This window comes from Furipterus horrens, unplaced genomic scaffold (genome assembly GCF_987537825.1).
Source record: "Furipterus horrens unplaced genomic scaffold, mFurHor1.1.pri manual_scaffold_3, whole genome shotgun sequence".
Classification (NCBI taxonomy): domain Eukaryota; kingdom Metazoa; phylum Chordata; class Mammalia; order Chiroptera; family Furipteridae; genus Furipterus; species Furipterus horrens.
In genome coordinates this window covers 128,639-189,586 of record NW_028327173.1, presented here as the reverse complement: position 1 = coordinate 189,586, position 60,948 = coordinate 128,639, and the positions used below count along the sequence as shown (strand labels likewise).

Genomic DNA, 60,948 nt, shown 5'->3' with positions numbered 1-60,948 from the left:
CAGCCTCGCGGCCAGCCTCCCCGCAGTCTCTTCCTCCAGGGCCACCAGGGCGGCTGTCGCCAAGCCCCCACTCAAACCCTCCACACTGCCTCCTCTCTGGCAGCCCGTGTCTGTCAGACAGGCAGACCCGAGGGCGCGCCCAGAACCGCATGGAAACAGAAAGTGACAGGACGCCCCCACCCCCCAGCCCCCACGAAAGGCAGTGCCAGGTGGGCGGCAGGTGCGCTGCGAAGGTGGAACTGAGGCTCCCAGCGCACGCACGCGTCTTCACGGCACCTTCAAGGCTCCGGGGCAGGCGCGCAGAGCGAGGAAAGGGGCGGCGCAAGGGACACGTGCAAGGGACACGCGCAAAGGAAACTGTTGACAACTGGACTACAGTCAAATTTAAATGTTATCAGTTCAAAGTTCTTTTTCCGCAAAGGCACCGCGAAGAGAGAGAAAAGGTGGGACCAAGAGGGAGAATGTACTCAAAGTCTGGACATTCAATAAGCCCCATATCCTGTGTGTGAAGACTCCCCAGATCAGTAAGGAAACGGCTTAGAAGAGTGGCCAAAGCCCTGAGAAGATGCGAATGGCCAGTAGCCTCGCTGTTGCCGGGGACGAGGCCATCGTGGGATGCAGGCACACAGACCGAGCTCCAGCGCTGGAGCGAGCCAGGACCACCGCAGCCTCTGACCCAACCACTCCCCAAAGCCGCGGACACATGTTTGCCAGAAGAATGTTGCAGAAGGCTCACAGCACCGCCGTCCATCGTAGCTGCCAGTGGAAAGCGACCAGGGGACGCGGCGGAGATGTGCGCGCATGCGGGGACTTGCCGCACAGCCCAGTGCGGAGGGAAGGACGTGACCGCGAGACAACAGAAAACACGCAGATGAGGCTCTGCCGCCACTCCTGGCCCCAGGCTCTGGCCCTTGTTCCAACGAGGTGGCTCTGGAGGGCTCCTGCGTGAGGTCTGGTCCCCAGAAACACCCAACCATGATTAGAAACTTGGCATTTTTAGCCCCACACCCCATTCTCATGAGAAGGGGCAGGCTGAAACCAGAGTGAATGACGGTCATCCAGTGGCAGCGTGACAAAGCTCCGCGGAACACAGCAGCCTGGGGCTCTGAGAGCTCCGGGGCAAGTGGACAGGGCAGCTTCTGGCCCAGGGGCCCCGGGGATGCCAAAGCTCTGCCCCTCCCAGGTGGCTGGCTCAGTGCATCTCTTCCATCCAGATGCCCATCTGTGTCCTTCGTCACATCCCTCTGTAACCAAGTAGCAAACGTGAAGTGTTTCCCTCAGTTCTGCAGGCTGCTCCAGCATTTGAATCCAATCCAAGGGACAATGACCAGGGAGCCAATGGTCTGTGTCAATTTGGATAGACATCATGGGACCTGGCATCCAAGGGGCTGAGCTTTTAACCTGGGGTCTGACGCTCTATCCAGGTGGACAGTGTCAGGAGTGACCTAAGTTGGTGTCGCAGGGCTGCTTGGTGAGCAAAACTCCCCATGTGTGGGCCAGAGAGGACTGTTTGGTGTCACGAGTAAGGAAGCCTCACAGGAGACACAGTGTGAGGAGAAAGGAAGATTCGAGAGTCACCGTCACCCCAGGCCAGGCTCACCTCCACCTCCCTGTGTGGCGTCTGGCTGTGGCATGCCATGTGCTCACTCGCCGTGGGTCCCCTTGGGTGCTTCCTGTACACCTGCCACCCAGAATAGTTCCCTGAGACTCAGATGCCCGTGCCCGGCTCTTCCTGGTGATGCCTCCACCGTCATCCTCACAGCCTGGACCCTGCTGTCCTCACCCCCGTGTCGTCCCTCAGACACGTCCCAGGCTCTCCACTTCCTCCTGTTGGGAGCTGTTACAGTTCCTCGTGGGTCTCACCCACTACTCCTTCCTTGGGTCCCCAGATGGGAGGCAGGATGAGTGTGTCACAGTGACCTGCCCAGGGAAGGGCGATGCAGCCCAAGGTCAGGTCAGTCTGGCCTGGGGCACCGCTAAGATCAGGGGCTTTGAGACCCAACTTGGCCACTCACTGGCTGTGTGGCTGGCACAGGTCACTCACCCTCTCTGTGCTTCCCGTGGCTCACCTGTGACAGAGGGTCCTTCTCCCCCCCCCCCCCCCCCAGGATGGATGGTTTTAGTAAAGGGCTCCGGGGCTCCTGGAGGGGCTGCTGCTCTTCAGCTGTTTCACCTCTGCCCATCTCTTGGTGACGGGCTCACCTGGGGGTTGGCAGCCTCTTCTTCAGTCCCATCCCCAGGAGCCTAGGTGGGGAGATGCTGGTGGGGAATGATTCGCTCTCCTCCCTGACCCCTCCAGAGGCCCAGGGGCCGTACCCATTTGGGGTGCCCTCCATGGAGAGCCTTTCTACGCCATGTATTCCCCAAACCCCCAGCAGGGTGGACAATGCCACCGGGGAGGGGCCAGCAAGCCCCTTGAGTCCAGATGAGGGAGGTGCAAGTTCTGCTCTGCCCACCTGCAAAGCACCTGGAGGAGCATTCTGGAATCTATCATTTCCTAGCTTGTCATTCTAATTCCCTCCATTCCCCTTGGGCGTTGGGGTGAATCCCAAGATCCAGAGGGCCTGGACCAGCCGGGGCTGCTGGTGGGGAGGCAGGAAGGAGGTCCTGAGGGCTCCCAACAGTGGGGCCCTTTAAGAAGAAGGAGCATCTGTCCGCCAGGAAGGAGGCGGCAGGTGCTGGTTGCCGGTCAGCACTCCCTGGCCAGCATCCCACCCGACCAGGAAGGTGTCCCTCACGTAGCTAGAGGCCCCTCAAATGCCATCTATTTGTGGCCTGGGCCCTGATAGCTGGCAGGGGCCATGTGACCCTGGGTGGTATTTTTGGCTGTGGGGGTGGGGCCTGCATGGCGAGCTTAGCACCCTGCTGCTCTGGGACAGGCAGCCCAGACGCTCTGCTCTGCTGCCCAGCTGGCTGCGGGGTCCCAGGTATGACGCCAGCAGCCCCTCCTCCCAGCCCTAAGGGGTCCCAAAGGCAGATAGACCGCCACAGGGGCCTTTCCTAGAGCTAGAGAGGAGGGTAAAGTTCCGTGGTCAGGAAGCCACAGTGCCCTGGAGTCCAGCCACCTCCGTCCCAGGACTGGGTGGGCAAAGACCAGGGCAGCCCCCACAGTGGCTGAGAGGTTAGAGGCTCTCCAGCTAGGGTGGCCTTGGGTACCTGAGACAGGGTGGGGCAGACAGAGGGGCCTCTGCCAGCTGGGCAGCACTGGGTCAGGGGCTCCACCCGACCCTGCTGATGACCTAGGGAGCTGCTGGGAGTCAGGAGACTCATTTCTGTTCTGTGACCTCCTGCCCAGGTTCCTCCTGATGACCAAGTGCACTCTGACCTTGGGGAGCTCAGAAGGAGCACAAGGCTCTCGGAAGGTCATTGCCAAACGCTGGTCACCTGCTGGACACTGCTGCCCCTCCCCCACTGCCCATTGCCACCTGGGGCATGCTGGGACAGGTCAGGGCTGACCATCGAGAGGTGGGCTTTGCTGTGTAAAGTCGGCCTGTCTGGGGGAAGTTGGAGGGGAAGGCCGACCCAGCTGAACAGGAAATGCTTGAAGATGTGAAGGAAAGCCGCTTCTGAGGTTGAAAATCCAGGCACGAAGTCCTGTTTCTCTGTACACCTCACTGATCTAGAGCTGTACTTGGCGGAAGGACTGTGACAACATGTCCTCAAGTTGCCGTTTGGGGTCAACGTGGAAATAGGGATGGTGGGGCTGCAGGTAGCCTGACACCCGCATCCTGCAGGGTGTTTGTCGGGACGGAGATGCTGGCCCAGCGCCGAGCCAGGGCAGAGGGTGGCGGCGCGTGAGTACCCCAAGCTTAGCCGCACACGTGCCCCTGCTGACCCAACATGGAGAACTTCCAGTACAGCGTCCAGCTGAGTGACCAGGACTGGGCTGAGTTCTCGGCCGCCGCCGAGGAGTGTGGCCTCCTGCAGGCCGGCCTGGCCTCAGGAGATGAGCTTCTGTCCAGTGACATTGACCAAGGGGACAGCAGTGGCAGCAGTCCCCCTGGGCCCTGGCCCCTTCTTGGGGGGAGTGGCTGGTGTGACTTCAAGGAGGAGGACCAGGTGGCCCCGCAGCAGCTGGTCAGCAGGTCTTGGCAAGAGCCACTCCTGGCCCCAGGGGCCAGTCAGCAGATGCCCAGCACGTCAGCGCGGTCAGAAGCCTGGTCGTCCCTCAGCCCTGGTGCTGCCCCTCCCGGCCAGAGCACATCCCTCCAAGCGCCAGTACCTTCCAGAGACGAGATGCAGAGGCTTCTGCAGGGGCCGGCCCCCCGGGACCCTGTCCCTCGGCCCCCTGGGGAGGCCCCTCCAAGCCCCGAGTCCCCAGGCCATGGCGCTACTCCCCAGAGGACCCCTGGCAGCCCTGGAGCCCTTCCCCGCAGCCCTGGCCGAAAGAAGAGGCGTGCTGCAGCTGCCAAGGGGGGCGGGCGCTCGGGGGCGGCGGGCTCTGCTTCCAACCGGCTGGGCTCCCCGCTGCTCACTGAGGCCAGGCCCGAGGAGGACCTTGGCCCAGTCAGGCCCAGGGGGAAGGGTCTCTCAGCTGGGGCAGCAGAGCGAACGGCAAGAGCTCAGCAGGACAAACTGGGGCCAGAGTCTGCAGGAGCTGCCGAGCCAGCGGCCAGGCCAGGGCCAGGACTGGATTCATCTACACCTGTCCCCAGTACGGAGCAAGGTACAGACCCACTCAGGATGACCCCCAGAGCTGACCTACACCCTGTGTCCACACCTGCCCAGGAGCCTTGTCCAGATTTCTCAGTGGCAAAGTCAGACGCGGCTCTGTCTGCACCTGCCTGCGAGCCTAGACTGGACACGGACCTGCCCGTGCCGGGCCCAGAGGTCAAGCCAGAGGTGGACTCACCTCCACCCGTCTCCACGGCGCAGGCCGATGTGGATGCATCTGCACCGGCCCCCGTTCCCAAGTCTGGGCCTGACCTGATGAAGGCAGATGTTGCCCCACTGGCCCAGCTGGATTCGAGCTCTGTTGGGACTTCAGGGGGACACCAAGAGAAGCCCATAGGGGAGCCCTCAGCAGGTGCACCTGGACGTGCCTTGGAGGAGCCGCCACCAGGTCCCATCCAAGCCACCAAGAAGAAGAAAGTGCGCTTCTCTATAACTGTGCCCAGTCCTGAGGAGCCAGGGCCAGGAGAGGCCTCACGCCCCCTCTCGCCAGCCACAGCCTGGCCCTCAGCCCCCAGGACGGCAGCGGGGGGCCGTGGGGGAGCTGGAGCTTGGGATGCAGTGGCAGTGGGGCCCCGGCCCCCCCAGTCTCGGATCCTGAAGCACCTGCCCCCGCCTGCCCCCTCTGCCTCTGAGGGGCTCGGGTGTCGGAGCTGCTTTGCAGTCACTGTCCCGGAGGCCTATGAGTTTTTTTTCTGTGACACTATCGAGGAGGAAGATGAACAGGCTGCGGAGGCAGCAGAGGCCAGCGAGGCCCCATCCCAGGTCCAGTGGCCGGAAGTGTGTGAGTTCTTCTTCTGGGACAGCCAAGCCCGGAGGTCTGGGCACCGGGGGGGCCGGTCCCTGGCCTCACCCCCACAAGCCAAGCCTGTGCCAGCCCCTCTGCCTGGAGACCCCAAGCCCATCTCCATCCCCGAGGCCTACGAACACTTCCTCGGAGAGGACAAGTCAAGGGGGGTGCTGGGGCCGGCTGCCCTTCTCCAGCTACAGGCCACAGAGGCCCCCACGACAGCCCCCCAGGGAGTGCAGGCTGGCACTCCGCTGGAGCCCTGCCTGGCAGCCGCAGAGCAGCTCAGCCTGGTGCTCAGGCCAGCAGGTACGTGCCGTGAGGGCCCCACTGCCGGCCCACATCCTGGGAACACACTGTCCAGGGATGTCAGCCAGGAGGGCCACTGGGGAGGGGCAGGCCAGACTTTTGTCATGAGCTAGGGGGCCTCGAGGATGATCTTGGAAGGAGGAACCAGTTCCTGGCCATCCCAGGACACAGTCCAGGTGGGGCAGCCCAGGCCGGGTCATTCAGGGGTTTGGCTGTGCACTGACTGTCACCCTGAGTTTAGGCCCAGATGACACTTGAGCTCTGGCCCCAGCCGCTAGCAGAGCAGGCAGTGGGGGGGGGGGGGGGGACGGGGGCGGGCACCCGACAGATTTTGTCTCACATTCCCACTGGAAGGCGTTTCAGAAACCAGAGGCAACTCGCCCACATTGACCTGACTCAACTATGCCACACGATGCCCTGTGTCTTGGGACAGAGGCGTCACGGGGAAGATGTGACTCAGAAATGTGTCCCAGGGCAGACATGTTCCTGGACAGACCTGTCCCTGGACAGACATATGCCCAGACAGATTTGTGCAGGACAGGTGTGTGTCCCCAGACAGATGTCTCTGAGTGGGGCTGCTGGAGCTCAGAATATACTTTTCCTTCCTAGAAAATCCCCAGGGTCTCCTCACGTCATTAACCTTCAGCCAGAATGACATGTGCCTGGTGTTTGTAGCCTTTGCCACCTGGGCTGTGAGAACATCAGACCTGCACTCTCCAGATGCCTGGAAAACAGGTTTGGGGGCCCTGGGGGGAGAGGGGGCTGGTGCCCAGAAGTCAAGTGGACAAGCAGGGGTGTTATCTCGCACACTGGGCCAGCGGGGATGAGGGGAGGGTACCCCACCCTTCGAGGATCCGCCGCTCACCCCACGGGCTTCCTCCTGCCCTTTGAGGGCTGGGTGCTCTGGGTGGAAGGTGGTGACCAGGTCAGAGGGCCGGCGCTCAGGCCGCCTCCTGCTTCCCTTGCAGTCCTGCTGGCCAACATCGGCACCATCTCCGCCATCCGCTACTTCCGCCGGCAGGTGGGGCGTGGGCGCCGCAGCCCCAGCGCCAACTCCTAGGACCCACGTTTGGCCCAGGAAGGTGCAGGACAAGGAAATGGCCACAGGTGCTCAGGACAAGGCGCTGCCCTCTGGCCTTGCCCTTTGACCCTTGTGTTCCACAGCAGCATCTAGGAAGGAGCCATTATCCTCAGTCTTGGCTTCCTTGGCCTCTACCCAAGGACCAGGCCAGTGGCTGGAGCCCAGGCTGTGCTCACCGCCCGGGAGGGGAGATTTGGAAGGTTGGGTGGCCGGGGCCAAGCAGAGCTGGTTAGGAAGGTGGACAGATTGGGAAATAAAAACCAGGTGCCCAGCAAAACTGGAACCTCAGACAGGCAGGGTTAGAGACATACAGTCATACCTCGGTGCTCGTCAGCTTCGGAGCTCATCAAACCCCACATTCGCTGTGTTTTGATGAGACAATAACGCGTCAGCACGCGGCGCTTGCTCAGGACTCGTCGCACTGTTAGAACTTGTATGAGTCACGATGCCGCCCCGCAAGAGAGAACGCTTTATCATTTGGGACGCGTCAGTTTCGGCACCCATCACGTGTTCCGGAACGAAATGACGAGTACCGAGGTACCACTGTACTTATTATACAAAGGAGTTATCTGTGTCTTATCTGAAACCAGATTTAACTGGGCATCTGTGTTTTGTCTGGGTGTTTAGTTAGGGGGCGAGTGGCAGGACAGAGCACTGGAATGAGAGGGTGTCAGAGCAGCAGCAGCAGGGCCCCACCTGGAGATCGGGGCCGGGTGGCCTGGAGACGCTGGGGCGGGGAAAGAATCCCGGGGGCTCTCTGCCCTGTCCTCAAGCGGGCTGGGCTGGCAGGGTCTCTGATGCCTCTTTGAGCCCTGAGCCCGAGGGCCGGTGGCCAAGGCCTCCTCGGCTCCTGCCTGAGACAGTGAGCGGGTACCTCCAGGGGCTGCAGGAGCCCAGTTGCTCCTGTGGGGTGGGGGTCTGCAGGGCAGAGCCTGGAGCCTCGCCTCAGGGGAGCTCTGGGCACGGTGCGCAGCAGGGCGTGGTGGCATTGGGTGGAGGGACAGGACACGGGGGGTTGTCCCAGAGATGTGAGGAGCCAGAGAAGGGACAGGAAGGTGGGCAGGGGGCCAGCAAGGTGCTGAAAAGGCATCCAGCCAGAGGCAGTGGGCGCTGGTCCCCGACATGGCAGGGGCCTCCTGGCTGCCGAGGGAAGAACGCGTGGACACAGACAAATAAAATGTTTTTTTCTTCCTTCTTGTTCAGTCTCTCGTTCAGTTCTCCTGAGCATCCCCATCGCACTCACACATGCCCAGGCAACCCTCCTACCTCGGACTTCACCATCCTCTGACCTTGTGACCTCTGACCTCCCATACTCTGACCCTCGCTAATCCAACTTTCTTAGCCTCTGACCTTCACCCTGCTCTGTTCTCCCACTCCCAGGTGAAGCCCCCACCCAGCCCCCTGCCTCACTCTCTCCCGGGGGTAGGCCAGGGTTCGGCCCCTCTGGGCATCGCGCCCTGATCTGCGGTCCAGCTGCACTGGTCTGGGGCGCCCCCAGGGTGAGTTCATCCTCCCGGCCCCTCCAGAGCCTAGAAAATTCAGGGTTCTGGACACCCTCTCCACCCCCGGGCTCAGACCCTAACTGGATGTTGGGTGGGGGGTGGTCGGCTGGTGGCCCCACAACGCACGACCAGGCCTTGCTGGAGAACCCTCAGGGTTGACACTGGCAGGTAGTCCTGAGAAGCAGCTGCCAGGGCCCATCAGATCCACTGGGGGAGCCCCCCATCCGCCTCGGATGTTCCACGGGGCCACCGCTGGTGGGAGGGAGACAGAACCTTGTCCCAGATGTTGTCATAGCTCCTGGGGGGTCCGCCGTCTGGTGGGAGAGGCAGAGGAGCATGTGCCTTCAGGAAGCAACACCCAGAGCTCCCCTCAGAAGGAGGCCCATCTCTCACTCACCTGGGGGGCGCAGCACAGGGTTGGGCGAAGCTTCTCCGGAAGGGGAGACCTGGAGACCCCAAATGGCAGTGTGAGAGCCAAGCCCAGGGGCGGGGGCTTAGGAGCAGCCCCGGAACAGCCACGCTCCCTCTCCTTGGTGTCACTGCCCTGTCTCCATCTCTGCCCCAGGAGGCTCCACGGGACCCCCTGCCTGCGGTGGGGGCTGTTACTCACGAGCTGAGGGGAGTCTGGGGGCTGGGGCTCACGGTCCTTGGCAGAGCCCCGGTGCCTCTGGGAGGCTCGGCCCTGAGGGGCTGCCCCTCCGGAGGCTGCGGAGCTGGGGCTGGAGACTGGCACGGATACGGGGACAGCAGGGCCCGGGCTCAAGGGCTCGGGTCCACGGGAGCTCTTCATCGCAGCGAGAAACTGCCGGGACAATGTCAGTGACTTGGGACCCCTGCCCACAAGCCCTCTCAGCCTCTCATGGCTGAGCAGACCTCAGGGTTCCTCTAACCCTCCGCTGTGGCCACCCCGGGCCCTGGGGTGGGGGGTGGGGGCAGCACAGCCCAAACAGCAGGCTGTGGGCACACCCAGCCCCTTCTGTCACCAGCAAGGAACTGACCTCATCTAGGCCCTGGACGTCTCTGAGTTTGTGGTGGGAGGTGGCAGGTGGTGTGTAGGGGTCAGCGTACAGGGGCGAGTGAGGCGTCTCCAGTGAGTGCTCAGGGGCCCCCAGGCCCCCCTCCAGGCTCAGCCTGGTCAGCTGCAGGCAAGAGGCGGAGAGACGGGCTTCCTGGAGGTGGACACCCTGAGTCCCGCCTCCCTCCTCCTCTTCTTCCTCCTCCTCCTCCTTCCTCAGGGGAGGCTTCTGGAGGCTCCAAGGCCTCCTGACAAGAGAGGACAGAGGGCAGCGGGAGGGCTGGGCCCAGAGCTGGGTGAATGTATGGCCCACCTTGGTCAGGTCCAGGTGCAGTGGGGAGGCTGAGCCGGGACCCTCTCCCCTGGCTTTCCTTCTGGGTGACCGACAGCTGCCACCCCGTCTCAGCTCTGCCTTCTGCCTACTGGTGCTGGTGCAGCCAGGGTTGGCCTGGTCCTGAGGGGAACAGGACCTTCTAGAAGATTCCCAGGACCCTCTCCCACATGACCCCGAGGAGCTAGCATCCTGTGAGGAATGAGGTACTGTGGGGGCCCAGATGCCTTTGGCCCCTGCCCACCCCCCCAGATACTCACAGGTGCAGGCTGGGCAGGGCGGCCAGGTATGGACAGCGCTGAGCACTCCGGGAGGGAGTGGCTGGTACAGGTAGAGGTGGGCGCCGGACACCCTGAGTCCCAGCTGGTCTGTCCATCTGAAGAGAGTGAGCCTCGGCCACCACCCAGGAGCTGGCATCGGGTGGGGGTGATGAGCCTCTTGGCAGGACCCCTCCCCCTGCCAACCCTCACCCAGCCCACCCTTGGCCCTCCTGGTTTCATCTCCACCTGGGGCCTGCTGACTGCTCACCTGGGTGGGCCCCCGCAGCCCTGGGAGGCTCTCGGGGCCGGACAGCAGGGAGGCTCCCTCCCTGTGAGTGACGGTCTGCAGGCAGAGCAGCCAGTGGCTGTAGTCCTCATAGCTGGCACACAGCACTCGGATGGTGTTGATGAGGCGGCCTGGCACACAGACACTGTGAGGGTTCCCTGGGGCCCCACTGAAGGACCGGCACCCACTGGGCTCATGCCTTCCCTCCCAGGCCCACCGCAGCCCACCTTCAATCAGGAAAGAGCGGATCTGCTTCCCCTTCTCCTCCAGGTTGATGTGAATGGCACTGAGTGGAAGCTCCCCCTGGGGGGGGCAGCAAGGGAGGGTGGGGCCTTTGTCTGGGGGCAACCCCGGGCCTCTTCCTGGGCCCATCACTCCTATGGCCCTTCAGAGCTGGGGACACCAGGCAGGGTGAGGCAGGGCCATGGCCGATGGCCCTGAGGGAGCCAGACCCTCTCTATCTGCCCTGGGGGCACCTGTACACCCCTCCCCAACCCCGGACTCTGGGTGGGGCCTTCATCATCCCATGGCATGGGGACAGGTCCTGTCCCTCACCGCTAAGACTGGGAGGAGATGTTGTGGGCATGGAAGCCCCCCTGTGCTTCTCAGCAACTGAAAGCCAAGCTCTCCCTCAGGTGATCGTGGCTGAGGACCCTCTAGGATGACACGGGTGCCCAGGGAAGGCTCCTCTTTCCCACATCAGAGCTGAGACCAGACTGACCAGGCAGCAGGCTGGGTGGGTGGGGCCCACATGCTCTGTCCCAACTGGCCCCGAAATACAGGTTCCTCCTGAGCTGCTGCCCCCTCCCACCCCTACACACAGGGCACCTCCCTGGGGCGGGTCCCAGTGGGGAGGACCCACCTTAAAGCAAAGCCCGTCAGCTTCCTCAGAGAAGATGGCCAGGGACGTTGGGTACAGGACCAGGAGACGATCCCATTGCTCCTGTCAGGTGGTCAAAGGGCAGCGTGGGGTCTCCACAGCATACGGCAAGGGCCTGGCCCCACCTGCTGCCTCCACCCCTCCCCCACCTCCTCACCCCATGCCTCCCCACCTGTGATGGCAGATGCTGCAGCTTGACCCTCGAGGCGCAGATGGCGCTGCCTACTGCTGGGCGCCCCCACACCGTCCGCAGCTGAGTCAGCCTGTGCTGTAGACTCCAGGGCAGCTCGTCCTCAGGGGCACCCTGGGAAAGCGGGGTCAGGGCACGTAGGCAGGGGGGTGTAGAAAGGGGTGTGGGGTTCCCGGTACTGACCTGCGGGGGTGCTGAGTGGCAGCGCGGTGGCCCTCCCAGGAGAGCCATGTGCTTTTCCAGGTGGTAGAGCCACAGATCCAGCTCAGCCTGGCTGGGGCAGAGCACCAGAAGCGGGGCGGGCAGGGGGCCTGTGGGCAGAGTAGTGGAGTGGGCTAGGCCAGCAGCCCACAGGAGAGGGCACCCCCCCAGGACCCCACACAGACCCCAGGGCTGCAGCTGGGCAGAGCCTGGGGTGCTGTCCAGGACCCACTGCCCTCCACACCAGCCTGGCATGTGGTTGTGTGTCCACTGGAGGACAAGTCAAGAACCTTACTTAATATGCTCAAGATTCTGCCCCTGTCCTGGCGCCTGGCCAGAGGCCAAGGTCACTGAGCAGCCCTTGCCCCCTAGCCCTCCTGGGGCTGAACTGCTCGCGCCCCCACACACCTGTGATCTGGAAGGCATGCTCTTTGGACCCCTCCAGTGGGCAGATGCTCAGCTCCACCAGCGGTAACAGCCCCTGCCAGAGCACAGTGGGAGGGGAGGGCTGGGGGACCCCCAGGGGGTAGCCACTGCCTCCCAAGGGGCTTTCTCCCTATCCTCCTGGCCTCCTCCCCCAGCCCACTTCCCTCACCTGGAAAGTGAGTCCCTCAGAACCGTGGGCCTGGAAGTAGAGGTGGGAAGGAAAGAGCTCCAGGTAGCAGTCGCTGACATCCTAGGGGGAGCGGGGTCACTGTGTGAGCGCTGGGGGACAGGCGGCCGGCGGGGCCCCACGTGTCCCCCTGGCCTGGCTCCCACCTGGCTGTGCTGGAATCTCAGCTGGACCTTGGCGTAGTGCACAACCTTGCCCAGATTCCTCACGGGTACCCTGCGCCGCCCCTTCTTGAAAACACTCAGGAATGGCTGGTCCAGGTGTTCTTGCTGGTGCTCCGCGCCCGGCAGGTCCTGCGGGGAGCAGAGCTCAGGGGGCAGCGCCAGAGCCCCAGCACACACACGTGGCCTCACGGCTGGTCCTGGAGCCACACGTGTGGTCCAATGGTGGAGACAGTGACATCTGGACTCAAAGGAGGTTCCTAAGCTGTGCACCCTCATTATGGCGACTCGGCCCCCCAAGACTTGTTGGTCACAAGGGTTTGGGAGTCTGCGTGAGACAAAGCTCAAAACCCTCCTGAAATCTCCGGTGTCGGCTGATAAATGTTTGATACCCGGTTCTAAAATGATAGCATTTGCCAGCCCCTCTATGGCCCATCTTGAGCTGGGAAGAGAGTACATGCCCTTGATCCCCTGAGGCTACTAGTGGAGGCCAGGCAGAGGTCCAGGGGTCCTCTGTGACCTGCCCTCCCCCTGGTCCTCGTCCTCTGCCCTCATGTCAGGCACATGCCTGGTGCAGGGCCTGGGAGTCAGCTGTTCCCTCTGCCTGGGCCAGTCTTCACACCTCCTTCAGGGGGCTCACGCCATCTCCTCTGTGACCCGTCTGGTGCCCTATGACATCCTGACTCCTCTGCATACCTTAGTGCTAATCACGGCTTCCTGAGTCTACCTTTTGCTCATTTGTCTGGTCACGGTTCTGTCGCAGGGGTGGAAACACCGTGAGAACAGGGTTTGTGTCTGCTTTGCCCATTGTGGTATCACCGGGGCCAGGACAGACCTAGGAGGTGCTGGGGGCTCCGTGCCTGCCTGCTGGTGCCCACAAACAGCCAATTCTGGGACCCACAGAGGCCTCTACAAATGGGGGCTTGATTGTCAGACTCAGTGTCAGACCGGGCTGAGTGCTGACCTGGTGCTGCAGGACTAAGTTAGGAGGGGCCACGCGCCCTCTGGGACCTGGCAGGGGCTGCCACACTGGCCGCTGTGCCCCAGCCAAGCTCAGCCGCCCCGTGGACAAGCCCAGGAATGTGTGCAGACAGACTCGCAGCTTCCCAGCCTCCCTGCTTCTGGGTGGGGCCTCCGGCACCCACACCCAGTTTGGGGAATGGCTGGGATGGGATCATGAAAACTAGGCCATGGAGCAGGAAGGGATGTGGAGATGTCCGGGCCCAGGGAGGAGTCAGTGCAGAGCTACCTGGGCAGGACCCAGCGAGAGTTGGCTCCTACCCGGCCCCATCTCCCGAGGTACAACATGCCCGGTCCCCTCTCCAGCCACCAGTCCAGTCAAGAGAGGACCACACACCTCACAGGGCTCCACCAGGGTCCTATGATGTGTCCTGGGCCTGGACAGCGGGAGCTGAGGTCTGAGATGTGGCCACACAGGACCCCATGCCTCCGAGGGAGCATGGTTTCTGAAGCCTGTACCTGCCCACAGGGAGCCCTGGAAGCCCACCCCAAGGCGAGGACGAAGAGTACAGGGTGTGCCCCCCCCCCCCACTCTTAGCACCACAGGAGCTGGGCCGGGGAGGGGCTGATTTTCAGCTCAGCTGGGCTTGGTGGCCAGTCCTTGCTGTGCGGCCCTCAGGGGCGGGGGGTACACAGAGCGTTGCAATGAGAGGAGACACCGTAGAAGAAACTGAGGCCTGGAATCCAAGTCCCCTCACTCAGAGTAAAGTGGGGGTGGGGGGTAGGACTCACACCCACATTAGGAACAGAACAGCGACAACTCAGAGGTTTGTGTGCCTGCTCCAACCCCAACGTGGCTGCACAGCCCGCCCCGTCCTGGGCCCGGCAGGCAGACAGCGGGGCCTCCGCGGCGCTGCCCCACGCAGTGCCCCCTCCGAGGCTACCGACCGGGCAGGCCCCGCCCCGCGCGCCAGCGGGCGCTGCTCACCCACTGACTCAGAGCTGGTCCCGGTTTCGCTCTCCGCTCCGACTTTCGCCAGACGAGCTCCCAGGGCGCGGCTGTTCCTACTTCCTCACCTTGTTTTGGATTTGGTGCCCCGTCCCCCCCACCCTGGCTGACCCGCAAAGACCCCGGGCTGAGCAGGCACCGCGCGCCACCGCGAGGCGCACACTGAGCGCCGCCGCGGCCGCCGCTCCGCGGGCCGGCGCGCTGCTCACCGTCCCAGGGATGTAGCAGAAGATCTTGTCGGCGGCGGCGTCTGCTTCTGGACTGGCCCCGGCGCCGAAGAGGCCGGCCCGCTTCCTCGTGCCATCCTCTCTGGGGACAAAGGGAGGGGGCTCACAGCCTGTCCGTCCCGCGAGGCAGGTCGAGGGCGACCCTGGGACCCAGCCCGGAGGCCGCGCCCGCCCCTCACCTACTGCCCTTCAGCGAGGGCTTTCTGGAGAAGGAGGCCCGGAGCCTCCTGGGAGCCTGGGGGACACAGTGGCTGTTCCCCATGGGCGGCGGCGGCGGCGGTGGCTGCCCAGCCAGCAGGTCGACCGGTCTGGGTCCCCAGGTCGGCACCTCCTGGAGGCGGGGCTGTGTGACGTTCAGGCCGGTTCCCAAGGGCTGGGAGGGTGGGGCCTCTGGGAAGGTGGCCCAGGTGCCTTTCGTTCCTCTGCCCTGGTCTTCCGTACGGGCGGGCGGGCCAGCCTGGGAAGTAGGGGTGAGGCTTCCCCGGCTCAGCCAAGAGCCCCCAGCTTGGCCTCCAGTCTGAACAGCAGGGCCGTCACAGGCTTGGCCCCCCGAGTCTGTGCCTGAACCCAGGCTCCAGTGTCTGGGCAAAAACTCCCCAGGCCCGGGGACCCCTTGCAGGCAGCCCGCGTGAGCACACATCCTGTTTCCACCTCAAAGCCAATCTGAGTCACCAGTGACTGTAAGGGGACTGTGTGCTCTCTCTTGAGGCAGGAGCTTGCAGCACGGGGTGGTGGGGTGGGGGCAAGGAGGGGAAGCCAGGACCCTCCCCTAGCCTTCTCTTGGGCCTTGGCCCATCCCTCACGCCCTGCCAAGGGGCCACGGTCGGGGCCCTACAGGCTTAACCAGAATCCAGGGAGGGGATACTCATGGTGAGGCTGGGGTGATAGGGGCCATGGGGGCTTCTAGGCACCCCATGGTCAGGCCCTGGTTCAGGATGTCACAGTCCTGCTGCAGCTGGACGGGGTGGTGCTGCCTCCTAGGCTCCAGATGCCAACGCAGCACCTCAGCCCAGCTGTCTCCTTGCCCCCAGACCATCCCAGTCACCCCAGACAGGACCCCAAAAGGCAGAGATGCACGCTCAGACTCAGGCCCAGAGCCCAAGAAACAAGTTTATTGTTCAAGGCGGCTCATATTGCTGTGAGGGGCCTGCGGCGGTGCGGGAGTGCCCAGCTCGGTGCAGGATCCAGAAAAGACCACGCCCACAGAGAGGAAGCCCCCTTCAGGCCCTCCATGGGAGCGTGCCTTGCCTGGCCAGGCAAGGGTGGTGTGCAAAGCAAAGGCGGGGCATCTGCACCTGCTCAGAGCCCCCCCCCCCCCCCCACCAGCTGCTCTGCATCTACCATCTACCTCTTGGTCCTTCCAGGTCTGCAGAGTCCGAGTCGGCCCTGACCCACGTGCAATGAATGGCCACCCCACACTCCCTGGTGCCCGCAGCAGGGAGGGCACCTGGGTCGGCAGCTTGGTCCCAGAGCCACAGGACACCTTCCAGAGTAAACGTATGAACTGGTAGCTGCAGCACTGCTCATCGATCAATAAATACTGAATAAATAAACAAACGAGTAAAGGAACAGTATACACATAAACGAATACAGAGGAACGGACACAGAAACGTGGACAGACGGTGCAGGACGTCCCTGGTGCCACCAGCCCCGACAGATGGTCGAGGGGAGGGAGGCGCTGGGGCCCGCTATGGGGCTTAAGGCATGTGGGAGGCCACGGGGCCAGCCCCCGGGGTCAGAGGCTGGTGGACGACACAGACAGTGTGGGCGACGACGGCGGCGGGAAGTTGAGCAGCTCAAGCACCGCCACACCCACGCTGCTGCGCCGTGTGAACATGCAGGACGCAGCCACCCACTTGTTGGTCCTCGGGTTGTACTTCTCAATGGAGTTGAGGCTGGAGCTGCCATCGTTGCCCCCCACGGCATACAGCCAGCCGTCCATGGCCACCAGGTCGTGAGTGCTCCTGGGGGTGGGGCAGACGGGTATGAGCCACCCATCCACCTGTGGAGCCACCCCCCACCTCCCCGCCCTCTGGGGGTGGAGACACGGACCATGGGTGGAGCCTCTGGGGGAGGAGCCTCTGGGGGTGGAACCACGGGCTGTGGGAGGAACCTGGAGGGCCTGCTGGAGCCGGTGCGGGAAGTGTACTTGAGCTGGGCATAGCAGCATGGGTACACTACACAGGCGTGCGACACTCAACATTCAAGTCTCAGAGGGGGGCAGACCCGCTGTGGTGGTGACAGGGGACACACCCAGCCTGTGGGTGTGGCACAGCGCACCTTCGTATGTTCATGGGCGCCACACTCTCCCAGGCCCCGGCCTTGGGGCTGTATCTCTCCACAGAGTTGAGGCAACTGGTGCCATCGTTGCCACCCGCCACATAGAGAGCCCCCTCCAGCACCGCCACACCGGCTGAGCTGCGTCGGCTCAGCATGGAGGCCACCGGCGTCCAAGTGTTCACCTGTGGTCAAGAGGACCTGCTGGTGGTTGCCCCACCACCAGCCCCCCTCCACCTCCACGGTGCAGATCCCCCCCTCCAGGGTGGGTGTCTGTGGGGATGTCGGGAGGAGGGTTGGGGGAGATGGCTCTAGGGTTAGAGTATAGCTCTAAAGGGCTATACTCTAGGGATGTGGGTGGCTAAAGTGATGGCCTCAGGCAGCCCTTGGGAAGGGGAGCACCTGTGACCGGGGTCTTTCGCACCTGGGGCTCATACTTCTCCACGGTGGCCAGGTGTGACGAGCTGTCATAACCGCCTACTGCGTATAAGTTGCCATCTGCAGGGAGCCAACACGCCCGTGGTGTGCCTGCTGTGTGTGGGGTCTCCAGGGTGGGGGCAGGCAGAGGTGGGCACTACAGCGAGCAAGCCCTGTCACCCACCAAGCATGGCCACACGAACGTAGCGCCTGCGGGTGCTCATGGCAGCAATGGACGTCCACGTTCCCGTCAGGGGGTCATAGCGCTCGGCACTGCGGACAACATGACCACTGCTGACATTGAGCAGGAGCAGACCAGATCCTGCCCTCCCCGCAGAATGACTAAAACACCATGCTGGGGAGCCACTGAACCTGACCGAGGTCCCACCGGAGTAGGACGCAGGGCCCCTGCACTGCTGGAAAGGAGCCCTGAGAGGAACAGATGGGGCAGGTGGGCAGGCGGCATCCCTCTTTGCTCCCCTCAAGGTGTGACCTCTGCAGTCCCAATGCAGCCACCCTGCTGCTGAGCCAATCCCGAAAGACCACCAGCCCTGACCTCTGCCACTACCTGTTGAGGCAGGAGGCCCCATCGTAGCCACCGGCTGCATACAGGAGCCCGTGCAGGGCAGCCACCCCCAGGCAGCTGCGCCTCGTGCCCATGGACACCTCCGGCTGCCAGGTGTTGGTCACAGGGTCGTATGACTCTACGGTGGCCAGGTCTGACGTCCCATCGTAACTAGAAGAGGGGTCCACCGCCGGTCAGGGCTGGCCCAGGGGGCACACACCAAGCCCCTGACCTGACAGTAGACTCCGGCTTACCCGCCCACTGCATACAGTCGGTTCCCAACTGCTGCCACGCCCACCCGGGCTCGGCGTGTGGACATGGAGGCCACCACGTGCCAGCGGTCAGTGCGCGTGTCATAAGCTTCACAGTCCCCATGGATGGCGAACAGGCTCCCGCCACCTAGGGAGGGGGAAGTGCTGGGGCAGGACGAGGGGCCCAGGGGGGAAATGGGCTAATGGCTCTGGCACAGCTGAAGGTGGAAGGTATGGGGGCTCCAGGGTGGGGATGGGGATTTGGGATGGGTCACACCACACAGCGTCCTCCACAGGCAGACAGAGAGGCGGGCATGGGTGGGCGCAGGATGGGACCAGCACAGGGTGGGGGAGGCTGGTGCTAGGCTCGTGGACAGAAGACGCAGGACAGAGAAGTGAATGGAAAGGGATGGGATATGGGGGGACTGGACACGAGGGGACAGGACGGGTAGCCATACCCACAGCGAAGAGCACAGGGCCAGCACCCTCACAGCGTCGGGGCCGAGTGCGGCTAGTGCCTAGGACACCTCTCTGCTCGGGCAGCAGGTGGAACTTGAGGGCCTCGATGAGCAGGTCCTTACAGTCAGGGTGGTGCCTCACCAGGCTCTCTGCGTCCACGTGGCCCAGCAGGAAGTCCCGGCTCAGCAGTGGCAGACGCACACACTTCATCAGCTGGGGTGCAGGGCGCCACGGTCAGGCAGCAGGTAGGACCCGTGAGCACACTTCGTCCCAGCAGTGAGAGCCCCCTTGGACACCTGTCCACCTGTACGCCGGACGCTTGTCGAGACATGTGCCTGCATCACCCCTGTGGTATCCCTGGACACGGAGGAGCCCAGGCACATTCAGACACTGCAGCCCCTCCTAGACACAGTGGGCCCCGAGGGGCTGGCCTCACCCGTGGGACGTGCTGCCTCCGAGCGTCCACGTCGTGCTTGACCCAGCTCAGGACGGCACGGTAGACGTCCTCCTCCGAAGGCACGTTCAGGCTGTCGCTAGAGACCAGTTCCAGCACCTGGGGGTGGGAACCCTCAGACCTGAGATCTGGGGAGGGTCTTGGGGGCCCATGGAGCCCTGATGGTGCCTGGGAAGGTGCCAACGGGGGGCCCAGTATTCCTACGAGGAGGGGCCAAGCAGGGTCAGGGGCCACGGATCCGGTTCCTGGGGGCCCTGAGATCATTCCTGGGGACGTGGAACCAGGGACTGGGGTTGTAGGCAGAGATGTGGTCAGGAATCGAAGGAAAAGTCTCGGGTATGGTCAGAAAATGGGGACAAGGAGGTGGCAAGGAATGGGTGGTGGGGCTGGAACATAGGTCAGAGGCTGGGAATAAGGGTCAGGGGGCAGATACCCAAATGATGGGGCCAGGGATCCAAGGGCTGGGTGCTGTTCTGGGGTCCAGGGACTGGGGCACGGTCCCAGCTGTGCCCCAGCTGGCACATTACCTGCTTCAGCGGCAACAGCATGAATTCCTCGGTCTTGGCCACGTCCACGAAGTGCTGCAGCACGTACCTGTGCGCTGCCTTGAGCAGGTCGCTGCACGAGTGCGTGTCGGCGAAGCCCCGTATGCCCAGACAGTTGGAGGGGTCGAGCTGACTCAGCAGGAACTTGCAGCAGGCGTCACGGACGCCATTCAGCTGCAGGAGGCTGGCAGCTGGGAGCAGAGTCTGTGAGTAAGAGGATCGGGGAAGCAGAGACAGAGAAATAGGTAAGAGGGGGGCTGAGGCAGGAAAACAGGTGGGGGACGGGATGGAAGGGGTGAGGCACCTCACCTGCACATTGCCTTCACCCACCACAATCTCAGCCGTGTAGGCAAACTGCACCAGCTGGTCCAAAGCCTGAGGGTCAATGTCATGCAACGTCACGTGCGTCTGGCGGCTCTCACTCATCTCATCTGTGGGGACAGTGGGTCAGGCCAGTTCCACCTGGGAAGACCCGCAGAGTCCTCGAGTACCGACTGGGAAGGGTGGTACTTGCTTGTGAACATGGCATGGAAGTAGGGGCTGCAGGACGCCAGCACCACCTTATGTGCTCGGATCTCCTTGGCGGCCACATGCAGAACGATGTCACACAGGAGGCCCCTCTGCCGCATGCGGCTCATGGCCACGAAGGCATCATGGTAGTGCCGCTTGGAGTTGTGGGACACAGTGTGGCCCTCTCGGCTCAGCAGCTGCATGGCACCCTCCATGGGGGCTGGGGGCCTGGCCTGCCGGGTCCGAGCACGTTCCGCCTCAGGGCTGCGGATGGGCAGTGCCAGGTCAGCGTGCTAGAGCGGGGCCAGGGCACCCAGGGAGCCACTCCTCCCCCCAGGGCCCATCCCTGGGGCATCCATCATCAGGGACCTCGCCTGTGGCCTCAGCTCACCCCCCCTGCCCCCCCACTTCCAGGAGTGTCCCACCTTCTCCCATGAGATCAGAGTGTTGAACCTGCACAGCTTCCTCCGCCCACCCCTCCCCAAGCACCAAACTCCATGCTGCCCAACGCGCCCCCCACTCCCCGGTCAGAACCAGGCTTTCCTCTGGCCAGCGCTGGCCCCCCTTACCGGGCCCGGGGCCCGGTGTCCACAGCCCCCGCTGGCACACAGGAAGTGCACGAGGTGAAACGGGTCAGCGGAGTCGGGCGGCTCTGGAGTGGACCCTCCGCCCCCCCCCCCCCCCCCCCCCCGGCAGGCCTGACCTCACTTGACGCTCCGGAGCGGCTCGGCCCGCCCCGCCTGTTCCCAGCCCCGTCCCCATTCTGCGGGCAAGCCGCCTGAGCCTATGAGCGGCGCAACCAGGATTCAAGGGCGGCGGGAGGGGGCAGAGCCCCCGGGAGCAGCCGCCTCGGGACTCCCGGTCCCGCGTCCGTTGCGTGCGCGGATAAACGGAGGGGGACAGGTTGGACCCATCCCAGGCGACCCGAGCCTGCGGGGCGCGGAGGCCGTTCCCTCCCGGCAGCTTGCCAAGGTCGGCGCGCGTCCCTCCTTCCCTGCCTCCTTCCCGGACCCGCTCAGCCCCTGGCCCGACTCGTGTCCCAGCCCCCCGCCCCCCGGCCCACTCACGCCGGCGGCTGTGGCTGCGGCTGCGGCGGCGGCGGCGGCGGCGCCTCGGGCCCGGGCCCCGGGCTGCCGAGCTCAGGGCTTTGCGTCCTGCCGGCCGGGCGCTCGCTGCGCGGCTGCATGGGCTCGGCCACCGTGCCCGCCGCCGATCCGCGGAGGACGCCCGGACTGATGGGTGCAGGGACCGCTGGAGGGCTGCTCGGCGGCGGCGGCCCGCTCGGCGTCGTTGGCTCCCGCCGCTTGTCCGCAGCCGCTGTTTCGCGGCGCCGCCCGCCCCGCCTCCCTTGCGCCCCCGCCCCCCGCCCCGCTTCGGGCTCGCGGCGCAGGTCGGGAATCCTTTCAAAGTCCCGGCGCCACGCCCGCCTCCTCCTCCAGAAAGCCCCCGGGCCGCTTCGGCCGCTTCTGTTCAAGAAGCTTCCCGGGCCTCCACCCCCGTTAATTCATTCAAGAACCCCCCCCCCCCCCTCCGAACGCCGAGTCTGGAGCGGGGCGCTGGCTGCGAGGGGCGTGGGTAGGAGGAGCGGGGCGCGCCGCCTGAGGGGCCTGACCAGAGCCTCGCCCGCGCCCGGCGGGGCGGTAGGACCCCCCGCAGCGTGCCCTGGCCTTCCGCGCCCGCGCCGCGTACCCTCACCCTGGGGCGGGGGTGGGCGGGAAGGAGGGCACGAGCTGGCTTCTCCTCCCTTCCCTCCCCAAGGCAGCCTTGCACCTGCGGGCTGTGCCCACAGGCAGCACAGGAAGCCCGGCCGTCCCTGCCGGCCGGTGTGGCGGGCTCAGGCAGAGATGTTCCCAGGCGAATCCCCCGGAGGGAGAGTCGCTGGGCTCCAGTACCAGGCGTAGTACTTTCAGGTAGACCTGGCTGAGTGGCTTCAGCGACGGCGCCTTCCCCACCCCCTCGCCACCGCAGAGAGCTTGGGGCTGTCGGTGAAGTGCGAATGCCGTCGTGCCTCGGACCCTCCCTGGACCGGGGCGAGACCGGCCTGGGGCTCAGGGTGCCGTTTATCTTTCAGCGACGCTGCCTGTTTGTAGCATCACCATTTCTATTTTGGCTTGTTTCTCCTTCCAGTGTTGTTTTTTTTCATTGGTTTGTAAGCGCCCCCTGTGCAGGAGCCCACTGTTGATGATGCCTTTTGCCCGTTGCGGACGCAGGGCATCCTCACCGGCACGCGTTCACGGAGCCCTAGCGAGCCTGTGGCCAGGCCGAGCGAGGGCGCCGCGGGCCCCAGGGGGCCCCAGGCCCTGTCTTTCCCCAGGTCGGGAGTGTTATCGCTGCCTCTGACGGAGAAGGAGATCGTGAGCGGCACGTCCAGCTGGCGCTCGAGCGGATGCGTGCGGCAGCCGTGACCGAACTCCTGGAGCCCGGACGCGCCCTCAGCACCGAGGCTGTGAAGGAGCCCTCCCACCCACAGGCCGCCAGAGCCAAGGCTGGAGAACCGTAAAGCCAGCGGGGCGGGGCGGGGCCAGGGGCGGGGCCTGCCGGAGGAAGTGCGGCTGGCGCGCGGCATCCTGGGGCCGGAAGTGGGGCTCACGCGGCGGCCTGGCAGTCATGGCGGCGAAGCGGGGCCGTAAAAGGTGGGTTGAGAATGCGGGGGCCGGTTCGGCCTCCTTGCGGTGCCTTTATCGGAAGGTGCCTTTCCGTGCTCCTGGGCAGCGGGGCTGCGGCGCCCCGGGCTGGCGGGGAGTCGTGACTTCGGTATTGTGGCCCGCAGACGCCTGGCGGAGCTGACGGTGGATGAGTTCCTGGCCTCGGGCTTGGATTCCGAGTCTGAGTCGGAGCCCGAAGGAGCCGCAGAAGCCGAGGCGCGGGCGGCGCGCGGAGCCTCCCGGACCCCGGATGGGCCGGGCGGGAGCGCCTCGGCCAGGTGAGCGGCGCGTGTCCCGCGGTGTGCGGAAGCAGAACCCCCTCCATCGCCCGGCGCCCCCAGAGCGCGGGTGCTGACCGCTGCCCCGGACCCTTGGGTTAACTCATTCTTTCACCTGATGCTTACTGAGCAGTTGCTCTGGGCCAAGCCTGGTTTTAGGGGGTGGGCGTACGTGGGCGGGGGATGATACAAAGGTCGCTTTCTGGCCTGGGGAGCTCATTGAGCCTCGGTAGCGTCGGGAGGTGCCGCGTGCCGTGGACAGAAAGGGAAAAGCGTAGCTGGGGCATGTGTTGCTGTGTTGAGTGGAGCAGGTCTTTCAAGGACGTGAAAACTGAGCAAAGACTTGAGGGAGCAACCCGTGCAGACAACAGGGAAGAGTGTTACGGTGTTTGAGGGAGCGGGGGAGCGGGCCTGACGCAGAGGTGAGTTTGGCTCTGGCAGGAAGGCGGAGGAGTAGCAGGGGGTGGACCTGGAGAGGTGAAGGAGGGGCCATTTCTGAGGTGTCCCAGTGAGGCCCTGGGTGGTGCTGTCAGGTAACCGAAACATCGCGGGCTTGATACCCGGGTTGTGGGTTCAGTCCGCAGTCTGGGTCCCTGCGGAAGGCATCCGATCAATGCTTCTGCCTCCCCTTTTCTCTCTAAAAAGCAATGAAAAAACGTCCTCGGGTGAGGATTAAAAAAAAAAAACAAAAAACGGTTAATAACCATTTCAGTAAAAGGGGAAGTCCCCTTGGCGTTTTGAGCAGTGAAGTGATAGCATGTGACAGGTAATACTGAGCGTCACTTGGGTTGCTGTGTTAGGAACAGGTTGTAGGTGACGAGGATGGGGATAGGGAGGGACATTTATAACCAAGAGATGGTGCTAGTTTGAGAGGAGGAACGAGACATTTCAAAGACCCTGCCGGTGAGATCTCCCAGTGTTGCATGTCTCACCTGAGTGCCTGGAAAGGTAGAGCTGCCGACCACTGAGGCAGAGCGAGTTTGGGGGAACCCACATTCAACGTTGTTGTGTTGGGCTTGACATGCACGAGCGGAAACGTGTGCAGGGGCTGTGGCGTGTGTGCGCCTGGAACTTGGTGGAGAGAGGGATCTGCTGAAAACTCACCCCCTGGCAGCCCCTTCAGTTGTGGGTAACGTTTGTGCAGGGAGCAGGCGATGCCCTCATCTTCCCAGGGGAGGCCGGCAAGCCGGTAACGTGGAGGACAGGAGGCCCCGCGCCCCCACCCTCTGGTTCTGCCTGTCTCTCCGGCCTGATGGCTGACCCCTGCCTCCCCAGCCGGCGTAAAGGCCGTGCATCTGAGCATAAGGACCAGCTTTCTCGGCTGAGGGACAAAGACCCGGAGTTCTACAAGTTCCTGCAGGAGAACGACCAGAGCCTGCTGAACTTCAGCGACTCGGACAGCTCTGAGGACGAGGAGGAGCAGCTCCACACCCTGCCAGATGTGCTGGAGGTGAGGGCCTGGACAGAGTGGAGGGGGCGGGGGTGCACCCGCGGCCTCTGCATCCCGCTCTAGCCTGGCCCTCTGTCTGGTGCAGGAAGCTAGTGAGGAGGAAGGTGAGGAGGATGAGGATGGGGCCTCCCGAGGACCGAAGGGGAAGAAGGGGGATTCTACCCCTGTGACCCTTGCCATGGTCGAGAGATGGAAGCAGGGAGCGAAGGTGAGAAGCAGCACAGGAGGAGCAGCCACGCACACGCCCCCCTCACCCCATCACTGACCTGGGACCACGCAGGCGGGGGGACCCCAGCCCTGAGCAGCTGCACTGGAGTCCCGTTCAGTACAACGCGCCTCGCTCAGTCCTTTCTCAGGCTGGGAGGCCCCAGCGCTTCGTCACTCCCTCGCGCAGATGCCGGGGCTCTCCTGCCCCTTTGCTCTCAGCTTCTCACTCCGGTTCCTTGCTCCCCGGAGTCTCTTATGGGCGGGACACGGTCTCTGTGTCTTTGATAGTTGGTCAAGCCAGGTGCCTTTTTCCGAGGGTCTTGCCCTGGTTTCTGTGGGGAAAGGAGGGGGCAGAAAGAGAAAACTGCCATCCCCCACATCCTGGACCCTCTGCCCCTCCCCCGTGGTCCCTGAGCAGGCTCCCTGCCCACCCAGGAGGACTCTGGATGGTCTTTTTACTCCCGGCACGTGGCAAGGGGTGCCTTTCTCCCCTGGGGCAGGTTCTGGGAGCCCTGGCCGCCGCGCCCTCTGCCCAGCACAGCCGGCGGCTCCCACAGCGTTCTGGGTTCTGTGGCCCCTTCAGCAGCGCCTGACTCTGAAGCTGTTCCATGAGGTGGTGCAGGCGTTCCGAGCAGCTGTGGCCACCACCCAGGGAGACCAGGAGGGAGCTGAGGCCAGCAAATTCCAGGTCACAGACAGTGCTGGTGAGCTGGGGCCAGGGGACCTAGGGTACAGGCTCTCTGTTCCATCTCCTGTCCTGCGAGCAGCACCCGTGGTTTCCTCGTTGCAGTGTTCAATGCTCTGGTCACCTTCTGCATCAGAGACCTTTTTGGCTGCCTCCAGAAGCTGCTGTTTGGAAAAGCCCCAAAGGACAGCAGCAGGTGAGAGGGGGTGGGATCGCGGGGTGTTTGGGTCCCTGCAGTGGGGAAGGCAGAGGCCTTGTGACCTGGCACTCCCCTCCGGACCCAGCTGGCACAGGGGCATGGTGGGGACAGGGACTGGCTCTTTGTGGGGCTCTTGGGAGAGGCTGGTCTTGCAGAGCGGCCCCATACTGTGTACTTCTGTCTGGAAGGGAAAGTCCCCAGAGTTTCTCAGGGACCGCAGACTGTGTGCCTGGCTTAGGTTCCCCATTTTCCCAGGTCAGGGTTCTCTCTTGCTGTCTTCTTTCTCTTTGGATGAACGAGGCTCATCCACTCTCCTTGCCCTTTGCCAATGGCTACTGGGTCTATGTCTAGGTTGGGGGCCTGGTCAGCGCTGGGTTTGAGAACCTCACCTTCCACGTGAGAGGTGGATCGAGCAGAGAGGCTGTGGGACATGGGAGGAGAACAGGGGTCACATTGGGGCTGGGAGGGCCACGCAGCCACGTGGCCTGGAAGCAGCGAGGGCCGTGGAGGGTCAAGCTTCCCCCAGATGCCTTTTGAAGGAAAGAAGTGTCCAGGCAAGGGCCCTTCTTGTCATCACCTGAAGGGGAGGTGGGGCTGCCTGGTCAGGCTGGACTGACATTAGCGGGGGAGGGTTTGGCTGTGTGGGGGTGGCTCTGTCTGACTGGGGTGGAGTGGGCAGCAGACACAGTGTGGGCTGTGCTGTCCTGAGAAGAAGGCCCCTTCCTCCCGGGTCAAGGTGAGCTCTGCGCAGGTGCCCTTGCCCTCTGTCCCCAGCAGGTTTTAATGAGCCTGAGTTTTTTAATGAAATCAAGTTGTACACAGGGCCCATGTGCCCTGTGTTCCGTGCATGGATGGAACGTGGCTCCGGGCGCACCACTGTGTAAGCTGGGGCGGGGGTGTCTAAACCTTGGGTCTCACGCAGGCGGGGTTGCTGTGGTCCCTGCAGGTTGCTGCAGCCGTCCAGTAGCCCGCTGTGGGGGAAGCTCCGGCTGGATGTCAGGGCTTACCTGAGCTCAGTCATACAGGTGTGGTTCTGGGGGCAGGGCAGGGGGGGGGCCCTGCGGGTTCACCGGGGCCCGGCCATGGGCAGTGGGCGGGTCTTTCTCTATCTCGGCATGAGTGGGTACGGCCACACTGATCTCTCTGGCTTCCCTAGCTGATGACCTGTGTGGCGGAGACGACAGTGGCAGCGGCCCTTCTCCAGCACATCAGCAGCTCCGTACCCTACTTCCTGACCTTTCCCAAGCAGTGCCGCATGCTGCTCAAGGTGGACAGGGTGGCTGGGTGCTTGGGGCCACCCTCAAATGCTCTAAGCCGCCAGGGTCTGCCTCGGGCAGCACAGGCCAGGCACGTGAACAGGCTCCCAGCTGGGGCTGTTTCCCAGCAGTGATCACAGGAGCCTCTGGTCAGCCTCGGGGAGGCCGAGACCGGCCCTGACGTCTCACTCTTTGCAGCGGATGGTGGTCCTGTGGAGCACAGGCGAGGAGACGCTTCGCGTGCTGGCCTTCCTGGTCCTCATCAGAGTCTGCCGGCACAAGAAGGACACCTTCCTGAGCCCCGTCCTAAAGGTAGTGTGGCCTGGCAGCCCCTGTCTGTGGTGCCCCAGTCTGTGTGTCAGTCGGGTTGGAAGTCTCAGCCTGACGGACAGCACCCCTCACGGGGACTGTGGCTCCAGGCAGACCCCGGTCCTTGTCACTCCCTGAGAAGTGGGGCACAGTGACAGTGATAGGAGCCCTTGGACCTGCTGGACTCCATGTAGACTGCAGCGCACAGCTGTTCCCTTAGTGGACGAGGACATCGAGTGTGGAGAGGGACAGGGACCTTGTGCCCGGCTCCAAACTGGCTGGCCTGGACCCCCCCCCAGCATGTAGCAGGGCCTCCTCTCCCGGTCTCTCCGTGGTCCTCTTGCTGCTTCCCAAACTTGTTCATGCTGGAGCTCACCCTCGCTTGGTACCGGGCCCTCCCTCTGGCCAGACTCCATCTGAGGTCGGTGGGTGCACTGTATGGAGGCTGAGCCACAGTGGGGGCCACGGGGGTGAAATCTGCAGCAGACACAGCTAGGCTGTGGTCCCGAGAGGCAGCAGCTCCCAGGGAGAGGCCCGGGTGTGTGGCTGTGGGCACTAGGTCCCTGGGAGCTTAGGCAGCTGCAACTGGTGTCCTGGCAGCAAATGTACATCACGTACGTGAGGAACTGCAAGTTCACCTCCCCCAGCACCCTGCCCCTCATCAGCTTCATGCAGCGGACGCTGACTGAGCTGCTGGCCCTGGACACCAGTGTCGCCTACCAGCACGCCTTCCTCTACATCCGTCAGCTCGCCATCCACCTGCGCAACGCCATGACCACGCGCAAGAAGGTGTGCAGCTGGGCTAGGGTGGTGGGCAGCCCAGGAGCCCGACCCAAGGGCCTGGGGCCTCCTGGAAGAGACAGCCCAGCACCTTGGTGGAGTCAGAGTCCTTGCTGAGGGGCTTGGGAGGGGCCTGGTGCTGCTCCCCGCTGGGACTTACTCGTGGCAGGAGGCAGACTGGGCCCTCAGGGACCCTGGGCTGAGCCAGGTGGACTCTGTGCAGGAGACGTACCAGTCCGTGTACAACTGGCAGTTTGTGCACTGCCTGCAGCTGTGGTGCCGTGTGCTCAGCACCATCTGCCCCAGTGATGCTCTCCAGCCCTTGATCTACCCCCTCGCCCAGGTTGTCCTCGGCTGCATCAAGTGAGTCGGGGGGCGGGGTTGGCCCTGAGGGCTGGTGGTCAGAGCCAGGGTGGCATGGGTGGGCCAGGGACAAGGTGGCAAGAGGCTGTTCTGGAGGTCAGGGCAGGGCTCAGGGGTACAGATGTGTCCTGGAGGGCCACAAGGGGGCTCCTTTTCTGGGTGGCCAGGGCCTACCGTAGGAGTCTGAGTCTGAGGTCTGTGCCTTGGTGACATGGTGACGTCTGAGGAAGGGCGGTGGTGGGGCTGCAGTGGCTGCGTGCCCACATGGGAGGACACCCTGGCTCGGGCAGGTGGGCTCTGGTTGCCTGTGATGTGAGCTGCTCCCTGCTCCTTTGTCGTAGGTGGGCGTCCTGGGGATGTTGGGTAGAAGGGGCATGTGCAGTGCGGAGGGAATTTGGCTTTATTCATGTGGGTTTCCTGGATCAAGCAGGTTCAGTCTGGTTGGAGTCCTGCGTGTGACTCTTCAGTGTGGGTTTCAGCAGAGAACGGAGGAGCCACAAGGGGCCTGGTGGCTGTTGGCCAGGAGAGGGCAGCTTTGTTCTGAAGGGGGAGCCCTGAGAGCAGGGACAGAGGCTGGAGTGCGTGACCCCAGCCCGTTATGCACAGTTCAAGTGCAGTGAGGTTCCAGCTGCCCGGTCTCCCCACAGCCCACGACTGGGCAGGGAGGCAGGTCTCAAAGGCCTTGAGTCCTGGCGGGACAGTGTGGCCTCTGACCCCAAGAGGAGACAGGGAGGCCCTGCTGAGGTTGGGGCTCCACGGGAAGGGTTGCGGCAGTGGCTGGAGGGTGAGGTGGGTTTGTGGGGTCCCCGAGGCTGGGCCTCATGTCACTCGTCCCCCCGCCCCCAGGCTGGTCCCCACCGCGCGCTTCTACCCGCTGCGGATGCACTGCGTGCGCGCCCTGACACTGCTCTCCGCGGGCACCGGCACCTTCATGCCCGTGCTCCCCTTCATTCTCGAGGTGAGCAGGCAGGGGCCCCACAGAGCCTGGGCGGTGAGGGCGTCGCTGGTCCTGGGGCTCTCAGCTGCCCAGGCTGGAGGCCCGTGTTGGCTGGCGAGAGCGCTGGTGAGGACAAGGGAGCTGCCCTTTGGGGTGGGGCTGAGGGTACTCGTTCCAGGACATAGACCTGGGTTGGTCTGGGCGTCTGTCCGAGGTGAGGGTGAGCGGGAGAGCCAGGCCAGAAGCGCAGGTGTAGTTCCCAGGCTACGTCCCTGTGTGTGCACACGCGTGTGTGTCTGCCCCACGCTCATGTAGCTCAGGTGGGGATGGAAGGCTGTGGTCCAGAGCTCGGCAATCCCCTGGTGGGCCTCAGTCCAGGGGACACTCAGGAATTCGCGCCCTGTCAGGGGGGCCTTCCTGCTGCCCACCGGACAGCGCAGAGCTGGGTCCCAGGAAGGCGGGGCTGGCACTGAGGTCGCCCTAGAGCAGGAGGGGCCGGGAAGGGAGCCCCAGGAACCTTCTCACTCGGTGCTCAACGGTACAGGCTCCCGCTTGTAGGGGGGCCCCCACCCAGCGCTGGTGACCACACTTGAAGCTCCCCCCTGCTGGCCAGCTCTGGACATCTGTCCCTCTGTCCCCTCTGCCCACAGTCTCCCTTGGCCTCTTTTCCTTCCTTCACTTCTGCACTGGCCGCAGCCTTGGCTCGCGGCAGCTGCGCCCCACACACCCCTCTCACCCAGGGGTGCAGGCCTCTCCTCTCCAGAGGAAACAGGCCACAGGCGGAAGTCAAGCTCTCTGCCTCCAGGGAGCTTCAGCCCTTCCTACGCTGGGTTGAGAGCAGCCCCCTGTGGGATGTCAGAGGCCCCCTGCCGCCCCCCGCCTGGGCTGAACCAGGCTAGAGCAAGGGCCATGCCCTCCCAGGGACCCACAGTGCGGATGCCACCATTGCGGCCCCTTTTCACCTGGAGCCGACCTGAGCTCAGCTCTGTGGAGTGACCTGTCGGGGGCTTCCCCAGTTAGGCCACCCCAGCCTCAGCCGCCTCTCCCCCTTTGGGACTCAACCCCCTCTGAGGGTTGTGGGGGAAGGTGCCTGCTGAGAGGCCAGGCACCCACTCTGTTCACTGGGCAGCCTTCTCCCTCCCAGAGGCCTTGGTGGGCACAGCCTCCTGTCTCTGTAGGGGACAGAGGAGACCTGTGTCCCTTGGAGTGTTACTCCTGGGGGTGCAGCCCTGGGGTTGGCACCAGGCCTTGGGGGTGTGACCGTGGCGGATGGTGCAGTGACAGGGGCCCTGTACCGGGGACTCTTTGTCTCCAGTGCATCCTGGTTGCTCTCTGGCCCCATTGCCAGTCGGTGCGTATGCGTATGCCTGTGCTCCTGGTCCTGCCCGTTGGCCGGAGCCCCACCTGGGGTGAAGGGGCTCCCTTGGGCACCAGAGCACCGACTGAAGCAAGCAGACCAGGGGTGCAGTGTCTGTGGGGATGCAGGTCTAGTGCTGCATCAGGCCCCTGTCTCTGCTCTCAAGATGGGTGTCCAAGGACCCAGGGTCCAGGGGGACGGTGCAGCAGGATGCAGAGGCCACTGTCTGGGCTGACGCAGCCATCGGTGGCGGCAGGTTTTCCAGCAGGTTGACTTCAACAGGAAGCCGGGGCGCATGAGCTCCAAGCCCATCAACTTCGCTGTGATCCTGAAGCTGTCCAAGGTCAACCTGCAGGAGAAGGCGTACCGGGTGAGGCTGGCCTCCGGGTCTCTGGGTGGGGCCTAGGCAGTGCCCTTGGTGGGGTCGCGCAGGATGTCAGAGGCCACGGGGGTCATTGTACAGGGTGACCATGTGGCAGGATGAGTGTGGACCAGAGGGGCTTGCCACTCTGTGGAGAACAGGGTTGGGGAGCAGGCACTCGGCCTCAGCCCCAGTGACCTGAGTGTGGCCTCCAGGAAGGTGGTGGGGTCCTGACCTCCGGCCCCTGCCCTAGGGAGGGGGCTGGTATGTCAGCCTGTAATGGACATGCTCTGAGCGCCCATCCCCGCTGCCTTGCTCCCCCCCGTGCTCAGGACGGCCTGGTGGAACAGCTCTACGACCTCACCCTCGAGTATCTGCACAGCCAGGCACACAGCATCGCCTTCCCTGAGCTGGCATTGCCCGCCGTCCTGCAGGTGTGTGCCCCCCGCCTGGCTCCCTGCCCTCCCCACGCGCCTCTGGCCAGCTGTAAGGCATTCAGTGGCTTCAGCTCCCTGTTCAGCGGACGCCAGAGGAAGGCAGCCTGTTGGCTCCAGGGCCAGTGGTAGAGCCTGGCCCTGCGCTGCCCTCCTCCCAGGGCTGTGGTATGGGGGTCCCAGCCCCTCCCCAGGGCCGCTGCAGCCCTGGGACCAGATGGCCATGAGGCCTTGGGGCCGTTGGGGCTGACTGGGCTGCAGCTCCTAGCCCTGGGTCAGCTGCTCTCCTGACCGCATGCTTCCCCAGGGGGGTCCTGGGTGTCTGGTAGCTTCAGCTGCCTCAGCTTTCCTTCAGGCAATCCTGGGGGTGCACTGGGCGGCCTTCCTCTCTGAAGCCCCCTCTGGGTCCCCCATGGGGGTCCATTGGCTTTCACCCTGATGCTCCCCATCTCAGAGGCCTGTGCCTTGTGGGAGGGGCACTGCCTGTCTCTGCATGGCCCTTGGCGGGGAGGACTGCTAACTCCCAGCTGCACATGGCTCAAAGGCCCATGCAGACACGGGTGTGTGCGTGCAAATCTGTTGCTGGGTTTGAAGTCCCAGAAATCAGCAAGTTATTTTGGTAAAGAGCCAGGTGTTATTTTAGGCTTTGCAGTCCTGTGGTTTCCACAACTGCTTGATTCTCCTGTCGGAGTAAAGAAGCCCACAGCCGCTTGCCGGGGGGCCCTGCCGCCACACCCGTCTCCCTGGTCAGCGCACGTGGGGTGTGGGCTGGTGCAGGGTGCAGAGCGGCCCTGTGCGAGCTGGCTGAGCCCCTTCCTCCTGCAGCTGAAGTCCTTCCTCCATGAGTGCAAGGTGGCCAACTACTGCCGGCAGGTGCGCCAGCTGCTGGAGAAGGTGCAGGAGAACGCCGAGCACGTCCGCAGCCTCCGCCAGAGGGCCTCCTTTGGCGTGGCCAACCGTCAGGCAGTGGTCCGTGGGGAGGGCACCGGCCCGTGTGCAGCTGGGGTTGGGGTTTGCACAGGGTGGCCTGTGACCCTGAACTCTTCCCCCAGGATGCCTGGGAGAAACAGACCCGGGAGGAGGGCACTCCTCTCACCAAGTACTACAGCCAGTGGCGGAAACTGAGGGACCGAGAGATCCAGCTGGAGATCAGCGGCAAAGAGCGGGTGCGGCTGGGGGGACAGTGGGGCCTGGGCACCCTGGAGGCATGGTTCTGAGTTGGGGACCTAGCACCCAGGCTGTGACTTTAAGACAGGATAGGGAGGGGTGCTATTGGGGATGACATCCAACATCCACAGGGGTGGTTGGGGCTGTGGCGGCTCTGATGTCACTTAAAGGCCAGTGAGGGTCTGGGGCCTCGTGTGGAAGAAGGAAGGGGAAGGGATGAGGACGTTGGGTTTGGATGGAGCCTGTCTTCAGGACTGAGGGTTCTTCCTGGTGGCACAGCTGGGCTGTGGCTGTGGTGTTGGGGTGGGCACTCAGGGCTCCCTGCACAACCTCACCTGCCGCTCTTGTTCTGGGGACTCGCAGCTGGAAGACCTGGACTTCCCCAAGATAAAGCGGCGGAAGCTGGAGGGCAGGAAGGATGAGGACAGGGTAGAATTCAAGGATCTCTTTGACCTGGACAGTGATGAGGATGATGCCGCAGACTTCTCAGAGAGAGGTGGGGGCCTGCATGCCTCAGCTTGAGCTCCTGGGGGGACGGGCATGCCAGCCTAGTTGTCCCTTGCACCTCCAGGAGCTAAAGGAGGGGCGCCCACTCCCACCTCAGCTCCTGTTTGCCACTCTGCTTGCTTTGATAGTGGGCGTCTTGTCCCTCCCCCACTGCTCCCCAGGACAGATCTCACTCTCTCCACTTGCACAGGCGGCCAGGGCAGGGTGGGGGTGGGGCTGTGAGCCCAGCTGGGCCCCCTACGCATTTGCTGGTGGCCTACTCCCATGGGCTCTTCACCTTGGTCCCCAGGAGCTCAACAGAGGGTGGAGGATGACGAGGACGATGACAGCAGTAGCAGCCGAGACGAAGCCAGCAGCTCCGAGGGTGAGTGGTTCCTGAGTTAGGGTGCTGAGCCCCTGAGTCTGCGTGTCTGGCGGCCAAGGCTGCTCCCTGGGGATGCCCAGCCAGCGGCTCCATCCTACTGGCTCTGGCAGCCAGCAGCAGTGGCCCCGATAAATTAATTAGTACCATGATTAATTAGTGATGAGGAACCCCCAAGGCCAGCTTCCTCCTGATAAAGCAGAATTTATGTAGCCTGTGCATCTCCCTGCAGATGGAGGCCCAGATGAAGAAGCGGGCCTGGCGCCCCAGGAGCTGTGGCAGCTGCTGGCCCAGGGGCCGGAGGACGAGCTGCAGGACCTACAGCTCTCCGAGGAGGACTGAGGGCCACCCCTGGGGTTGCTAGGGCCGCCTGCCTCCCTGTCACCAGCAGGCAGCCTGCCCTGGGCCCGCAGCTGCCCAGAGGCCTTGGGGTCAGTGCCCACACAGGGGGAAGGACAGTCAATGGTGGGTGGAGCTTTATTGTTACAACATAAAAGACCAGAAAGGACCAAGGCTGTGCTGATCCCTGGAGTGGAGGCCTTGGGGGCTGACACCTGCACTGTGGAGCTGTCCCTGCTGTGCACCAGTGTGGCCGGTCCCTGTTGCCTAACGTCAGGATGCTGAAAACCCTCACAGCAGTTCCAGGGGCACAGCCAGGGCCAGCGGGGGCGGCTTATCTTTGGCTTGTCTGCAGCACCCAGGGGCCAGCTCCCCAGTCTGTCTGCTCCAGGCTCTGCCGTCACCCTTAGAAAGTCTGGAAACACGTTCCTTTCCTCTTCAGTCTCATGTTTTCCTTTTAAAAGTTCTTTGTGTTTTTGCTTCCAAAACCAAAGGAAAACAAGGGGAGGGGCCTTAGTATCGCAGCAGCTGGCACTGATGGGTGGGGGGCCTGAGCAGGCCACCCTCCAGCTCAGCACAGAGGCTGGGAGGGATCTGCAGGCCCTGGGAGCAGAGCCATTGCCCCATTCTCTTGCTTGGGTGAGGCAGTGGCGTGTCCTCCCCCGTAGGGTGAGGAGGCCGTTGATGGGGATGGGGGCTGCTCCCCTGAGCTGAGCTCCTGCTCAGGGGCCCGAAGTGTTGGTGGCTGCAGCGGCAAAGCCACGGGGAAGCTGGCCATGTAGAAGACCCGGCCCAGGCGCTTGGCCACCTGTGGAGAGACAGGCCTGGGTGGGGGTCTGCAGCCAGGAAGGGCCTTGGTGCAGCCTGTGCGCTGTCTGGAGACCCCCACCGCAGCTGGCACTCACCTGTGCCCGGATCTTGAGAGCGGGCCCCAGTTTCAGCCCCATGGTGGTGAGGAGGTGCTCCTCTGTCAGCAGGGGCAGGGTCTCCCCGTCTATTCCCTGCTCTCTGAAGACCTGGCATGGGGTGGGGAGCCTGTGAGGGCCTGAGTGCGGAGCAGCAGCACCCGCTCTGTGGGTCCCTCAGCTGTTAGTGCTGGTTGTGGGGCGGGGTGGGTGAGGGCTCCAGCTGGCAGAGCCGGTAGGGGCTGCCTGTGCAGTTCGCAGGAGAAACGTCACGTGAAAGAGAGCTGTTGGGCCTGTGCCGGTGTGGGGGGGCGAGCACCAGCGGTCCCCAGCCCACAGCCTTTGAGGGGAGTTGGGGTGCAGCGCGGCCATGGGGGGGACTGGGAGCTCGGCACCATCTTGAGCAGGTGCCCCCTCACCGGTGCGTACTCTCCACAGCCGGGCAGGCCCCCCACAAAGCTGCAAACGTCCTCCACTGTCCACTTGCTGACGTCTTCGGGGGCAGTGGCCTCCTCCCCGTCTGTGAAGAGTCCCCCCATGGTGCCTGGGTGGGGAGCAGGGGTGACTGTTACTAGGACTCTGGCTTCCTCCTGGGCTCCTGCCTGCCTGCCGACCTTCGCCCTCCTTTAGGTGTTGGGTCCATCACTAGCGGATTTTTCTTCCCTGGGACGCCCGAGGTGGCGGGGTGGGGGGGGTGTTTGTCTCCTACCCCGTGGAGGGATCTGAAGCACGGGGGGTGCCCACCTGCGTGGAAGTAGGGGCTGACGTAAGGCAAGCCCAGGGGCAGTGGAGGGGGCAGCATGGACCCTGAGAGAAGCCCCTTCCCCTCCGAGCTGGCCCCTCCAGTTGGAACTTGACCCGGGCTGGGGCCATGGCCCCCAACAGCCGTCATCTCGTGGTCCTCTCCGTCTGAGTCCTTGGGGGGCTCCTCTTCAGAGCCATCTTGTGCCCAGAGCCCAGTCCCGGCGGTCTCCTTGTGCTCACTGGGCCTGGCTGAGGCAGGGCCGGAGCCCCCCTTCCGAGGGGCTCGGTGGGCGGGCTCCCGGGGTGGGGTTGGGGGGCCAGGGCCTGGCGGTCCCTGTGGGGGCAGGGCGAGCAGCGGCGCGGAGCTGTGTCTCAGCACCAGCGTGGTCCCGCGCCGCTGCAGCTCCTCGGCGCCATCCGGCGGGCGCAGCGCAGCCTCCGGCGCCAGCAGCTGCGCCCGGGGCGCGCTCTCCAGCTCCTTCTGACGCAGCAGCTCTGCAGACATCTCCAGCCTGGCCCCGGGCCAACGGGGAACAGGGTCAGCCAGCTCGGTGGTGCCACCTCTTCCCCCACCGGTTCCCGCATCACCTACCGGGCCAGGTTCTGCTTCCTCAGGAGCTCCTGCTGCCGGGCGAGCATCTCTGCCTGGGCAGGGGGCAGGAAGCCGAAACCTGGTGGGGAGGGGACAGATCGCAAAGCCAGGTGGCCCAGGGTCCACCGCCACCCAAGTGCCCCACCCCCCACCCCCGCGCGCCCCTTCTGTCCTTGGCAGTGCTGGGTCTTGAAGGAACATTCGTGGATGCCGGCCAGGCACAGGCAAACCCGGTGGCCCTGTGCGCACGGGTTCCCCCAGGACACAAAGGGCTCGATCACTCGCCTACTCCTCACCTGGGGTCTGGCACAGAGCCGAAGGCACCCCCAAAAAGGGAGGCCTGAGGTGGGGGCCCAGGGTGATGTGCGGGGCATTCTGGGGCGACAGCAAGGGGGCCGGCTGGGACAGCTCCCTGTGGACAGCAGGGCGGTGAGCGCCAAGCGCCCCCCTCCATTCCCGGAACCGCCCCGCCCCTCCCCTTCCCTCCCCGCGGCCCCGACTGCGGCCGCCTCAGCTAATTGCCGGCCCCGCGGGCTGTCGAAGCGCCACTCGTTCAGCTTCGGGTCGCGCGCCGCCCCCGCCCCGGCCCCCGCTGGCGGCGCCAATTAATCTTGGCGGCGGCGCGGAGGCGCTGACCCGGCGGGCGACGGCGACTGCAGTGGTAATTACCGCGGGGCGCGCCGGGACCCCCGCCTCCCTGTCCCCCGGCCCCTGCGCGGCTGGGGGCAGAGCGCAATTAGCTGCGATCCGGGAGATGGCCGCAGACAGTGCTCTGAGGCGGGGGTCGTGCCGGGGCGGCCGGTGGCAGAGGCGGAGAGCCACTGCAGCTTTCTGACTCGCTCACCCCTTGGTCTCTGCAGGTCTGCCAGCTCCTGCCCCTGCCTGGGGTCTCGGGGCCGCGACAAGCCCGGGAGGCCTGTCTGTGCCTCAAAGGCTCCCGAGTCTGAATGCGTGCAGCTGGGGCGAGGGGCCTCTGACTTCCGGTTTTCAGACCTCTCGCTGCCCCCCTCTTCTGCCCCTCGACACCACCCTCTCCATGTGGACTCCCCCCATTCTGCCTCCAGCGTCTTCACCCACCTGTCAGGGGAGCAAAGCCCTCAGCGGTGTCGGGGGCACCTGGGTTCAGCACCTCCCACAGCTGCTCAGTGAAAAGGGAATCTCCCTTAACACTCCAACCAGAGGGCTGGTCCCCTCCATGCCTCTGGCCCAGGGTTACTTTCTGGGGTCTCTGCCCAGTTCAGGGGCCATCCAGTCCCTTCTGGACGGGAGACTGAGAACCTGGGGTCAGCATGGTGCCTGGCGCACTCTACCCGCAGGGCTGGGGCTGGGATGGGAGTTGGGAGTGTGAACGAGTCAAGGTGGCTGACAGGTATGGACCTGACCTGCAGAAACCAGGTAACAAGTCTCCACCCCAGCTTTGTACCCCAGAAACAAGCATAGTGGATATGGGGGCCTCTCTGAGATGCAGGCACCCCACCAGTACCTCTCTGAGAAGGACGGGGCGCCAGCTGGAGCGGGGCCCTGCTTCCGACGTTGACCTGGTGTGGATGAGGGCAGGTGGACTTCCAGGCCACCAGGGCTCCTCACAGCCGCTGCTGCTGCTGCTGCCACCTCCTGCCGGACCCTCAGGAGATCTGGGTGGGCGGGGTGGGGGGGCAGCAGTGACCCAGAGGCCAGGTTCCCCCTGGGCTCGCTCTCTCCCCACCCAGGAGAGCATAGGGCACTGGCCAAGGCCACCAACAAAGCCAGGACCAGCGAGAGCCTGACTCCACTGGTTGGTGGCTGGGACAGAAGGACGAGCAGAGGGCCACAGGGCAGAGGAGACCGCTCATTCAAGCTAGAGGATGCTGGGGTTGGGGTGGGTGGCACCCACCTGTCCCAGGAGGGGGCCAGGCAAGCACCTGAAAGGGATTTCGGGAAGTTAGTAACCAAATTGCATTGGGAGGGAGGGGAAACCCCAGCAGGCAGGGAAAGCTGGTGGTGCATGAACGTTGATATTGACAGTTCAGCAGGCGTGGAGGCTGCAGGAGGGGCGGGGGCTGTGAGACGGCCCAAGGTGCGCCTGGAAGGCGGTGTGACCAGAGTCCGGGAGCTGGACGCTGCCCAGGCGACCCCCTCCGAGGTACCAGGTGGCGCTCACTTAGTCCCTGCGCCGATGCACTCTGCTGCCCATCCGAATCCCTCCAGCCCTGCTTAGGGCCGGGCCTCCGAGTCCCCCCGCAGCCCCCCATTTGTGCAGGCCCCTGCCGCCGCCTGTTTATAAATTAATTACCCGAAAAGCGGAGGTGGGTCCTGCCCGGGCCGGGTGCCAGCCCGCAGAGCCCAGCCGGCGCGGCCGCCTGCATCGATCCCAGCGGGGCCTCCGCGCCCCCGCGCGCGCCGGCGGCCTCGGTTATTTACAGTCGGCTCCGCAGCGGGGGCCGCGGCGCGGGGCGGTGATTGACAGCCCAGCTCCCGGCGCTGCTCCCCGGCGACCGGCGCCCCCTCCCCCGCGCAGGCCAGCAGAGCCGGCCCCAGGCAGGGCAGGGAAAGCAATTAAAAAGGAAGATTTTTAAATTATTAACATTTGGTGAATAATTCAGGCTCTCGGTGCCTGACTGCCCTGGGGGACAGTGCCTTGTGTAAGGAGAGGAAATCCTGCCCCGTTTCCCAGCACCCCCTCACCCACCTCCAACCAGAAAAGCCAAACTCCCCTAGACTGGGGGCTGGGGTCTTCGAGGTCAGGATGCTGCTGGTGGGCGGGCTTGCAACCCTCCTTGAGTGGTGGGATGGACAGATGGCCAGGGCAGAGCAGGGACAGCGCCACCGGCTGCACTCTGAGCACCAGGAAGGTCCCGGTGGCCAAATCCCAACTGCTGCTCCCCTTGCCTCCTGGCAGCTCTAGGGCTGATGGCCGCCCTCCTCTGGGGCCTCCCGCAGGCTCCCCGGAGGAGGCGCTGAACACACTCACACCTGCAGCTGGAGTGGGACGGGCTGCAGGGCACAGACCCAGATGCAGGGACTGCTCAGGGGCACAAGCCCCACTCCCACTGGGCTCACTGAGACGTCTCCTCAGCTGTGGAATGACTGCCCGCATCTGGCAAGAGGGGGTGGCCCTGCTGGGTGGGAGATGGTGGGGGTGGAGCCGCAGGAGACATGCAGGTGGGGGCACCTGCTTAGAGCAGAGTGAGGAGGAGAGCCATGTCCCTGCCCATCTACAAGGGTCTTGTTTGTGGGGGCTGAGGGGCTGATGGACCTGCACCCAAGCTCAGCCTTGTTGTCAGCAGCCAGAGACTCCAGGGTTTCTTTTCAGGGTGGACAGCCTCCAGGGGCAGGGAGAACCCAGCACACATGGGGGGGGGGGGCACCTGGTAAGGGGCACGTACCATGGCTGGGGAAGCCCAGGTGGTAGAGATGCTGCGGGTCCTCAAAGGTGCCAGCCTCACTCAGTGCGGACACCAGCCGGCGGTAGTGGTCCTCCGGGGCCATGCTGGGTCCCAGCTTGGGCAGCAACAGAGTCTCTGCTTGGGGGTTGGGGCACAGGGGAAGCAGTCTTCCTCAGACACTGGCTGGGCAGAGAGGCAGGGCCTCATCTCTTAGAACTGGATGATGGGCTGACCCACCCTGCAGAAGGTCTGAGTTACACTCTCCTTGTCCAGTGATCTACCCCTCCCCCCCACTCCCGTATGGCACCCACCTTCAGGGGACCTGCTCCGAGCCTTCTTCTCCAAAGAGCAGTCAGTGTTGATATGGGGTGAGCGGCCCAGCCTCTTGCCCAGCAAGTCACCTGCGGGACAGTAGAGTGAGATGCGCCCTGTCTCAGGACTGGGAGAGGAAGGACGGGGAGGACCCAGACCCACCACAACTCCAGCCCCCATCCCTGCCCAGCCCAACATCAGCTGGAACCACCCCCATCACTACTCTGGGTGCCCATAGGTCCCAGCCATGACAGCCAGGGGACAATCCTGACCCTGGGCTGGCGGCGGTGGGGGTGGGGTGGGGGTTGTAGATGTGATGGCAAATTTCTGGTTAACAGCCCCGGGTGGCAACTCAGGACCCCAAAGACTCCCTGCTGCCCCCACCCAGCCAGAAGGGTGTCCACTCAGCCCCCTACCATAGAGGAAGAAGAAAAGGCTCCTGATGTGACAACACTGGTGACAGCTGGAGGGGCAGGGTCCCCTGCCAGCGTGCCCCAGTTCTTCCCACTCAGGGAGACCTCATGGCTGTGGGCCCTGAAGGCCACCTCAAGGCCCCTGAGGTGGGGTGCAGCTGCCACACCCAGTACCCCTAGGCCCTTGCCCCCAGGCCACACTCCTTGCTGCCCCCAGAAGGCCTGAGAGCCAGCACCCTGGCTGCTCCTGTTACACCCCTGCCCACCTGCCTGGCAGCTCTGAGCTCTGAGGACCCCTGAATAGCCTCACCCGTGGTGCTTAGCTCCCCCTACCCCATGCCCTACAATAATGGTCAGCCCCGCCCCACCCCTCCTTGAAGTCCTGTCTCAGGCCCCACATTCAAACCATGCTCCTCCATGTCCCTGAGCTAGCCCTCTTCAACCCAGCCCCTGGCATCCAGTGCCACGCTCTCTTGAGCCCAAGGTCTGGGGGTCTCTGCCGAAGAGCTCAGCAGTGGTCCTTCTCTCCTGGGCCCACCGGTGCTGGCCTCCAGGTCTGGCCCCCTCTCCATCTCAAGAGGCTGTCTGGGGGGTGGGGGACAGCAACTGCCCCCTCTGTGACCCAGGACCACCATGACACCTTGGCCAGGGGGCACTGCCATCAGCTCCAGGGCCTAATTCCTTTTCCTTATTCCCTTAATCTGTCATTTTTATCAGCCCGGGAAAGTGCAGCACGATCAATCTCCACTTTACAGCTGACAGAATGGTGCTAATAACTTATTGATCTTGGCCACCTTGCTGCCACTGGCCTGGGCCTAAGGCTCAGCCCAGGCCCTGCCCCACCCCTACCTTGGGGGCTGGCAGGATTGGGGCAGAACATGCATGAGGCCCTGAGGAAGTCCAAGTGGACATCACTGGCCTGGCGGCCTCTGAGTCCCACCCAGGAGGGTCTGAGGACCAGCTGCTCCACATCTGGGGGTGGTCTGGGCTGGGTCCACACCCCAACCTGCACCCACCCTTCAAGGTTGAGCCAATAACCCTGCTTCCCTGGTAACCTGCTTCCCATTTTCCATAGTGGGGACCCCCTTCCCTCTCCCCTTTCTACTGGGATTGGGAGGCCCCCAGTGAGACCCAGAGCAGTGGCTTCAGTAAGGTCCTGCCAGGCGGTCTTGGGTGACCAGTCCTCCATGAGGACACTCCCACTGGGATATGGCCCCAGGAGGCAGCCAGAAGCAGATACACACTCACAGGGTGCCACACCCCACCGGGGCCCCTTGCAGTACCCTGCCCCCCTCCCACCACCTTCCTGCTCAGGACCCAGGAAGGGGCTGGGGCTGTGGAGACAGGAGTAACATGTGGCTTCTGGGGAAGAGCAGGCGAAGACAGGCAGGTGAGCCCACGCCAGGGCCACAGCAGCAACTGGGAGGCTAAGGGGACTACAGCCCTGCGGACACAGCCTGGCCCCGCGTGCAGGTAGCACTTCCTGCAGAGCAAGTGTGACCTCAGCACAGAGCAGGACTGAGGACGCCCTGACCGGCTGAAGCACGGCAGCCTGTGGCCGAGGGTGGGTGCGGGCAGCAGTGGAGGCCCGCCGGCTCCAAACAGCTCAGAATATCTCAATCACTGCGGGGCTCCCGAGGCTCCACCCGATCGATGGGGCAATTAGATTTTATCAGCTGCCTGCTCAGCTGCCTCCAACGGGGCTCCAGAAGCAGCCCCCACCCCCACCTGCAGGGCCTTCCCAGGCACAGGCAAACCGGGGCACCAGCGGGATGCTTAGGGGCGCAGGATGCTGACCATCTCCTGCTCAGCCTTCCTGAGAACTGCAGTCACTGCTGGGAACTTCCCTGCCCAGGGCTCCTGGGACAGCAAGAGACCCTGCCAGCTCCTTTCACACCCCTCCTCCTTCAGCAGAAGCTGGATGGACTATCCCTGCTCTCTGCAGCCAAGTCCTTCAAGGAGGGCCCAGGTCCTCAGGCAATCCCTTCAGAGATGACCCCCATTCTCTGGGGCTTGGTGGGTGCTCCGTGTACATCATACCAGGTGTGTATTTCTGAGCCTCTGTGAGGCCTGCACATCCCTGACCATCCTGCCTTGTCTGCCCCTGCGAGCAGGGGGTGACAGCAGCCTGGGCCACTGAAAGCCCACCCCAGCAGCAGCCACAGTGGAGCCACTGCCTCCACCCCTCCGTCTGCCCGGCTGGCCGGGATTAACACAATTACCATCACATGGAGCCCCTGGGGGACAGCAGGCCTCCCACCTCCCGCCTCCTCCGCTGGCCTCCCTGGCTGCCTGCCAAGGATGTTGGGGGCGGGTGGGGGGGCGGTGGCGGCATCCAGAGCCGCTGAGCAGACACTGGGAGGGTGCAGTGTGGGCTGCGCTTAGGCTGAGCTGCTGTGGCCATGGGACCCCGTCCTGGCCCCCGGCACCCCCGGGGCTCCTCACCTGCACCTCCCAAGCCTATCTCCACGCCACCTCCCTGGAATTCACAGCGGCTCTGATGCTCAGGCATAACGAGGTGGCTGCTGCGGTGCAGGCTGGATATGAGGGTGGGAAGGTCACTGTCCTGGCTGCAGCAATCAAGACAGGGAAGGCGAGACCCCATGAGGCTGTGAGCCCAGCCCTGGGCACCAGCAGTGCCAGACCAAGCTTGAGTGTGGGCTGTGACACCCTGTGGGAGCATCCCCAGGGTGGCCCCACCCAGGGCTGCTCACATCTGCCAAGTATCTGCTGGGCGTGCGGACCTGCACTCGGACCCCAGTGCAACTCGTGGAGGGTCTGTGTGGCCTCTCTGTGCTCTCTCTGGAGCAACCCCTGCTCAGGGGGCAACCTGGCACCCACCAGGTGGGGCGCCTGCCCCCGGGAGCCCAGCGATGATGCCCTGCCACACATTCGGCGCTTGCTGCTGCGCTGGCTGCTTCCAGGAGCACGTCACCCAAGCTCTTCCCACTAAAACTTGCAACTGGCCACAGACCCCCAATTTCTTCAAATAAGAAAACCGAGGGTCAGACCAAAGCCCAGCAGCCACGGAGACACACGTGCATGACACACAGGGGCACATGCATGCTCAGACACAGACCTGCCGCAGGCTGGCCTGGCTAGGAGCCGCTCCCCTCAAGGTCCCAGTAGGCTCTGGCTGCCAGGCCAGAGGTGGGGGTTGGGGGGGGGTTGGGGAAAAATGTAGTTAACTCTTTTGTTCCCTCATTTCTGTTCCTGCTACATCAGCTCAACCCTACATCACAGAACCCCAGAGAGAAGAGGAAGTGAGAAAACCCCAGTGGAACTCTCCGTTAATCAGCACCGAGAAAGGTCGTCTGCTGTCTTGCAGAAGAAGCCAGAAGCAACAGGAAGTCAGGGCAGAGAAGCAAGGCAGGACCGGCCCCCCTCCAGCACCCGTGCTCCCTGGCGCACCTGTAAGAGCAGCCTCCGGGCTGGGCCACTGCAGGGGAACCTCCGCGGAGTGACCTGGGAACCAACCCTGAGCCTCATTAAATAGCCCCTCCCCCGGCCTGCATGGCTGGAGCAGGCTAATCCAGTGCTGGCCCCTAATCCGATCAGTATCAGCTCCAAAGACACCAGGGTTGGGGCTCCCCCTCCCCAGGAAAGGAGGTGCTTCCCATGCAGACAGGAAGGGGGTGGAGTGGGAGCAGGTACTTCAGGGGACTAACTGGCTGCCAATCCACCCCCTCTCATCCCCATTAACTCGGGGGGCAGGGGGTGGGGGGAGGCAGCTGCTGTCTCAGCACCAGGGAGGGGCTGGGCCTAGAGGCAGGGCCAAAGCTGCCCAGAGTTCACCCTTGAGGGGACCCCTTTCTGGGTCCCCAGGGCTCCTGCAGGAGGTGACAAGAGCAGGTGAGAATAGGCCCCATCCACTTGTTCCCCATGAACCCTCAGCCCAGCACCACACAGGGAGGGACTTGGCCCGGCCTGTCCCCCCTACGGCCACTCGCGCTGGCCTGGGGTGCTGCAGCCCCTTGGAGGTGAGGCCTAGTGGGAACCAGGACACCCACTCTCTGCCTTGGGGTTTGTGCCACAGGCACTAAGACAGCCCCTCCCTACCCTGGAGAACCCACTCTGGTCAGTCACTGAACAAATGAGGCTGTGTAAAATCCCCACCGAAACCGCACTCACACCAGGCTGACAACGCAGGAACCCCGTGCCTGGCGCCCCAGCACGAGGTTCTCTCTCGAAGCCATGAAAGCACTCTCTCACCAGTTAGTGCAAGAGAGGAAGGCTCTGCGGCTCTGGGGGTTGGGGGGCAGAGGGTGTGCTGGGACACTGAAGGAAGAAGGACCCCTCAGAGCCCAGCTCTTCCAGGTCACCTCAGCAGCCCTCCCATCTCCTGGCCACCTCAGGGGCTCCATCGGGGCAGGGAGCACAGCTGCCTGCTGCCCCATGCACGGCGTGGTGCCCTGTAGGGTCAGACGGACAGAGGGACAGGGATGAACAGGCAGTAAACGGACAAATGAGGGTGGATGGTGGAGTCAGACGAACAGACAAATGGAGAAGGACAGACAGATGGAGAGAACAATCATGGTATGAATAGACAGATGGACCGAGCCTGAAGGACAGACAGGAGACTAGAGACAGAACAGAGGGACAAGGCCAAAAGGAGTCAGGGAGGCAGAGTGGGGTGGGCAGTGTGAGGCAGCTGGGCTGGGGGTGGGGGGCAGATGGGAAAGTCCTCTTGGACACATCCCCTATCTCCCCTCTGCTAAGACCCAGGAAATCATCTCAGCTGCTTCTAGGGCCTGGGCGGGACACCACCGCCCCTCCCACCTCCTGAGGCCGGCCAGGGAGGGGGGCTGCTGCAGGAAGAGTCTGTCCTGGAAGGAGGAGTCCCTGGGTCCTCTCCAGGCTTCACTGACAAGTTTGTACTGGGGCTGTCCAAGAACAGGTCTCATAAAATGTCATCAGTGTTCATGACGGTTCATAAAAGTGTTCAGTTGGGCAGACCACTTCAAAATGAGGTAGAAATAAGGGTGAAGATGTTTTCATTGTAATTTGGCTCCAGGACCAGACCTTCTCAGAGATGTGAACCATAACACCCCTGGCACAGAGCCAGGCTGGGAGTAGAGTGGGACCAGCTCCCACCTGGGCTCAGCCAGGAAGTCAGGACCGAGCTGGATGCCCACGGCCCACTGGTCCTTCCTGCGGCCTCCCCAGAAGCCTGGGGTAAGACTTGACCCCACTGGCCAGAAACCACAGCCCGGGCTCCGCTCACAGACTAAGCACCCCTTGCCCCTCTGGAACCAGAAACTTGGGTCTCCCCAATACCCCCAACCTCCTCTAAGGTCCCCTCATTTTCCTCTCCCTCTATCCTGCTTTCACCGTTTAAAGCACTGTGGACTCAGCAGACCCCCACCTGCTGGGCGTGGCTTCAAGAGGACCTTTTCAAAACATATACCTAGTCACTCTCCTGCTCAAAAACTGTCCGTGGCTCTCCAGTGCCTGGAGGATAATGACCAAGCACTCAACATCCAAGGCTCTTTAGCATTCATTTGATCCATTTGAGCCAGACTTGCTGGCTTCCCCCTCCCACATATCCTTACCTCATTTCTCAACGTCTTTACAGACATTCCCTTTCCCTAGTGAACTCCTATGCACCCTTCAAGACCCCACTCACACATCACCATTCTCTCAGCCTGGAGGGTGTGTGGGAGGTGGGAGGGGGAGGTTATGGCCAAATCTTTGGGCGGAAGCGCTCAGATAGCCAGTGCCACACGGGAAGGGGAGTGCACTCTGGCTCCAGGGTTGGGTTGCCCTGAATCCACAGCTGTGCTGTCACCAAGGCCCAGGCACATGCTGACAGACGGACAGACGGACCGCAGACGAAGGAGGGGAGCAAGGGCAAGAGGCCGGAGGGATTTAGAAGCAGACGTACAATGTGTTGGGGGAACCCCAGCCCAGGCCTCGGTCCCACCTGCAGGACGTCTCTCGGAAGGAGATGTTCACGTCCCAGTGGGTGTGGATCCTGCAAGGGAAGGAGCGGAGAGTCAGCATGGCCTCTGGCACCACACCTGACAGCAGGGCATCTGTGTGGCAGGCCCCTTGTCCACCCCAGAGCACCAGTCCTGAAGGAACTGGGCTGGCACCAGTGCAACCGCCAGCAGCTGCCACCAGGACAGGCCCTTGGGGCGGCAGCCAGCGCCTAACCACCAGACAGAGGCAGTAGTGGGAAGCACAGGGCTAAGGCTGCTGTGTCCCTAACGTGGGTCCAGAGGAGCCTTGATGTCGTGCTGTGGAGGGGCTGCAACTTCTCTGCATGTTGCTCAGGCGACCGAACCCAGATTCCTGGTGGCCGGGGCTGCCCCAGAGGGGTTGAACCTGGCCAAGCAGTGAGCCCCATGCTTGCCACCAGTACCAACGGTTGGGATATAAGCCAGGTGTGGGGTCCCTGGGCTCCCAGCTGCTGCCAACTGGCCTCCCAGAAATGACCCTGCACCGCCCAGGCAGGAGGGCTGGCAGGACCAGAGGTCGGGCCAGGAAAGAGCGGCCCTGAACCACACCATCCACCACAGCAGTGTCCCCACGAAGACCCACTGGCCTGTGTGGTGCTCCACTGGGAGGCAGGGGTCCAGGAGGGCTCCTAGGGTAGGAGACGCTGGAAAACGTTGAAGGCCTAGAAATTCTGGGAATGAGCCACATGTACCAGATGGACAGACACAGAGGTGAGTGACCAGAGGAAATTCTCTGACAGGAGAGAGGTGAGGTCGGAGGTCAGCAAGGGTGGCCCCAGCCTGGACTAGGTCAGGGAGGACCCAGCAGAGCCACCACCTGCCAAGGCACACGGGCCGCAGTGTCTGGCGGCTGCTCCCAGTGAGGGTCGCCCAGCTCCCCAGCCTCACTGTCACCAGGCTTTGGTGGGACTAGCACCCCACCCCCGCCTGAGTCTCCCTGAGGCCTGTCCTCCCAGTCCCTGGGCCGGAGCCCCCTCCTTCCTCACACCCAGCAGCTCCGTCCCTCCCAGGACCCCTCACTCTGGTCACAGCAGAGATCACCACTGGGGTGCCAACCCCCCAGCAATGACAACCCAGTCCTGGCTTGGCCCTTCGTCCTCACATGGGGCGGGGTGGACTCTCACTGTGGTCCTGGGCAGTGGGGGGGCTGTGCGTTCTTGGGGCCCAGGCTTAGTGTCTGTGGAGGCACGGGCTCCACAGGCGAAGGGCCCCCCTCCAGGCCTGGACGAGACCCAACCTGCCGTCCAGCCGGCACCTGCACCCGCGCCCTCCCTGCCCAGGCCCTCGGGGCAAGTACCTTCTTTTCATGATACGGACTTGTGGGTCGTCCTCCTGCTTCAGGGCTGGCCACTGCCCACAGGTCGGTCCACTCCTGTCACTGTCGCCATCACTGGCCGAGAAGCTGGGGGTCAGTTCTTTCTTCAGGACCCGAGCAGGGGGCAGGGCAACTGTCCTCTTATCAGCCAGCCGCCCCCGGTTCTGGGCAGAGTGGGAGAAGGGGAAGTTAGGCCCCTCAGCCCCCTGTGTGGCTTGCACCCCAGGCAGGCCCCAGTGACAGCCACCTCTCTAAGATTGAGGAGACACAATCACCAGCCCCTGCTCCCTGCTGCCCTTGCCGGGAGTGGAGGGGCCTCCAGCTACCAGGACAGGCTCCAGGGTGGGCAAAAGCCACAACTGCCCAGAGGCCAAGGGCAGGGAGACAAGGCCTTGGGCAGATGACTTTCACCCTGGACAGGTCCGAGGCTCGCGTGTGGGCCCACAGGCTGCTCTGGGCACGGCCTTGCCTGGACTCCAAGGTGAAGCCCAGCCATCCAGGGCCACCAGCATGAGCATGGGAATGCCACCTGGGGCAGACGCAGCAACCCCCCAGCTCCTCAGAGCCCAGAGGGCTCATCTGTCTGCCTGGCAGCCCTACTCAGGCTCTGTGAACCCTCAGCTGAGACCCAACCATGCAGAGCCCAGGTCCAGGGGGTCTGCAGCCTGGGGCCTGGGGTTCACAGATCACCGAGCCAGAAACCCTGACCAGCCCAGAGCCTGGCACCCGGAAGCCCTGAGAGGTCAAGCTTCCCACATGCCCACCCCCACCCCTGCACCCACGGCAATGAGGACAGACTCATGGGCACTGAACTGCCAGTGCCCATGGACAGCAGACACACAGGGGTGTGCCACGTAGGCTTGTGGGTGCTCAGAGCTCGCCGTGCATGCAGGCTCATTTCCTACACACCGCGGCACTGCCCGGGGGTTCAGGTCCCGCTGTCCCAGGGGAAGAAAAGTTAGTGATTGTTCTCTGGTGCGTAGGGAGGTTTTTCTCATTTTATAACAGGTTACTGGATCAGGGAGGGGCAGGGGCGTTGGGATTATCTAATTTTCTCTCTTTTCAGTCCCAAGTCTCCTTAGACCCTCTCCTTTCTCTTACCAGGCCAGCGGGTCCCCACCACAGCCCTGAGCCTGAGGAACAAAGTGTCAGAGGTCCCACCTGCCTAGACCTGGAAGGCAGCTCTGCAGCCACCACAGTCCTGCCCACAGAGCCCAGGTTCTCTTCAGACCCAGACCATTGTCCCTTCCAGACACAGAGCCCCTCAGGCTCCAGGAGCCCAGGCTCCTCCATACCTGCCCTCAGGGGTCTCACCCTCCAGGCTCCTCTAGGATCCTGGTCTCGGCCCAGTGTTGCACCCCCAACAGAAGAGCATGGGTGAGGGTTGCAGGGGGGATGCCCACGTTTGAAACAGCCCCTGCCTGTCAGGAGTGCATTCTACTGGGAAGTCCTGCTCAACTCTGCCCTTCTCTAGCCTGCTGTAGGCCAAGCACCGGGACAGCCTCTCCTGCTCTTCTGCTCAAATGGAACCTACTGAAGAAGAAAAAGGATGCTCGCTCTCTGCTTCTCGTTGTAGGCCAGGGAAGAGTGGAGGGAAATGACGGCGGCTATGCTGCTTGGGATGAGGCCTGGGGTGGCTCCTGAGGGTGCTCCCTGGGAGGTGGGGCTCAGAAGTGGAACCAGAATGGGCAGCCATGACTCTGGCCAAGGACAGGGGACATTCAAGCCTCCCAGGCACACCCCTGCTGAGCAGCACAGATTTGAAAACGGGGTGCCCCCTGCACAAACCCTGGCTCCTCAGATAGTGAGGGTGGCCGCTTGCATGGCTGCGTGGTCCCTGCGCTGCATGCACACCCACATTCTGCCCCGGGACTACCTGTGACTGGGCAGCATGTCCACACCCTTGGCCGCAGCCATGGGGGGTAGGGGAAGCCAGGCGCTGCATGGACAAAGTGGGGGCTGAAAAGACAAGGGTTCCATGGGGCTCCTTCCAGGTCTGAGTCCTCACTCATGTAAATCAGGGGCCTGGGAGCCCCAGACAGGCAGGCAGCCTGAGACTGTGATCCCACCCTGTCCAAGCTGCCACCCCCAGTGTCCACAGGGGGACTGGTGCTGGGCCCAGGCCACCCGCTCCCTTACTCTTGTGGGAGAGGCAAGGCTCGTCCCACCTGACCAGAAACTCCGGGCCAGCCTGGAGGGCACCCAGAGGACCCCTCTTTGGCATCAGCTGCTTGAGAAGGTGCAGAGGTGGAGAGAGAGCCTGGTCTCTGCCCCAGGCAGGCACATGGCAGGAGGGACTGCCGGAGCACACACGCTGTCGGGGGCCCTCGTGTACAGGCCTGCCTGTGGGGACGAGCTCACACCCGTGTGTGCAGTGAGCCCGTGGCCAAGTCCCCCTCCCGTTCTCCTGCCCAACTGGTGTGTCTGTGGCTTCCCAGCTAGCCCAGGTTACCCGCTGCCAGGGCCCAAGAGGAACCGAGAACACCCCCTCCCCCACCCTAATGCTGCTCCAAAGAAAACAAGCCAAAGGTGAAGGCCGGGGTCCCTGGGTCCTCTCGGGCAGGTTATCCGCCTCTGCCTCTCCCACCCCCTCCTGGGGGAGGGGGCTGCTGGGTGGTGCCGTTCAGAGCAGCACACCCCACCCAGCACGTAGCCTGGCTCTAGCTGGCTCCTCCCCAGGGGCTCAGAATCGATCCCTCTCAAGATGTAGTTTCCTTTCAGATCAATGGTCCACCCACTACTGCGAGGAGGGCAGGTGCTGTGGCAGCCTCGGCACCTGTGGCTCCTGCTCTCCTTGGCCATGAGGGGCTCAGTGGATGTCTCCTCCCGGCTCGGGCCACATACCAACCTACAACCAGCCTGATCTCGCGATACCAAAGACCCACACAGCACAGATGCTGCCCCAGACAGTCCTGCACATCCAGGGTCTTGCCCAGCAGGGCTCCAGCCGTGTGCACCCTAAAGAGGCAAGTCACTCACATCCAAGCTTATAACCATCCCAGAACACACATCTGGGCCAACCAACACTGTCACATCCCAGAATGAGCATTACCCTAGGGCTGGCCCCTCTTCCAAGCTGGGCCAGACAACATGGGGACCCCCCAGTTTGGTGAGGGGTCCCCAGGCCAGTCTCCAGGGAGGAACCTTCACACCCTGCATTGTTCTCAAGACTATATGAGAAGCAGCTCCAAGGCTCCCAAGGAGAAGCTTCAGGATAGGCCAGACCCAAAGGGACAGGGGCTCCAGGGCCTCCAGGAGTCCCATCCAAAGCAAAAGCGCCCCTATTTGCCCCTGGGGCTCCCTCCTGCATACTGGCAGAGTTGAGGTTAGGGTTCTGGATCCTACAAAATGCTCACATGCTCCACAGAGGAGAAAAAAAGATCCCGAAGCCCCAATTTTCTCCCACATCTCACCACTGGGGAGGATATTCGACAGCCCGGACAGTCGCAGATCGGAGGGTGCACCTGCAGAATCCCCTTCGACATAAGCGTCTTCAGACTTTTTCCTGCGAGGAGAACCGAGGCAGGGCCGGTGAGGGAGCGAGCGGCACTCGGGCGCACTTCGGGCCGCAGTCAGCAGCAGGGCCGGGCCCCCTCCATCAGGGTGTGAAAACCCACCTCAGTCCAACTTCCGAACTTGCCACCCAGCCCTGCCTCCCAGCCCACCATCGCGGACCCCGTAAGGATTTGCTGAACTCAGGAACGGAAAGTCCCGGCGAGCGCCCTCGCCCGACCAAGGGCAGCCTTTCCCACCCCCACCCCCCATTTTCTTCCGCTCCACCTCCAAATCCGTCCGCGGGAACCCCCATAATAAGGGCCAGGGAAGGTCGAGCCCGGGGGCAGGTGAGAGGCGCAGTCAGCACCTGGGGCTGCGCCTGACCTCGCAGCGGGAAAAGGGCAGCCACTAGGAAGCCGCGAACCCGAGTCGAAACCTACTGGGCCCCTAACTTTCTAACGTCTCCCACCCCCTCTCACCGCGGTTCTCCTGCTTGCCGGCTCAGGCGCCCGCCCGTCGCGCCCTCGGAGTCAGACTCCTCCAGGAGCCCAACAGGCTGCTCCCAGTTCCGCCGCCGCTCCCGCCCCGCGCGCGCCCCCCGCCACGATGCGCGGCCCCGCGGCCCCCACCTGCTTGCGCCACCGCTACGCCTGCCCTTCTCTCCAGCAGCGCGCACCCGCACCCTGGCCTCACGTGTGTCCCTCCACTCCTGCCGGAACCCTTGGCTCCGCGTCAGGGTCGGGGCGAGGGGGGGTGTCCTGCCCAACCGGCCTCCCGCCTGCTCTCCCGAGTTCCCGTAAACTTCCCCCGCGCCTCGAGGCCTATGAGTCCCGAAAGGACCTTCGGAGCGGAACGAGCGGCTGGCTAGTGCGCAGCAGGGAGCCCAGGGCACCGCGGCCGGAGCTGGGCGAACCGTGTAGGCCGAGGGCGCCCTGCCCAGGTCCACCTAGGAGCGGGTGCTGCTGGGGGGAGGGCGGGGGGGAGTGACGGGGGGGTGTCCCTGCTGCAGCCCCGGAGTCACAGCGCCCTCTCTGGGCGGCGATGGAGTTTCCCACATGGTAGAGTGAGTGGGGTCTGGACTCACGGGTCCTCGCGCAGCAGAGGGAGGGACGGTAGCAGCCCGCGCCCCCACCGCGGGCGCACCTTTGTGGCGGATGCTGCGCTTCCAGTCCTTGGCCGTCTCACGGCCGCTGACAAACTGGAACTCGTTGGGAGTGAGCCACTCGCCGCGGTGGCGGATGGACGGACCCTTGCTGCCCTGGCACAGTTTGCGCACGTAGAGCAGCGCGCGGTTGGCGCCGCACTCCACCTCGATGCACGGCTCGCCGTTGTCCAGTAGCGGCTGAAAATCCGGTGCCGCGGCCGCCGTGGCCGAGAAGCGCTCGAGGGCCAGAGGGTCCCGGGGCAGGTGGAGGTGTGGGGCGGCCTCCTGCAGGCTCAGGTAGGCTCGCGGGGCGCGGAGCGGCGGAGCCAACAGAGCCTCGTAGCCGGCGGTCGCGGCGGGTAGCGAGGCTGCCGGAGGCAGCGCGGCCACGGCGGGCAGTGGCGCCAGGTAGCCGGGCAGCGGCGGCAGTGGCAGCGCCGCCAGGGTCGGATGGAAGGTGGCTAGAGCCAGGGCCAGGTCTTCGCGACCCGGGAGCTCCTTCTTGACCGCCGGCATGGCGGGCCAGTGGTCCTGCAGCCCGGCTCCTGTCGCCGGGTCAAGTTGTCCCCGGGCTAGAGTTGGATCTCGAGGTACAGGAACCCGGGAGGCGCCTGGCCGCGGGCCCGCCCTAGCTGCTACTGCGCCTCGCCGCCACGCCGCCCTCCGGGCCCCCTCGGACTGCTGCCCGGCCGGCTGGCTGGGCCTCGGCAGCCCGAGACATGGTGCTACCGCAGCTGCTACCGATCCCGGATCGACGCGCCAAGCGCCGCAGCTCCAGGGCCCTAGGGCTCCTCGGGGCGCCGGGCCACCTGCGCCCGCGCCCCCTGGGGCGGCCCCGCCCCCCCCGCCCCCCGCTCGCCGGTCCGCCTGCGGGGCGGAGCCGAGCAAAGAGGAGTCTTGCTGTCTTAGGACCCGCGTCCCGCCCCGCCCGGGGGTCCCAGGCCCCCGCCGCGCCCCGCCGCCCGTGCCGCGCACCCGCGTACACTGGCGCGCGCCCGCTGGGAGAGGACTTGGAAGACTCCCGCTGCCGCCGCCACCGCCGCCGCCGCCGCCACCACAACTTGGCCCATTTAAAAGGCCCCGGCGCGGCGGGCGGGCGGGCGGGCGCGGGCTCCAAGAGGGGATGCGTGACGGCCGACCAGGCTCACACAGGGGAGGCCGGGCAGCGGGACAGGGCCGCACCCCCTGCCTTATTCCTCAGTGATCGAGGATAGCAGGAAGGGAGACCGAAGACGGGGAAGGGTGGGGGGCGCGGGCTAGCGAGACGCGGCGCGCACGGGAAGCGCCATTGTTGAGAGAGTTACTGTTGGGACCCGCTGTTGGAGTCTGGGACTCCACGTGGGGCGCTGGCGGGCCCGGATCCCGAGGGGGTTCCTGGCAGAGGAGGGGATCGGGGATTGAGTTCTCCCGCTTCCCTGACAGATGTGGGGGTGTGAGCCTGCAGCTCTGCAGTGCGGGTGGGTGGCGGGCGTCTGTGCACCTACAAGGTGCGAGGCCGTGGGTTTGTGGTGTGTGGCCTTGGCAAATGTGCCCAGGAGGGTCTGTGTACTGTCAATAACAGTAACAATTCTGCTGGTTATTGTCGCCTTACTGTGAACTTTACACCCTTGGCTCACTCGATCATCTCAATGTTACATGTACGTCCTTATTATCCCCATTTTACAGATGAGGAGGGGGAGATACTGAGAAGTCAGTAACGCTCCTGATGACACACAGCTGTTTCCAGGCTGTCTGACTTCAGGACAAACAGTGTCTGAGCCATGAGGTGGGACAAGAAAATGGGCTGGACCCAGTCTGGGTGAGGGGTGGGGGACGGGGCACGTGGGGAGAAGGGGCAGGGAATGGCTCCCTATGAGGAGCCGATCTGGGGAGGAAGGACCTGCTGCATCCATGTCCACCTCAGTGTCCTGGGAGGGCAGGAATGAGGTCCCCCTGGTGATCAGGACACACCCGTGCACGTCTGCCTGTGGCCCTGCACTGGGAGACGTAGGAAGAGAAACAGAGAAACCCAGCGATAGCTGTTGAGATAGGCTGGCCTCTCTCTGCTGCGTCATGTTGGACAAACTACAAAGTAACCCCAGGTCCCAAGCCAGCCACCAGCCCCCGACCCCTGAGTCTCTGAGGTGCAGCCTGCAGCATCTCTGTGTGGGCCCCTCCCTGACCACTCACTTCGGGGCCAGCTGGATCACAGTTGGCAGGAGCACCTTCTGCAGGGGAGGGGCTGGGAGTGAGGGGACACACCACCACCACCCACCCCCTCCCAGACACCAGCACCAGCTGGGCACGTGGCTGACCGTTGGTGACCGTTCTGCTCCCTCACCGACACGGCTACCAGCCGAGACACCAAGATCTGCCTGGGAACAGAGGTCTGGGCTCAGATCAGGAGCTAACGTGTCTGCGCACCCAAACCTCTGCACCTGCTCTGCCTGCTCATGTTCCCATCTGTCTGCTGATGGGAATGTAGGGATGCATGTGAGTGGCCCCCTTTCCCCCACAGCCCCTTTGCCCCACCTGCAGCCTGAACCCTTGCCTGGACTTCATCCAAGGTGTGATAATTGGGGAGCTCCCCCCACGCCTGCCCTCGTGGCTCCTACCTCGCTCTCAGGTGTGATGCCTTCTCGTCTAAAGGATGCAGGAGGCAGTCCCTGCCCAGCAGCCAGGGCCCAGAGAGGAGCCATCCTGTCCACACAGAGGCTGTCAGGGCTCAGCTGGGGGTCAACTGGGAGGCCAAGGTGCCCACTGTCTGGCCACAGCCCTGACCCTGCCACCAAAAGACATCCCTGCACCCAGCTCCTCTGCCTGCACCTGCCCAGAGCCTTGGGCCTCCTGGCCCCTGAGCCTCACACTGAGCTTTGGGGAGGGAAGGCCGGGGAGGCCCCTCAGGACCTGAGCAGGTACCACGGGGCTGTCAGGCCCAGTCCCTCCTTCAGCCTGAGCCTACAGAGGGGACCTCCTTTCCCTTCTGCAGGACCACCCCTCACCTCTCCTCAGAGCACAGGCCCACAGCCGATCAGGAGGGACGTGGGGTCCCTGCTCCCGCTTTCAGGTGTGGGGCTAACCCAGCTCACCCACTCTAGCCTCCATGCCCCCATCTGGCCCCACTCTCTCTAGAGGACCAGGGTCCCTTCCTGAGGACCAGCTGGGTCTGACCCTTTCCTCCTAGGGAACCCCCTTCCAGGGCCTTTGCTAATCAGGACAGTACATCCCTCCCCTTTCCTCCTCTTCATGGGGTACAGACCCCTCAGCTGTCCAGCGTCAGAGCCATTTCTGCACGGGGACCAGGACCTCTGGACATCATACCCCTCCCTCCAGGATCCGCTCGCTTCCTCCCACGTGTCCGCCTGCCTCCTGGTCTGGCGCCGGGGCCCCGCAGGTGCCTCTGCACTTCTCAGGCTGGAGCCAGAGGCTAGAGAGACAGAATTTTGGCGCTGGAATCACCCCTGCCTGGCAGCACCGGGGCAAGGGATGGAAGGCAGGCGGGGTGCGCAGCCACAGCCCGCCTCCAGCCGGCGGAGGCCCCGCCCAGCCCTGGCGGCGCCGTCGGTGCTCGCGGTCCCCCAATCGGGCCCCGCCGCTGGGCTGAGGCCGGAGCGGCCTCCGCCGCCAGGGAGGGGGCGGGAGTCATAAATAACCCGCCGGGCGGCGCGGCCCGCGGTACAGACGACGGTGACCCGAGACGTCCCCGGGGAGCGCGGGGGCGGCCCGCCGACCCTGCTGCCCCCAACCCTCTGGCGCTTCCCGATTCCTTCCTCCGTTCCCAGTTGGTGCTTCTGCCAGAACCCGCTCTCCCCTCTCGAGTTCCTGCCAACGCCCCTCTCCAGACCGCACCCCTTAGAGCCGCTGTCTGTCCACTCCTGCGTCCATCAGTCATTTATCGGCACCAGATGCGGGGTGACCCTAGCAAGAGAGACCGAGAGGGGAGGCTGAGGAAAGCAGTGCGTCCCTGAGGCCCCCGGGGCAACGGGCCTGCCCTCTGGCCTGGGCTCCTCCAGGGGACTGAGGGGCTGGACAGCAAACCGCCCCACAGGCGTGGGCGTAGCTGACGCTGAGCTGTGAGGGAGCACACTCGTTGCACACACACCTGTGCCCACAAAGCACCCCTGCCACCATGCCTTCTGGAAGCACGCACAGCAGTGCGCACACACCCAGCCAGGCCTGCAGGAGGCACGGAAGCCCCACGGGCTGTGCACAGGACAGGTGTCCGCAGACGCTCACCCCTCCCCCACAAACACACAGTGTGTGCACTAACTTACTCAACACCCTGCATGCTCCTCTGTGAATGGGCTCAGAGTGCAGAAGGTAGGAAGCGCTCCCAGGGAGGGTGGGGGGCAAGCAAAAGGAAGGAATAGAGTTCCCCGGGCACCTGGGAGCAGGAGAATCTCACGAATGTCACCCCTTCCCCTCCCTGCAGAGTCTGCAGCCTGGACCTGCCTGGGGTGTGGAGCCTGGAGGGGGGGTCCCTGGAGGCTGCTGCAGCCCTGTGGGGTGGCTGTGGGCACCGAGGCCTGTGCCATCCTCGCCCCGCATGGCACAAGCCATTGCAGCACCAGGATCGTCCTTCCTTCAGATGCCAAGTCAGGGCGGTGGTGACCAGAGCTGAGAGACTGAGCTGGGCCAAGCACACCTGTGTTGCGGGAATGTGCCAGCAGGGCCCAGGGTGACGGAAGAGCAGATGGGACCTGAGGGTAGAGGGATACCCAGGTGTTCACGTGGGCTCCTGCTGAGTTCAGCAGAGGCCCCTGTCCTGGTGCACATCCGTACTTTCCTCCTGTGACCACAGCGCTGCCAGTGGATCCCACGTGAAGGCCTCAGTGACCCATGCTCCTCATCTCGGGATCTGTGCCCTGGAACGTCAGCCCCGCCTGCTCTGGTCTTCAAATGTGTACCTGGCCGTTCCCTGGGCAGACCCGTGATGCTCAGAACCTGCCCCAGTCCTGGCAGAGACCAGAGCTGCAGAGCAGGCCCCTGTGGGGACAGCAGGAGTGGGCACTGGGGGAGGAGTGGGCTCAGAGGGCCTTTCTGTGAGATGGAAGTAGAAGAAGAGCAGACATCCGGGTGGTCACTGACAGCAGGAGTCGAGGGAAGCTGGCTGGGGCCCAGGGGCCGACTGGGTAGGCCTAGAGGGTGGCCAGGAGTTGCTGCCCCGAGCCCCGGGCTGTGCGAGGAGTCCAGACTGGCCCGGAAGTAACCGCTTATATGTCGGGCTTCCTGCTGATCAGGAGCATCCTGTGAGCAGGGCTTGCGTACCCACATGCCCACATCTGAGGCCGCGCACGAGCCATTCCAGGGCGGCCCTCTCAGCCCAGCCTGGCTCGCAGCACCCAAGGCCACAGGCATCCTCTCTAGCAGAGAGAGGAAGCTCATGAGCCTGGCAGGCTCTCCTGGCAGGTCCTTGATGTTTGATAGGCGTTGCCGAGACTGAGAGCTGAGGTTGGAGCCCAAGGACAGGCATGGCGCTGAGGTCCATACTGGTGAAGCAGGTGGCACAGAGACGCATGATGGATTCCCATGCAAACCCAGTCCTGCACGGAGAAACAGGGGCACCCGCAGGACAGGCGGTGATGGTCAGAGCCCTCCTGATGCCGGTGCCGTGATCCTCCCATGAAGGGCCTTCTGGGCTCCCAGGAGGGGTCAGGAGGCATTTTGTCCTCCAGAGCCTCCCACAGCCAAACTCGGGCACAGGAGGAGTACACGGGGAGCCTCACAATAAAGAAAAATAGCCCGAGCTTCCTGGGCAACAAGCAGGGTGCATCCGCCCAGGCCCCGGCCCAGCACACACCTGTAGCCCATCCTGTGGGCACAGAGTGGCAGTGTCCACAGGGGCACACAACACAGAGGGAACACGTACCCCCTCATTCACACCCCCTGTCACGTCTGGCTGCTCCCCGGACCACCTCTTGGTCAGTAAGTGGGGTCAGGGGTGTGCAGGAGCTCATATAAACTCCGGAGGCTCTGACCCTCTTGCATTTTTCTTGACTGAGATTTTCAGCCCAACAGGATTCACGGGTTCCTCTGTGCGACCGGCTGTGTATTGTAGACCCTGCACCAAAGCAGGGTTGCGGCCCCCACCCGCCAGCACCTGGAGGAGAGGTGGGGGATCTGCGTCTCTGTCACACACAGTCCCACTGTCAGGATCACCCAGAGGGCCAACAGTCACTTTGTCACCACTGATTTATCATGTCATGGGTTTTCAGAAACTGCGAGCTAAGGTGGACACGAGTCCTACCCTGTTTCCCACCACAGCTCTGGCGCAGGGTGGCTCTGTGAGGTCACAGATTGAGCCTGGACTCCCCTTGCCAATAGACCTTCTTCTAGGGACAGGCTGAGTCAGTCACATCCTTGTGGGGGGCACTGATGTCACTGTGGGTGCTGTGTGTGTGAGTGGTGAGCCATCCACTGTCACGCTCTCTGTGTCTGCAGTGTCACTGTGGGGTGGCCCTGCCCGTGGTGCCACAACAGCAGGAACTCTGTGATGCACAACTCTCTGGAGCTATGTGCGGTGCCCCGAGTGCGGCCTTAGAAGTGGGTGCAGCCTGGCATTGCAGAGACCGTGAGGGGTGCCCACATACGCAGGTCAGACCTGAACCTTCCATGGGCAGGCAGAGGGCAGCCACTTCAGGGTGATATCCAGGGCCCCAGCCTGGCACTTTCTCCAGGGCCTTTAACATGGTCCCGCCTGCACTAAGGAGCTGGGCAGGCCGCTTGGGGGCCCCTGAGAAGTGGCAGGAGAGGCAGCTGGCGAGCCAAGGCTGGTCTGACAGTTTTTACCTCTGTAGAGAGGGGTGTGGGACCCCCAAACGTGGGATTCACATGCCCACAGAGGGTTTTCACCTTCGTGTGCTAGCAGATGTCAGGTGCTGCAGGCTCCATCTGTCTGAAGAACAGACCGGCCATCCTTCTGGAACTTGCCCCCAGTCAGCAGTTGAATTACCATGTGTTTGAGGCCCAGCAGGCATGTGTGGGCTCTTGAGCCCTGGGGCTTCAGAGCCAAGATGAGCAAAGCCAGGCTGGGGCTGGGTCATCCCATCCTCCCACCAGGAACATGGCTGTCAGCTTCTGCTTGATGCTCATGGGCTGTTCCCTGTTTCTGCTCTTTTCTAGCCTTGACACATTGGGACTTTTCTTAGCACTTCCAGTTGCTGCTTCCGTGTGTATTAGCTGAGCTCCAATGTCCTGAGACGTCTTCCCAGATCAGCCTCCTGTTCCCTCACTTCTCACTCCTCCTTTCAGGATGCTCTTCTGCCTCCCCCACCCTTCAAACCTAGGGTGGGCAGGTGGGCGAGTGGAGGGGTGGGTGGGTCAGTGGATGGGTGGATAGATGGGTGAATGAATGAGTGGGTGGGTGGATGACTGGCTGAGTGGATGGACAGGTGGGTGGATGGATGGATGGGTGGGTAGGTGGGTGGGTATGTGGGTGGACAGGTGGGTGTGGATGAATGGATAAATGGATGGTTCTACCCTAGGTTGCTCTCTTCTCTTCCACATGTACTTCTGTGGTTTTCTTCACTCATTAGGGCTTTGACTCTCCAGCTTCAGTCCAGACACTCAGGAGTCCACAGCCCGCTATGTGCGTGCACCTCACAGTCCCCAGAGCCCCTTTCCCACCACCAGTTCTCATCGCCACCTCGCTCTCCGTCACCCAGAGAACTGGCACCCTCTGGACTCCTCCCCATTAACCAAGTAGCAACCTCCTCTCTGCTCCTTCCCAGGCCCCTCTCACCCTCATGACTTCAATGACACCCTCAGACTCTGCCCGACTCGCCCAGCACGTCTGGCCACCCTGCCATCCAGGCCTCGCCTCTGCCTAGGAGTCCCACTCCCAACATCACTATTCTGAACTCACTCCCTTAAGACTAATGTAGCACCTTCTGCCTTTGTGTGCCTCTGTTCTATTAAAATTTTGTGAAATTGTATTTTACAACTGTGTTGGTATGAAGATTAATCTAATCCATGCTAGATTCAATATTTGATATTTGTTATTATTGTATTATGTCTTTTTCTTAAAACACATTTGTATCCCTGGGTGTTATGCCTGTTGTGTCTGGTGGCAGTGTCAGCCCTCCTATCACCTACTTACCTTCAAGACTCACAGCAGCAGCATCTCCTCCTGGAAGCCTTCCAGGATTGCCCCCTCCCGTTAGGGCACATACCCTGGTCCCACAGATTTCCTAAGGTGCTGCCAAGGCCCTGGGAGGTCAGGTTGCTCAGAGATGCTCAGGGTGCTGAAATGGTGGGAGTGCTCCGTAGCAGAAGCTGGGTCAGAGTGTTGGCAACGGGATGGTGGTGTTGACAGAGACAGGGCTTCTGAGGGGAAGACATGGCCTCCAGGGAGCGTCAGGCAAGGCTGGCAGACATCACCCTAGTCTGGGTAGGTGGCAGGAGCCCAGGCTCTGAGTGGCCCAAGCTACCAAGACCTCCCCTTGCCTGCCTCTTGGGACTCTGGGGACAATGTGTCCAAACTGTAAACAGAGCTGGACCAGGCCCCCACATCTCTGGAGTGGGGGCCTGACTCCCTCTGTCTGGGTCCTCTCCTCCAGCCCTTTGGCTCCCAGGGTTCCCAGGCAGGTTCAGCTGCTCCCCAACCCCCAAACTTCACAGTCTGCTCCAGCTCTGGCCCAACTCCCACAGGTCCATCATGGAGGGAGGGGTGTGCGTGGACACACACTAGGGTGCGCACGGGCCTCTGTCCCATCCCTCAAGTGCCCAGCCTGGGGCCCCAGCAGCTGCTGACTCCAGCACTGTGTGGATGTGGCCCGGGTCCTGGCGCCTGCTTGTGACAGCAGGAGGGACTCAGACCCTGGGCACCCTGGGCCCCTCTGAGCAGTGCTGCCAAGCAGGGGCCTCCCCTCCCCCGCCCCCCACACTGCATGCAGCGCAGAGGCCAGGACGAATAAAACACCCGCCTCACAGGAGACAGCTTTATCTTGTTGATCGGAAGTCTGCCAGCCCAATTTATGATGGAACATAAGCTCTCCAAATCTGAATTTATGTGCTGTAGTATAACGAGAGGTCAATCAGATTAAACGTGGGCTCGAGAGGACCACAGGCAGCTCTCTTCGTGGTGCTGCCACTGAAAACCGCGCAGCCTGAGTTGCTGGACCCGGGGG

General features: G+C 63.6%; 5 protein-coding genes and 1 long non-coding RNA gene across 20 annotated transcripts; 3 read left to right on the top strand and 3 right to left on the bottom strand.

Moving 5' to 3' along the window:
- The first annotated feature begins 2,843 nt into the window (after positions 1-2,843).
- Positions 2,844-6,889, top strand: PERM1 (PPARGC1 and ESRR induced regulator, muscle 1). Its single transcript, XM_090268396.1, has 4 exons — positions 2,844-2,927; positions 3,296-5,767; positions 6,377-6,502; positions 6,736-6,889. Exons 2-4 carry the CDS (start codon positions 3,841-3,843, stop codon positions 6,825-6,827), a joined length of 2,145 nt encoding a protein of 714 aa, XP_090124522.1. The 5' UTR covers positions 2,844-2,927; positions 3,296-3,840; the 3' UTR covers positions 6,828-6,889.
- Positions 6,890-8,026: 1,137 nt separating this feature from the next.
- PLEKHN1 (pleckstrin homology domain containing N1) lies at positions 8,027-14,817 on the bottom strand. 5 transcript variants are annotated; one of them, XM_090268394.1, is made up of 16 exons: positions 14,663-14,815; positions 14,466-14,565; positions 12,273-12,419; positions 12,109-12,189; positions 11,922-11,994; positions 11,496-11,623; positions 11,295-11,426; positions 11,105-11,185; positions 10,470-10,545; positions 10,225-10,373; positions 9,957-10,106; positions 9,679-9,819; positions 9,349-9,489; positions 8,961-9,152; positions 8,748-8,796; positions 8,027-8,664 (listed from the first exon to the last, which is right to left on the bottom strand). In XM_090268394.1, the coding sequence occupies exons 1-16, from the start codon at positions 14,743-14,745 to the stop codon at positions 8,549-8,551; spliced, it is 1,839 nt and encodes a 612-aa protein (XP_090124520.1). In that variant the 5' UTR covers positions 14,746-14,815; the 3' UTR covers positions 8,027-8,548. The 5 variants fall into 5 exon arrangements, with proteins under 5 accessions (XP_090124520.1, XP_090124519.1, XP_090124521.1 ...); XM_090268393.1 differs by having other exon boundaries at positions 11,295-11,623; positions 14,663-14,817; XM_090268395.1 differs by lacking the exon at positions 8,748-8,796 and having other exon boundaries at positions 8,027-8,692; positions 8,931-9,152; positions 14,663-14,816.
- Positions 14,818-15,926: 1,109 nt separating this feature from the next.
- On the bottom strand, positions 15,927-21,276 carry KLHL17 (kelch like family member 17). Of its 7 annotated transcripts, none has more exons than XM_090268386.1 (13): positions 21,029-21,209; positions 19,966-20,225; positions 19,761-19,882; positions 19,434-19,655; positions 18,889-19,005; positions 18,452-18,665; positions 17,997-18,141; positions 17,746-17,913; positions 17,362-17,468; positions 17,163-17,258; positions 16,764-16,945; positions 16,340-16,447; positions 15,927-16,023 (listed from the first exon to the last, which is right to left on the bottom strand). In XM_090268386.1, the coding sequence occupies exons 1-12, from the start codon at positions 21,145-21,147 to the stop codon at positions 16,364-16,366; spliced, it is 1,836 nt and encodes a 611-aa protein (XP_090124512.1). In that variant the 5' UTR covers positions 21,148-21,209; the 3' UTR covers positions 15,927-16,023; positions 16,340-16,363. The 7 variants fall into 7 exon arrangements, with proteins under 7 accessions (XP_090124512.1, XP_090124510.1, XP_090124514.1 ...); XM_090268384.1 differs by having other exon boundaries at positions 17,185-17,258; XM_090268388.1 differs by having other exon boundaries at positions 15,927-16,447; positions 17,185-17,258; positions 17,362-17,450; positions 21,029-21,276.
- A 1,235-nt stretch (positions 21,277-22,511) lies between these two features.
- On the top strand, positions 22,512-33,905 carry NOC2L (NOC2 like nucleolar associated transcriptional repressor). 3 transcript variants are annotated; one of them, XM_090268378.1, is made up of 19 exons: positions 22,512-22,594; positions 22,732-22,884; positions 24,160-24,334; positions 24,420-24,542; positions 25,128-25,245; positions 25,332-25,422; positions 26,372-26,450; positions 26,582-26,692; positions 26,880-26,993; positions 27,591-27,779; positions 27,994-28,133; positions 28,980-29,091; positions 30,684-30,797; positions 31,121-31,222; positions 32,048-32,191; positions 32,275-32,388; positions 32,753-32,885; positions 33,186-33,260; positions 33,490-33,905. In XM_090268378.1, the coding sequence occupies exons 1-19, from the start codon at positions 22,569-22,571 to the stop codon at positions 33,597-33,599; spliced, it is 2,223 nt and encodes a 740-aa protein (XP_090124504.1). In that variant the 5' UTR covers positions 22,512-22,568; the 3' UTR covers positions 33,600-33,905. The 3 variants fall into 3 exon arrangements, with proteins under 3 accessions (XP_090124504.1, XP_090124505.1, XP_090124503.1); XM_090268379.1 differs by having other exon boundaries at positions 25,125-25,245; positions 32,096-32,191; XM_090268377.1 differs by having other exon boundaries at positions 25,125-25,245.
- SAMD11 (sterile alpha motif domain containing 11) lies at positions 33,905-52,638 on the bottom strand. 2 transcript variants are annotated; one of them, XM_090268380.1, is made up of 14 exons: positions 51,841-52,638; positions 50,616-50,707; positions 47,185-47,366; positions 45,851-45,901; positions 42,373-42,497; positions 39,514-39,603; positions 39,203-39,340; positions 37,321-37,471; positions 36,134-36,249; positions 35,838-35,916; positions 35,246-35,757; positions 34,921-35,045; positions 34,502-34,612; positions 33,905-34,404 (listed from the first exon to the last, which is right to left on the bottom strand). In XM_090268380.1, the coding sequence occupies exons 1-14, from the start codon at positions 52,355-52,357 to the stop codon at positions 34,168-34,170; spliced, it is 2,526 nt and encodes an 841-aa protein (XP_090124506.1). In that variant the 5' UTR covers positions 52,358-52,638; the 3' UTR covers positions 33,905-34,167. The 2 variants fall into 2 exon arrangements, with proteins under 2 accessions (XP_090124506.1, XP_090124507.1); XM_090268381.1 differs by having other exon boundaries at positions 39,203-39,337.
- Positions 51,724-59,718, top strand: LOC150014014 (uncharacterized). Of its 2 annotated transcripts, XR_016509610.1 has the most exons (4): positions 53,417-53,606; positions 54,177-54,313; positions 58,943-59,115; positions 59,356-59,718. It is a non-coding gene; the product is annotated as an uncharacterized LOC150014014 (long non-coding RNA). The 2 variants fall into 2 exon arrangements; XR_016509609.1 differs by lacking the exons at positions 53,417-53,606; positions 54,177-54,313 and adding an exon at positions 51,724-52,138.
- Positions 59,719-60,948: the final 1,230 nt, after the last annotated feature.

What these genes read in the sequence shown, in the direction of transcription:
- NOC2L (XM_090268377.1), top strand. Translation starts at nt 22,569, where the DNA reads ATGGCGGCGAAGCGGGGCCGTAAAAG. An exon ending in CCAGGTCACAGACAGTGCTG is followed by an intron (nt 25,246 to 25,331) that starts GTGAGCTGGGGC and finishes TCCTCGTTGCAG; the next exon opens with TGTTCAATGCTCTGGTCACC. An exon ending in TGGCCAACCGTCAGGCAGTG is followed by an intron (nt 32,192 to 32,274) that starts GTCCGTGGGGAG and finishes CTCTTCCCCCAG; the next exon opens with GATGCCTGGGAGAAACAGAC.
- KLHL17 (XM_090268389.1), bottom strand. Translation starts at nt 21,147, where the DNA reads ATGCAGCCGCGCAGCGAGCGCCCGGCCGGCAGGACGCAAAGCCCTGAG. An exon ending in CCCTGTGCTCTTCGCTGTGG is followed by an intron (nt 18,142 to 18,451) that starts GTATGGCTACCC and finishes CCCCCTCCCTAG; the next exon opens with GTGGCGGGAGCCTGTTCGCC. An exon ending in CGACTGTATGCAGTGGGCGG is followed by an intron (nt 17,914 to 17,996) that starts GTAAGCCGGAGT and finishes CCCCTCTTCTAG; the next exon opens with TTACGATGGGACGTCAGACC.
- SAMD11 (XM_090268380.1), bottom strand. Translation starts at nt 52,357, where the DNA reads ATGCCGGCGGTCAAGAAGGAGCTCCCGGGTCGCGAAGACCTGGCCCTG. An exon ending in AGGAAGCAGAACCTGGCCCG is followed by an intron (nt 35,758 to 35,837) that starts GTAGGTGATGCG and finishes GCCCGGGGCCAG; the next exon opens with GCTGGAGATGTCTGCAGAGC. An exon ending in CAGCCCCTACTTCCACGCAG is followed by an intron (nt 35,046 to 35,245) that starts GTGGGCACCCCC and finishes CTCCCCACCCAG; the next exon opens with GCACCATGGGGGGACTCTTC.
- PERM1 (XM_090268396.1), top strand. Translation starts at nt 3,841, where the DNA reads ATGGAGAACTTCCAGTACAGCGTCCAGCTGAGTGACCAGGACTGGGCT. An exon ending in CCTGGTGCTCAGGCCAGCAG is followed by an intron (nt 5,768 to 6,376) that starts GTACGTGCCGTG and finishes TTTCCTTCCTAG; the next exon opens with AAAATCCCCAGGGTCTCCTC. An exon ending in TCCAGATGCCTGGAAAACAG is followed by an intron (nt 6,503 to 6,735) that starts GTTTGGGGGCCC and finishes CTTCCCTTGCAG; the next exon opens with TCCTGCTGGCCAACATCGGC.
- PLEKHN1 (XM_090268390.1), bottom strand. Translation starts at nt 12,746, where the DNA reads ATGTACTCTCTTCCCAGCTCAAGATGGGCCATAGAGGGGCTGGCAAAT. An exon ending in TGAGATTCCAGCACAGCCAG is followed by an intron (nt 12,190 to 12,272) that starts GTGGGAGCCAGG and finishes CGCTCCCCCTAG; the next exon opens with GATGTCAGCGACTGCTACCT. An exon ending in ACGTCCAGGGCCTAGATGAG is followed by an intron (nt 9,153 to 9,348) that starts GTCAGTTCCTTG and finishes TTGTCCCGGCAG; the next exon opens with TTTCTCGCTGCGATGAAGAG.